The sequence below is a fragment of the Amblyomma maculatum genome, chromosome 9, assembly GCF_055883805.1.
Source record: "Amblyomma maculatum isolate TAMU_Amacu chromosome 9, ASM5588380v1, whole genome shotgun sequence".
Classification (NCBI taxonomy): Eukaryota; Metazoa; Arthropoda; class Arachnida; order Ixodida; family Ixodidae; genus Amblyomma; species Amblyomma maculatum.
The window spans coordinates 95,693,194-95,765,282 of NC_139352.1; the positions used below are offsets into that span (position 1 = coordinate 95,693,194).

The window sequence follows — 72,089 nt, forward strand, 5'->3', positions numbered from 1 at the left end:
GCAACATGCAGGCATCTCAAGTGAGGCATCGCTCACACTTGACGACCGGCTGTTTGTGGGGTTTGCGTCGAGTACCGCCGTTCGCTCAGCCTAGCTGCTGGTGGACGTCCGACAGCGTGTGTACTATGATGCACTGTGGTCGCAACTACCGTTACTATAATAGTACAGTACAGCCGCAATGTATACGTAAGTATCTCACTATCTCCTCAGCCTTGCCCTGCCGCGCGACGCGTGTATGCAGCGTAAACACTGTTCGCACCGACCCTTCAGCTTCTTGGCATCGCAGCGTTGGCATTTTTGTAATCGGCGCCAAGTAGCAGACGACGGCGTTATTTTTTGTAACTTTTTTTCTTGTTTTTTAAATTTCGTCATCAATTTCTGTTTATACGCGTTTTAGCGCCGCCCCAATATTTACGTCACGGGTACGTCACAACATGGCCGAAAAGGCGAATATCGAGGATCGGGCCCCAGCTTTTTCTCTAGAGTCTTCAACCATTGGTGGGAAGCCATTTTGAAGCTACGAAGCAGCGGCTGAAAAACTAATGGTAAATCCCATGTAAATCCGAAACCCAAATTAAAGCTAAGTACCCAAAACAATATTATAACTACGTTTTAGGTTTCATAAAAATTTGTTTACTTCATTTTAGAGAATTTTTTATGTCGCTTGTTAAAACGCGTGTGGTTAAAATTATCATCATCATCATCATCATCACACACTTGTTGCGGATCGTTGCGTGTCGCAGTCATCCGTAGTCAGTTTAGTTGTGTTTGGCTCGCGCTTTAGTTGGTGAATTCCTTCAGTGTCGTTTTTTCCTGCATTAAATGCATCTTTACTAATGTTTTCATTACCCTTCACACCAAGAGGGATCAAGAAGGACGTAATAAACTTATGTTTACGGCTACTTTCGGTGCGGAACTATCGCCACCATCAACGTCGGTTACCTTATCAGCTGACGACCTATGTGTGTGGCGTGCACTGCCACGGCTTCTCCATTTCTTATGCATTGAAGAGCGGCGAGTGGGCTGTTTTTTGCAGTAATGTGATTTAAATTAGCTTTCGTGTGCACAGTTTGTGGTAGTGACATGGCTGCAGAAACGGCAAAGCCGCCGAACTCTCTTGCCGTGAAGGCGAAAGCGCACTGCGCCATTCCGCTTTGCAGTGCTCGCAACGCCGTGCTTCATCCTATGCCCGCTGAGGGCCCCCAGCGCCAGGCGTGGGTGGATTTCGTGCGCCGCTGTCCAAATGCTGATATTCTGGCTTGGGCGCCGCCGAAGAACGAGCGGAGCTATGTGTGCTCACTGCACTTCTCGCCGAAGTGGTTCATGCGTTCCGTGCGGGTGCATGTCAACGGCGCGGACGTCATGTGCAGATTCCTGAGGTCAGGGGCCGTTCCCACTCTGTACCCCAATGCTACCGACGCTGCTGTCGAGCAGACCACAACGAACAGCGACCTAGGCGGTGTGGTAAGCACTTTGAAAGGGCCATTTGCCGAACTGATATGGGGCGCTAGAACACGCAAAACGACTTAATAATCGCACGTTAGTTCAGGGTGTTCAAAGGAAGGATGAGAGGAGCCGTAACATGGAGTGCCAGAACACGCAGAACTACTTGATGGCACGATAGTTCGGGGTGTTCAAAGGAAGGATGAAAGGAGCCGTTCCGTGTCCATTACGACTGCTGTACCTAGCGATAAGGTCCATCTAGGAGTCGCTGATTATCGTATCAGGGATAATGCTTGTAGATAATTGTATGCTGAACTGCCATTTTGCGCAGTTTCAGTTCGTCTTTTATTATATATTTATTCGAACTTGTTTAATTCATTATATAGTATAGAGGTTGGAGGAATGTAATAGGCAGGACAAGTGACGTATTTTATAAACACACGCACGAAGAAAAATTGTATTCTACAAAGGCACCAGCGAGCTGCTTTTGGTATGACAGTATAGAAAAATAAAATGGCATTAGTAGAAGTATACACAGGTTCAGGCTGGATGCATTCTGTGTCACAATGAAAAAACGGGGTGGCGTGAGGTGTGCAGTGGTAGACACCAAGATAGTCGACAATAGCAGTCCGTAAGTGATAACGCTCGTTCAAAGCCAACTCCACATAGGACTTCAAAACTGTTAAAGCACTCAAAAAGTCCATTGGCTTGGGGGGTGACAAACAAATGAAAAGCATTGGCTTATCCCTTGTTTTGAATTGAACTTTGTCGTCACCATTCGAGAGAAACAGTGGTGACCACACCACTGATTGAAATTGGGTAGTGTGAAAATATCGACCTCATCAATAGTACCAAACATGAGCGTATGTTAATCAAGCTTTACATATTTGCACTGTAAGTTGCTCCAAAGTGATTGCATATCTGTTTAACAGCTGCTCGATAATATTTATTTTCTGCCCAGCAGCTTCAGCATAATGCATATTTTTCTGTGGCAAAACCTACGTCCACTATCCCACTCCTACTACATTGACACAATGCCTGCTCATTATGGTCGTGGAGCTAGCTGGCTACTTGCCTCTTTAACAACAAAGCTAACCAGCCTTTTGTGTAGAAGTAGCACTTCTCTATTTGGCTAGAATTTATTACAGAATAGTCTGTGGTAGTGTTCACTGTGTGGAGAGCATCATGTTTTACGCTACAAAGTAATTGCAGCTTTGGCCTCTAATATCTCTACATACCTGATGTGTAAAGAAGCACCTACTCTTTGAGAGATGTGAGCATTTTAGAGAACTGAAATGTTTTCTTGCGTATATGTTCTGCTGGAACCTTAATTTCAAATGGATGCATTTGTGGCAGTTTGTTGGCAGCTAAAGCCTGCTTCAATGTTCCTTACTATGCGTTACCCCAAAACCACTATTTGAAGTTCAGTGTGTGGCAACAGCCAAGGAAGGTGTCTTTAACAGTACGTGTACTGGGCGAGTTAGTAGTTTATTTTGTAGAATAGCGCAAACGAGACAACGGACAGAAGAAATAGTAGACAACACGGACGCTTTCTAACAACTGAAGGTTTGTTTGAGAACTCATGAACTATACAGGAAGAAAATGCAGAAAACTAAAAAAAAACCAAAAACATCAAGGATTACTTTGAAAAGAAAGGCACTTATCAATGAAGGCTATCTCATTATTCTGTAGCGTAACAGACCAGTTCTTAGCTGTACAGTAAGCTTCAAGAATCTCCCTGCCTATCTGGTTGTTGCTGTAGTAATCGATTGTTGTATTATGCAAGTCAGGCAGGCAAGGTTTATCTTTAAGAATATTGCAACCACGGCAGTGCAGCACAAGGTTAGAAGAGGGGTTTTTTTTTCACAGCAAGGGAAGTTTTGTGCTCTTTCAGTCTGATATTGATGCACCTGCCAGTTTGACCATATATATCTTTCCGCATGCCAAAGGAACCATGTACACGACACCTTTTTTGCAGTCTGTGATCTTATCCCCGTATGACACAGGTCAAAGACGACTGTCCCTTCAGGGCGAGGCTGTCTCCAGTTTCTTATGCACTGCACGCACAATTTTTCCAACCTTACGGTCGGCGGAGAACACAATCTGCACATTGTGCCTCTTTAGACGATGTGAGACACCGTGCAGATACGGCATGCCTTTGCTGATCTTGTGTTCAACTAACTATTGTTTAGGGCAGACAGGTGGACTAGTTGGTTTCAGTTCATCTTGAGAAGCAGACCAGAAGAGGGGAAAAGAAAGACCGATTACCCCTATTGCTTGCCAGGTGTGCATATGACCGTCATTTTTTGATGTCTGCTCTGTAAACTTCTTGGTGATGACTTGTGTATGAATCTTGGATGTATTAAAAAAGTAGAGAGACCGACATTTTGGGTGGGTGTTTTTTTTTTTTTTGTATTATATACAAGACAGTAGTGTGCACGAAGCACAACATAGAATTTGCCTAAGCCAGATAAGAAATTTCTAATTGAATTCATTTTTTTTTATTTCGCAAGTTTGCCCTTTGGCATGAGGTTTAAATATATTGATACAGGCCTGTGGCAGCAATGAATGCTAACAGCTTTCGATGGTGTGGGCCATGTGTCCATACCCCTGTGTCGGGCGGTCTAGTAGGGTGGTAAGAGTGGCTTCTAAGTTGTGCCTTGCGGGCCACGCGAATACCAGGACAAGTTGTTAGGAAGTGGTCTAGTGTGGCCTCCTTAGCAGGGGCTGGGCAGAAAGGGCAGTTCATGGGAGCAGTCTGGCTGGTCCAGGAAGATCTTACAGCAGGCGTTAACGCAGCACCCACGCGGATTCTTCTCAGCGCCACCTCCTCACGGCGAGTTAAATCGCCGGGAAGGTTTGATCCACATGGTGGAATTAAAGCACGCGTGGAGCGGCGAAGAAATTCTTTTGCAGGCACTGCGGCATCTCCTGCGGACAACTTTGACATAGGCAGAGGATATGTCACTTTCTGGGAACAGGACACATCATCAGTTTCTGTGAGACTGAGCGTAGTGCGGGGAGCCCACACCACACGCACAGGGCAAGGATATGTTTGCACAATATTGCAGATATCATTGATGATGTCGAAGGTATTAGGTATACTCCGTAATGCTCGGACTGCTTCAAAATGGTGGGGTGTGCAGCATATAGGCTGTCTGCTAATATAGACAAACCGTTGCGAATGGTAACGAGCTCTGCTATAGAGAAGGAAGGTGCGTTGCTTCTGTTCTATATGAACATATGTGGCGTATTTCAGGAAGCAATGGACAAAAGAGTGTAGTATGTAAAATCTCGTAGTCAGTGCTTGCGTTTACATAAGCTTGAAGTGCCCCTGTAGTGTCTGTGTAATGATCTGGCTCCGCTTCTTGCACCGAATGTTGAACTCTGCGCTTTTCTCGCAGCGGACGGTTGTTTGTCATCTGTGGCCGATTTCATGGTAGTTCCGAAGGCGTTGCTTCAAGCAACGTACAAGACGAATCAAAATAATGCGCTAATGCAGACGCTGCAGGAATAGCTTCACATTTCAGGTAGCGCGTTGCACGACGCAGCTCGATGAGCTCATCAATGGTGTTCAGCTGGACTGTTAATTGAATTCATTTTTGTGCATTTTCTGTTTCGGTTTCAACTTCTGAAGGATGTTCGTGGGATCTGGTCACACAGATCTTGTAAAAAAACTGCCGTATAATCACTGATTATTCATTTTATGTGATTCCAGCTCTTTTGCTGGCTCGCATAAGGGTTGTTGGAGATCAAAAGGTGCAAAAGCAGCTACACTATCTTAGTTTTTGTACGCTTCACATGACCACAACATATCTGTGACTTCACAGTCACTGCCTGGTGGGGAACCAAAACGAAAATTGCACGAAGGAAAAAATTCATTTATAAGTTATTTACCACCTTTATTTTTGCTCAATTCTTATGGATATTTGTGTTTTATAATGTTATATGCATCATTCTAAAGGCAGAATACACAACCAAAATCTGGTGTGTTTATATTTTTTCAGTTGATAGAATGAGCTCCTATTTTTCAGTCTAAGAAATAAAATATAAGACTGTCTTCATAGCCTTTTTACTCAAAAAATGCACAAAAAGAAAGTCCAACAATGTAAGACATGATTGGAAGAACGCTGCTACTGCTCTGGCTGACCTGATGGTGGTAAGAGAGGGAAAGCTACATGCATACACACACTGGCTTAGACTAAAGTTGGCAGCCTCATTCTTCAAGGGTATTGCTCATGCACTTATGGGCATGCTTGTGCATACCTATCAGTAGGCCTTCACTTGTGTATTTTGTGGGCAATGTGTGTGTTCACTATGGGCAGTTCAGTGATGAAAATAGTTGCACTATTGTCACAGTAAGTACTACTGTTTGAACCCGTGCTGTGCACCGAATGAAACAAAGAAATGCTTTGACATAAGCGGGAAAGTTAGATTGCAGCAGTAAAAAATAGCTTGCTTTCAACATCCTGTTAACAGTATCCCTTTACGGGATTACTTTGTGCATTTTGTATGCATCGGACATTATGTGGTTTTCTGAAATACCTGCTTTTCGCATAAGCCAGTTAAAGTTTAAATGTCAAGTGGTTTATCTAAAAGCTCAGTCCTGTAGCATATATAATGTAAAAGAACCAGCAGTTGGTTGTAGTGGACCGCGCTGCGCGTCATTACATGTTGCCCTTCTGACCACTTGCAAGGTTAGCCTTTTACTCTTCCTTTATATACTATATAAAATGAACTGGATAGGCATTTCAATTTTGCAGCTTGCAATTTCACCTTGCAGTTAATTAGGTTCTTCTCAAGGTTACTATATTAAGTTCCTGCTTTTTTGTTCTGAAGGAATTTTGTGTAGTGTTTTCAACATGGGTGGAGCATCACTGCATATACTAAGTTGGATCCACAATAGTCGCCCAGCAGCCTTGGATTCTTGGCACGTCAGAATTTGGCTGAAGTATCCAATCTTGTGACACTGGTGAATGAAGCTTTACAGACAAGATAAGGGCTCTGGATAACTTACTGTGCATCCGCTGCAAAGGCTGTGCAAGAAAGCGCTCTTGCCCCTTGCAATGGGGAGTGGGTGGTCCGGTTTGAGGGGAGGAAGGGGTGAAGGGGGAAGTTGGAGAGGTGGTGCTAGGTCGCTGGTGCTTTGGTAGGCCACTTTTTATCGCATGGAGACAAACACCCATCTCCTTCCCTTTCCTACGGAGGGTTGGCTGCAGAGCTAGAGAGTTCTCTGGGAGTGGTGTATTTAAAGCTGTTGGTGGATACAGTGAAGCAGTTGAAAAAAGTTTCCTGATCTAATTTGGTGTTTCTCAACATAACCAGGATATGAACATTAAGAGGAGCAGCTTTTCACCTGAACCGCAATGCTAGTGGTGTGTGTGGCTACTTTTCAGCTTGCATTTTATCATTTTGCTAGCTGGTGTGGGCTTATGCTTACCCTTTCCCCACTGGGCCTTTTTCTCTGGCACAGGCGGAGAGGCTAGCCTTCAGCGGTAAGCCTCCTGTGCCTGGCAGGGATTTGGATGTCAGTGCCTCAGGACACAGTGATGAAGGTAAGTCCCGTTTGTAGCTGAGAGTGGTCATTTGTTTTACTCCTGCTTAGACACAAGCCAGTGGATTGCGTGAATTGTTTTAGGCGAAATTTACAAAAAGAGAAATGTGCTTATGTGACAGATGGGCTGCTCGAATCAGGGCTCATGGAACAGGGCAGCGGTGCCATGATGTGTCGTGCCAGTGCCTCTTTTATAACAATCAAGAACAGGGAAAGGATTGAGGGCCAGTTGATGGCTAAATAGATAGTGGGCTCTAACTGCATATATATGAAAACATGTCTCACTCAAACTCTTTGCCTTTGAAATACCTGTAGAGCTACACTCAAACTTTGCATTGCCGAGTATCAAGTATCATATTGGTTGGCCAATTTTTAGCACAAAAGCACTTACCCAGCCATCCCTCTCCTCAAGTTTGTGTGGTGCCTCCATGCTTGGTTGCCATAGCAACCGTGACGCCAGGTGTTGTTGAGCCACCGTAGTGGCAGGTGGCTCTTCTACTTCTTCTTGTGCGCCTTTTTTACCAAAACTGTGATGCAGTGATGCATGTGCAGCGTCGTCCACTCTTAGTAAGAACACGCAAGTAGGTGCTGACTTTCTTCAGAGTGCGATTGCATCACACTCTGAAGAGACATCGATGCAAAGTGGCGCAGGCACAGAGGGACGTGGAGGTTATGCTTCGCATGGCATGTCACTTCGCTTCAGAGTACGGCTAAATCGGACGCAGTGGCACTTTGAAAAGAGCGATCACTCATTTGCATTTTTGCACTAAGAGTGGACGACCTTGTACTAACATATGTATGCCTTGAAATAAAGATGCTTAACATTTGTATGCCTTGAAATAAAGATGCTTAACATTTAGGCAGACTGTTTATCAGACCCTCAGTGCTAAAGTGCCAAATGCAGTTTCATGCAAGTGTCAAGCAGCTTCATTTGGCACTTCTGAATTCTGAAATTGTGGCCAAGTGACACAAAAAACTGAAGAGGAAAAAAAAACTTGAGAGGAGAGCTTGCTGAAATGTGAGAATAACAGACTTTGAGGCTAGAGGCTAGCCATAATCAAAAGCGTTTTAGACGTGCTGTTCACCCGAAATATTGTACCACTTTTGCACGACCATTGGTTTAATCATATATAAACCTGCTTAAGTCTTTTTTTTTTCTTCATGCTAAACAAACAATGCTGCACCTGCTTTTTCAGTGCTCTGGAGCTAGACAGCTTGCTCGTCCTCATCTTTCAGCAGCCCATGCCAAAGGGTAACACTCAAAATTGTTCCTGACTTGGCAGCCAATAACATGGCACGACTGATTTGTTTTTATCAGACCGAGATCGCTTTGCTACTAAAGTGCCACATTCAGCGGCGACACTGGTGGAGCAACAATGGCTGCAGGCTGATAAAAGCATTTTAAACAGGAAGTGCAGTGCTTATTTTTGACACTGCACAAAAAGTAATCATGTAAATGTGCATATAAACAGTGCTTTGCTTAGGGAAATAAAAACTATTAAAAAAAAAGAATTGTACAACACCAGAGCTTTTAATAGAGTCGAACGATGAGCTAGTTGGTCACACATCTCTTGGAAGAAGGCAGCAGAGCAGGTAACAGCAACACGAAGCGCAAGAGGCACACACGCACACAAGGACAATGCACACAGCGTTGTCCTTGTGTGCGTGTGTGTGCCTCTTGCGCTTTGTGTTGTTGTTACCTGCTGCCTTCTTCCAAGAGACCAGAGCTTTTATTTTTGGCAAACACGGAATGTGACCTTGACATGGCAAATCAACGGCATCCTTTTGCTGCTTACACGACCTGCGTTACTTGCATAATGTACGCCAAGTGGGCTGAAAGCCTGGCACTGAGCGTCATGGCGCAGTGCAAAAGTGGGGATTTCCAGAAATATCTTTCTTGTACATAGCATGAACTCTTAATGGTCTGTATTCTACATAATGCATGCATTCGACAGCCACTTTCTGAACCCCTTCTCGGTTGCCATTTATTTAGTGTTTGTTTTGCGTACCCTCAGTCGCCGAGACATTAAAGAGGGGAATTGGTCTCAAACATTAAAATGCTGTGTAAATGTGGCGAAATCTTCAGTACAAAAAGTCAAATAAAAAGTAATTAGTATGACAGGTCAACGTGCTAGAAAAAAAAGTAACATCAGAATGAAGAGTGAAATCACGAAATGCAATAACGTCATGAAAGCAATGAAAAGCAAAAGAAAAAAAGAACATTAGAGATATGAGTTCTCAGCTGCATTTCCTTCATGTGCTTATGCCACTTTTGTTGCTGAATTCATCAGCACTTCTCCCGACACGTGTTGTTGGTTGAGGTAGGACCCTAAGTTTTTGAGGTAGCCCAAAGATTCTTGTGGTTGTCGGGTTGCTCTGTGACCAATCCTTCATTTCTGTGACCTCTGTGACATCATCACTGTCTTGACCTATCGTTTTGCGGTGGTGGGGTTCTGGTGGGAGGAGGACCCTAATGCTATCACGTTAAAGAAACCACCAGGTGGGCAGTATTAAGAAAGCTAATTTGGGCAGACAAGGAGGCGCTCCAAGACACTGTGATGGATCTTGGCGGTCCTCACTGCCCGCCTGTGCACGTGAATAGAGCAGAACATACTGTTGGGATAGTTTATGACACCCTTGGTTAAAACACAAAGGTCCACACAAACTGGGCAGTGTGAGAAACGACATAGGATGGACACTCATTGTTCTCAGTTTGAAGGGCACATTTATGTGTGTGTGCTGTTTCTAAAGCGATCAGCTTCTGATTGCTGTGGACTGCACTCTTGCCTGATGCGAGTGTGCACAATTGGAGATAGGTAATTATTTTTACGTTATGCTTGGGGACACATTTCAACTTACGAAAGAGTAGTTTGAAAGACAAGAACCAAGCAACACTGAGGCTTTCAGACTTCTTGAGTTTGTTAGTTTCCTTGAAACTACATTAATGGCTGCTGGAATTTGCTTACCTTTAACACCAACAAAAAGATATTTTGCTGGCTGTTCTTTCATTTATCTGCTGTGCAAGAGATTTAATTGGCATTCTTATCGAATTATAAATTCTCCCCAGTTCCACACTGACGTTGGCTTGTACAATGAACGATTGTGGAAAAAATGCAAAATAACTGCTTCTTTGTTTCATGTTAAAATTACCTTCAGTAGTTACCTTCCAAGTTTTCGGCTGACGTGAGGCAGCCGCCAGGACAAAATACTTAAGGCAGTTATGATATCTAGAAACAGGAGCTATTCTAATAATGGGTTCACCATGGAAGGAATCCTTCATAGAGCAGCTGTGTTGGCCATGGTTGCAGAAATTATCTAAACTATCTCCCTTTTTTTGAGAGTCATTGCATGGAAATGAACGATGAAGGAAAAAAAAAAAATGCAATGCCAGGAATTGCCATAAACAACAATCAAGTAGTAACCTCTCGTTTGTCGCCTGTTAACGTTGAAACTCCCGAAGGCATCCTGGAAGATATTAAAACAAGAACGAGAAAGAAGCTTTGTAAGCCATCCAAACAGATTTCATAAGCAGTATATTGCAGCAATGCGATTTCAGAAGAGCCCTACTCCCTGAGGGAGTTGGATGCATCATCTGTGGGGTTCAGAGCTGTGTCATATATGGCTCATGCTAACACATTTTCCCTGCCATCTTAATCATCATCAGCCAGGCTGTTCCCACTGCAGGGCGAAGGCCTCTCCCATATTACTCCAAATAACCCAGTCGTATGCTAACTGCATCTGCTTGAGCTCTGCGAGCTTTCTAACCTCATCCACCCACCAAACTTTCTGCCTTCCTCTGTTATGCTTTCCTTCCCTTGGAATCCAATTGGTTACTCTTAGAGACTGTCGATTATCCTCTCTTCGCGCTACATGTCCTGCCTATGCCCATTTCTTCTTGATTTCCACTAGAATGTTAGTAACTTGAGTTATTTCTCTGACTCACTCTGCACGCTTCCTATCTCTTAACGTTACCCCTACCATTTTTCGCTCCATAGCCCTCTGCGTTGTCCTCAACTTAAGTAGAACCTTTTTCGTTAGCCTCCATTTTTCAGCCCCTGTGTTTTCCCCATTCTAACCCCTTCCACTGAGCCCAGCGACTTGAAATTCACAGCATGGTCGGGGCTTGCAGGTCAAATGCAGTGCTCAGCTGAGCAGCAGCAGCAGCAGCAGCAGCAGAGAAACCAGCTGCAGAAACCTGTGGTGTGCATGAAGATGGCCGCAGTGCAGGACACAGCACAGCATGGACAGCAACCCAAGTCTCTCATGATGCCCCCACGTTGCGGCCTACCCACCTGTGGCAGGCCGCAGGGTCCTAACATTATGCTGTACCCCTTGCCCTCTTGGGGGCGCTTGCGTCAGGCTTGGATCAGCTTTGTGCGCAACAGCCCTGATGGCAACCTGGCACTCTGGACACCATCAGAGCACAGGCGGACTTTTGTGTGCTCGCTGCACTTTGGACAAGCCTCCTTCCAGTTCACAGAGAGAGAAATGCGCCCAGGTGTCCACATTGTCGAGAGGACCCTTAAACCCGGTGCTGTGCCCACAGTGTACCCAAGGGTCGGTGGAGGAGCCCCATTACGAGTACCCCCTTCCAGCGTGATTGTCAACCGAGTATGTGCATGAAGGAGTGTTTTCCTTCATTGTTCATTTGCCACTCTTTCTATTAAAGGGACAGAACACTGCACTCTAAGCGTCCAATTTTTTTGGCGCAGTGTAAATCTTCCTGTTTCAAGTGGTTGATTCCATAGCAGTCTTGCCAGAAAACCTGTAGTAAAATTTTAATTAGAATTTTTCACTCAGTGCATGCGCCCGTTTTATTGCAGTTCGATGCCGAAAACCATGAGTAGCAACAGTGATGACGATTGCGCGTCGGCAAAGGTCATGTACCGAAAACTAATATAATGTCACCTGCCAGACAGTAATTAGACATTTCTTAGTACACAGTAGCTTCAGGTTTAGTTCCTACACAAAGGGTGTTATGGCACAGGAACGTATGCATCATCGACAAATATTTTAGCGGTTCTTGGTCACTGCTTTGTCCAAAAAATTCAGAACTCTGTGGCGACATCTAGTGACAGATGCTAAAAGCACATCATAGGTGCCGCTGTGGAAGGAGGCTGGTTTTTGCTGATAGGCGCAGCAGAGAGTATGCAAAATATTAAAAAAAATGAAACCTGTGAGCACTCTTCAAAGAAAGAGAATACTGTGCACTTACAAAAACCAGTAGTATTTTTCCAAGATGTGTCACATGGGTTACTACAGTGATAATTACAGCGTTTCGGCACAAGGGGAGACACCATTCGTTTTTATACAAGTTTCAATGCCAAATTAAAATTATAAACACTCATTCCTTAGATATTCTAGCGCTCAATCTATACCATACAAGGCAAGATCTTTTGATTTCCACCATAATACTGTTACATATTTTGGTCAGTGTTTTGTCCCTTTAAGAGAATTTCTCATTGCCTCTTGAGCCATAAAATGCCCGCTTTAATTTTGTATTGTGCTTCTGACGAGTGAAGAAAATATGCACTCGAGGGACCATGTACTTACGTGCTTATTTTGTAGCAGTGGTTAATACAGAAAGCCAGAGTAAATTAATGTGGTAAAGCCAGTCTGTCCAGCTGCAGAACCTTGTGCTGCGAAGCTCAGTGTCAAAGAAATCTAATTTAGTGCACTCCCTTACTGACATCGAAAACACACTTTGCTATTGATAAAAATCCCATGGTCTGCGAAGAAGCTTGACGCTACCAGATTAGGATGCACTGCTTGCATTGTACAAATTTTATTGGATGACAACATACCTGCCAATCCTCCTCATTCACTCAGGAGCCTCCCAATTTTAGACCGAATTTTCTGATTGTACCTGATTGTATATTTCAATAAGTTACCTCTGTCTGTGCAAGGATGCTTTTTCTGAATTCGGCATCGTGGAATCCACAGCTGCATTGTAATGGCCAGCATCACCGTCAACAGCTGCACTAGCACCATCGGCATCACGGCCAAGTTGCCGATCAAAGCCAAATCAAGCCAAAGTAGCTGTGGTTGGTTGCACTTCATATTTGCTGTTGCAGCTACCTGTCGCGGTGTCTTGGTGGTTAAGACGCTCAGCTGCTGAACACCGCGGCAGGTAGCTGCAACAGCAAATACGAAGTGCAACCAGCCACAGCTACTTTGACTTGATTTGGCTTTGATCGGCAACTAAGCCATGATGCCGATAGAAGGCCGACAGTAGCCAGTTGTGTGCACGTCTGCTGCAGGGCATCTTCCATTGGCCCATGTCAGCTGTGGTCGTGCCATCCCCACATGCAGGTCGTCTTCCTGGCTTCCCTCCCAAGCCCTTTCCTCTCTCTTGTCTTGGCGAGGGTACCTTGCATTTACTTCCCGATCCACTCTGCTCTCTCCACGTCTTGGAAATATCACCCTTACTTCTGTGCGAGTGCAGTTGATAGTATGATCACGCTAATGTGGGCCTTGGTTCCTGTGCGGTGCTGGCTTGAAGCCAAATGGAAGCTCATTTCCTTCAGAAGTCCCATCTTCTTTCCAGGAACAGTCCCTCATCTTGAGCCGGATGGGGCACAGGGAGACGGGGGTGCAATGCATTCGCTCTGCGTGTGTAGCCAGCAAGTCGACATGGTACACCGTTGAGACCGTGTCCAAGTCAACGCAGGCCTGCAGCTTGCCAATGAAAGTGCACATGGGAACACAACTGGGACGCCCAGCTGATTACTACCGCTCTATGCCATGGGTACAGTCAAAGAAGAGGAAGAAGGGTGTGTACCTTTGTATACCACATGTGCTCACAGATTAGACACACCTCACAATTTGGCAGCAAAGAAATTTTCATTCTCAGTGGTAGAAAGCTTTGCCTGGTGATGAGTAGCTGCCAGATTGAAGACTGCAAACCGTTACCAGTTCATTTTTATTGCCACTTATGACATGTCAGTTTGAAAACCGCAAAGGTCATTGATCACTGGCCAGTAGTTAGGATGGTGTTTATGGGGATCAAGTTATGCATTCAGTGTCGCCAAAAAAGGCCCTGATGCCAGAAGTGGCTTGCTTCTGCTAATAAATCTGTCTGAAAATTCCCTTGGATTGCTTTATCAACTAGATTACCATCTACATGTATAATTGTTTTCTGTTTTCTCTGGCTCTGCATGATTTTCTAACGTTAGATACAGCTATTAGAATGAAGTCTAGTGCCTCTTGCAGGCTCCTTATAGTGTTAAAAGCAGTTTTGAGTGCAGAAGGAAGCCCATGGAAATTCTACATTGATCATGGTTGACCAGATTATTTGGTCTTATGCTTACACTTGTGGCTACAAAGACTGCCACTTTGGTCGAGCCTTATAACTTGTCAGTTTGAGGTAAAGCTGTGTCACCAGTAATTGTTTAGAGGAAGTGGAGGGGGATGTGCAGGGGTGCAACAGCTGCGCAAATTGCGCCATTTCGATACAGTTTCATATTTCTGCGCCATAAGCATGAAATTTGTTGAATTTGGCCACGCTGCTCCAAAAGGCCCCCACTAGCCGCAAAAGTTTGTCATACTCGGGGACAACATTCTGCGGCCGTGATGTGGCCAGTGATGACGTTTCAGACATTGCAGCATGCGTTACTGGCCTTTTTGTTTTATTTTGAGACGGCGTCACGCCGTTCTAACGCCTGTTCATATTTTTCTCTTTTGCATCCATGTGCTTCCGCTCTTCAAGTACGCTGAACCGTTACGGTTTGAGGATGCTTCACCGCACGGGTCACAGTCCGTGCCGTTAAGCATCCCGGTAATGCATAGTGGCCGTTTGTAACGAGGCACTACTGATACTGCTTCGCATTGCAGAAACGGCTGTGGTGGTACCTGTGATTTTGGAACAGTACTCCAAGACTGTTTCAGACACGGCATGCTTTTAATGGATGTACCTCTAGCTTTTGCACGGCTCTTGGAAGCTTTCGGTATTTTGTTAAAGTTGTTTTTATGCTTTTTCGTCGATAGACTCAGTTTCTCACCATTAGATAGTGTAGGAGGGGTATCAGTTATGGCTTCTCTGTTTGTGCTAATATGACTTGAGGTGGTACATGTGAAATATATTTCGTGTGTCAGCAGGTCGGGAAACACGCAGCAGCCATAGATTTTTAAGTCCATAGTGCCGCAGTGGAGCCCAAGACTGTCAAAATTAACATTTATGGATGCTGTAACACTGAAATACTTAATGTCTGCTCTGTGCAAGAAATATTTATCTAATATTCCGAGTCATCGCCAGCCCCCATAGAAAGTGAATGACGGGCTGAAGAAGCGCTCGCTCGTCAATTTTTGGCATTTGCCCTTTCGCCTTTTGGTCGCTGCTTTTTTTTTTTTTTGTATTTTTTCTGTTTTTGCTTTTGAATCAGCATTTTTGTTTTATTTCGCTTTATTACTGCGTTTGCTTTTGGCACAGGCTGATCACAGTCACGGCTTCAGATTGGGCTCTTCTGGAGCTGCCCACACACAACACAAGCTGTGGATTTCGCAGACAGTAAAACATTGTTTTATGACTCTTGCAAGCAGTTAAGATAAGATCCCGTGACTAAGACCGTCAAACCAAGCAGATGCAAAAAAATAAATTTGGGTCCCTGAAGTTTGAAAAATTAACCTTTTTGGTTTAATGGCTCTTCTTTTTTTTTTTAATTTTTTGAGTGTGATAGCATGCCTTGCAGTACAGAACGCTTATTTACAAAAAGATATGTACTCGCTGGGTTCCTACAGGAAATATGAGCGCTGGTGCTAGGTGGCCCTTCCTGGATTTGCTTTGATCACATTCATACAGTCTGACAATCACATCTCTTCATATTTTTTATTGTTTTTTTTTTGCACTGAAAGTTTCTTCCATGTTTAGCCGTTCCAAAATTTGAATTCATGCTGCAAAGTGCAGGTTTTTTCTTTTTTTCTTTCGTGTGAGCTGCTCCAAATATAGCTTTTACTGCTCCGAAACTAAGGTTTTGCTGCTCCCAAAATTGCTTCAAATCCTATTTCGGCTATTGCACCCCTGGATGTGTCTGTCAGCAAAACGTTTTATATATCTTCATGAATATATGTGAAACTTGAGCACGTTAAATAATTTTATGCATTATGAGGCCCCTGTAGCCCCTCTTAGCATTTTAACTTGCGCATGCTCTTTTTCATTTCTCTCGATGCATGCATAAGCAGCACAATCGTGTATGTGTGGCCTGTCAATTGCGGGGGCAGCATGTGATCAACGCGGCAGTTAGGGTAAATAAGGACGGCAGAAGTGAGGCACGAAGATTCCGGCAGGAGCCATGCTGGTGGCGGTTGAGCGGTTGGCAAGTGGCATGGGCCATCCTGATATATACATGGATGATGGAGTGGAGCCTTGCCCAGGACGAAGACTGAAGCGGTGCCTCCTCAGATGGGTTAGGCGCTTTTGAATGAGTTGCTGCCATGCGAGAAGCAATTTTTCTTCTATCGCTTGGAACGCTTTGACCATGTCGCAATGCCCTATTCGCTCCAGTGTGTTTTATCTTGCTGCATTGAAGCCCTGGCTGTTGTGTTTTAAGGCGAATGGAACGAAATTCCGTGTGCAAGAGATGTGTGTGCTGAAGTATCACTTTTCAGTCATCCTGATGACGTCATCAGAAAAATAAAAATTTTTTCTCCACCAGGAATCCAGACTCCATCCCTTGGATCCGCAGCAAAGCGCTTTAACCAAACATCTCCACGCCTGGGATCATGAAACGCACATCATAATTACCCTTGTCTACTGTGAGGATGATAGTTAGCAGTGGCAATGACGCTGCAATTAGTGATAATGACAGTGATGACAGTGGCAATGATAATGACGGTGATTTAATTCATTGAAATGATAATGAAACCAAACCTGATGCACTGTGTACACAAGCAACGCTCCAGCTTTCGAATTTCTGCAGTTTAGATTCCAAAGCGCTCCTGGAATTATTTTATCTTGGTCTTGCGTTGTCTTAAGTCTTGATCACGTGCTTTGCTGCGCAGCAGTGTCTGGTGTTCCGTCTTTGCAAGGTGCTTTTTGTTTATCCAGAATAAACCGGTGTTTTCAGACACACTGGATTTGTCACCATTCGGGCGAGACTATGGCTCGCGGACCTGTCCCTTGAAGGCCCGCCTTCAGCCTACTCTCACAAAATTTCGCTCTTGTATATTTCAATAATTGTTTTTAGTGTTTATTTTTCCCCAGAGCCTTGTGAAAAGCCTTGAGAGCTAACAGTGTGGTTTGTTTAGCTTTCCTTGCATTCTTATGGGCAGGCTGCAGGTCAATACTTGCTTGGAGCTTTTTTTTTTTTTTCTTTCTTTCTTTCTTTCTTTCTTTCTTTCTTTCTTTTTTTTTTTTTTTTTTTTTTTTTTTATCTGCAGAACACAAATCTCCAGTTTTTAATTTTGGTGATGCAATGTCGGTTGCCATATCTTGATTGAAAACTGAAAATGTGTCCACCTGCCAAGTGTTACCAGGAGTAAAAAGCATCTAGTCCGGTAAGCACCTAGTCTGAAAACTGTAACAAAGTAAAATGACAATTGTACAAGCTTTTCTCTGACATAGAGAACATCACGGTCATAAGAAAGGGGGTGTTTAGAATCGAGTAAATATGGTAATAGTGTTGAGCAGCACTCTTTGCTGCAGTTGGTTTATTGCTGCTGTGCACTAAGCTTTTTCTCCTTTTTCTTTGAACAGCATCTCTCAGTTCGAGTGACGGTTCCGAAAGCAATGGCAAAGAGAAGAGCACGGGCGCCAGCGGAGAGGAAATGTCATCTTCTGGAAATGGAAAGAACATGTTCGCCTGTGGTTTTTGCTCTCGCACTTTCCCAAGTCTGCATCGCTTGAATTCTCACGTCCTGACGTGCGTTTGGCCAGAGCCGTATCCGTGTTGCCTGTGTACACGTACATTTACTGACCAGGAGTCCATGCGAAGACACATAGCTTGCCACATGAGCGAGCAGCCGTCTCAGTGTCCAGTGTGCTCATCCACGTTCAGTGGGAAAAGTGCCATGCTTCACGTTCTGTCGCACCTGAGCGTGAAGCCGTTCAAGTGTACCATCTGTTCCTCGTCGTTTGTCATAAAGTCAGGACTGGACCGTCACATTCGTCAGCACACGGGCGAGAAGCCACACTTGTGTTCGCTGTGCCTGAGTTCATTTGCGTCGTTGAGCACCCTCACTAGTCATATGCGTCGACACACGGGCGAGAAACCTTACAAGTGCAGACTGTGTGCGGACAGCTTTGGTGACAAGGCGTCCCTCTCTCTGCATGTGCGCCGCCTTCACACGGGGGAGAAGCCCTACAAGTGCAACGTGTGTGCGCGTCTTTTTGTGAGCAAGCGATACCACACGCTTCACATGCGCGTACATACCGGCGATCGGTCGCGTAAAGGTGGTGCTTATTCTGCTGGCGCTGGCTCTAGTGGTAGCATAGATCTCTGTAATGCGCCAGAAAATAAATGAGTGTTTCATAAACACCTGGTGCATACAATCCGCCGGGAGCACTTGAAAAGAGCTCGAAGGAACTTTTTGTTCCTTTCGTGAACTTAGATGCTAGCACATTTTTGTACATGAAGGGGAGGCAGGGCACCGACCATACCACCCAGGCTCCCATACGGTGGCCTTGTTCACAGTGCGAAGCCAATGGGAAAAGGAGACTATTTAGACCTGAAAATATGCTCTAAGCAACTGGTGTACGCACTAGAAAAGGTCCGTTGGTGTGATTAAGCGTGTTATCGGTTATTTGAATGATTAGGGATTCCATATGTAAATTGCGGCAAAGATTATTTTCTGTTTTTAAAATCTGCACACTGTTCTAATCTCTGTTATGCTTAGTTACTTCAGCATGTTCTGCCAGTGCATTAGATGGCACTTTCTTATTTTTTACATCACTGCGGTTCAGTTTCATTCTCTGCACATAGTTTCCACTTTCACCCACATAAGCATGATCGCAGTATCTGTATACTACACTGCAGATTGTGCCTGGGAACTTTTCTTTTTGCGGGCTTTTTCAAGTTAACTAGGGCTTGCCACAACCTTTTCATGGCACGTGTTACACCTCGACATCATAGGACCGCAAAATGTGAGCCAAGGATTTGCTTGTTCTAGGCACACAGTGCACAGGTGCGCATTTTTTGACGATGGGACTACTGTTAGAGCATCGCAGGAGTGACAACTGATGCTTCACAGCATTGACAAAAGGCAGTGGGTAGCCACTTTCTGAGAGGTCCTTGCAAACTTTTTCAGCTGGCTTGCAAGTGTTCTGGCTCTGTGCAAATACTGTTTGCGTGATAAAAAAGCGAGGCAATCTCAGATCTCTTGTGAGAGGCTTGATGAAGGGAATTAAAATGAAGGTATGAAGGTAGCATCCAGCATGAGTGCTCTTCGTGCATACATACGATAAACGAGAGTTCGTTTCGCGTATATGCCCATAAAGGAAGCTGTCCATTTTGTTTTTCGACTTTGAATTGGATGGCTGCTTCGATGCAATTCAGATGCGGTGTAAAACCAGGTAATGCGTCCTTTTAATAATGGAAAAACAACATAACGCACAGAAATCTGTGGTTATCGGCTGAACGAAGCTAGTGTGCAGCTTTCCAGCTATTCCAATGTTAGGTTTGCAGCAGTTACTGAAATCAAAGCACCCACGCTAGTGCCGTGGATCTGTTTGTAAGACACCTCATCGATAGTAAAACAGGTGTTGCTTAGGCAGAAATGCAAGAATCGCTTGAGACCTGGCACATCGATTGGCAACTTGCCAGGCAGTTTGCATGGCTGCTCTGGAATTTGATGCCACAACTGTTAAATCAGGTGGAAAGGTTTTGAAGAGTAATTTGACAGGAGAAGAGACCATCATATGACAGTCGTCAAGGAACACATTTCAAACTTTACTTTCATGTTTCAATCTCTACTCATTACCAGCCAGATGTCTAGTTCATTAGTTGTAAACTCGGGTGTCCCATAAAGGTCAGTGTTGGATCCTCCTTTTTTCCGTATATTGACGATCTAACCGACCTTTCATACCTTGTCCTTGATTCGCTTGTTCTCTGACAACTGCGTCATTTATTGTACTCTCTCCAACAGTTCTGACCACTGTGCTCTGCAGGATAACATAAAAGAATGTGTAAGAGTGGCATGGTCAGTATTTAATAAACAAATGTAAGCTCATGTTATACACCCGAAGTTCACGTCTACAGTATGAAAAAAGCGTGCAGTCATTCAAATACTTGCGCATCAGGTTATCGAATGCTCTGACCTGGAATATGAGAATTGCAACATCATTTCACTGGCTAGCAAAAACCTGTGATTTCTCAGATGCCATATTCGCAATGAACACTTGAAGTTATTAACTTATAAATCACCCATCAGACCTAACCCGAACATGCCCCACCTGTCTGCTATCGACAATTCTGCCAACCATAGTAATATTTGTTGCTGGCAAAGAGAGCTGGAATGGGTCGTTAGCGCTTTGGTTGTAGCACTCGGTCTCCGACCCGAGGCTTTATCACTTTCTTTGTAGCCAAGCTCTCCTGCTCCCACATTGTTCCAGACTGTTCTAGTTTCGTTTGGCTGGTTTATCTGGATATTTCTTCGCCTACTTAATTGAGCGCTGCCGAATGCAGTGGGATACATAGTTTGACTACCGTCTAAGCTTTCTGCTATCACCGCCGCCATGTTGCTCAGTTAATTGTTTTGCGGGCACAAGTCAGTCCAATAGTTGTAGAGTCACCTAACTCGAGACCATCATTTAGCAGGCGAAATATGTGTTCCCATTGGCCTGCGAGCCATTCTTCGGCGCTATCGCGTTTTGGGACCTCTCCGAGGGGATGGGCATATATGACACGATGGAAGTGTGAACTCAGTCACATGTCAGAGGGTGTGCACGTGGGATAAACAGACTGCACAGGAAAAGTCTCCCGGTAAAGGGTAGGAATCCCACAAAGACATCATGTGGGAAATGGATCCCCTGGCTTGCGCAAGCGAAGCCAAAAGCGCGGAACTGCTTGTGTAGTGTCACCGAGTGACAGTCCCTTTTTGTCATTTGTTTTTGCCAACTTACGGTTGCATCGGTGCCTCCCCATAACTAGCAGGGAAGACATATGCCTTCGCCCGTTCTTGGCCAGAGCTTAATGGTCTCTAAACTCCTGGCGCTGCATAGTTAGCCACATGGACAATGGAGAACACAGAAAAAAGGACGTCCATGCCGAAAGACGCACTATCAACTGCACTGTTCATTTCTGGTGTGAACGAGAAAGTGTTGCATGACCACATTCTCGCTTTGCGCCGACCTTGTGCAAGTAATAGGGATGTGTATGACACTATACATCTTGGCCATTCACCCATGGTGGGTACGTGCCACTCTTCAAGAGGCTAGCAGCAACAAGTACAACAACTTGAGAAAAAAGACATGAAGGAACAGAAAATTTGAAGAGTACTAGAGGTCAGAGCGAAAAGAAGAACAAAACAAATAGCCGAGAAAAATGGAAACGGCAACAAAAACTATGGAAAACATTCATATATCTTCTGCTATTGTCATGAAGATCAGCCAGCAGTTCAGAGAATCGTGTCACGCCCGCATGCAAGTTTTACATAAAGGTACAAATAGCAGTTTCCAGGTTTCAGTTCATAAATAAATGTAATGGTGCAATTAAAAGCAGACAAAACAGATAGGAAGACGACTATTTGGAAGTTGGCGTTTCATCTTATCTCTCCCTATGTTCTGTTTTTGCTCTCGTTAATGCACTGCAGCTTAGGTCGGCCTGGAAAGCTGCAGAGGTTAGAGGATCATTCTGTTTTAGAGCGATATCTTTACTGATAGCATTCTTCAAGGTCACTTTATTGTGGAATTTGACCTTGAACAATAGATTGCACATCAACAGCGCAAGCCACGTGACATCGGTTGGACATGATGAGTGGAGAGGGTAGTCTGGGGCTTGCTTGCTCAAAACATTTGTTGAAACAGAGATCCGAGTTTGGGGCACTCAAGCTTGTGGGCCCCGCACGGCCCACTATAAACGTTCCTACCATTTATAATGTCGGCAGCCTGGTCCGTGGCGGCGCGGTCTGTACAGGGAGGCATGATTGGATCAACCCTTAGAGGGCCGGTCGTCGCAAGCACTGGGTGAGGTCCCTACTATGGAAGCCAAGTAGCAGTCTCTCAGGCCTCTGGGTGGTGAGGAGCTCCAGAGCATCCAAACACCATTGTCAGGGTGGTGCAGAGAAAAGGCATTGTATCTGTTGCACTTGCACACCTGAACCAAGCCAAAGGGAAGGAAGGAAAGAGGGAGTGAAAGAACGAGCTGCAATATAGTGGAGGGCTCCGGAATAATTTCAAATGCCAGGGGATCTTTTACCTGCACTATCACATCATAAGCACCTGCTATATATCTGCAGTGAGGGCTTCCCGGGCACTGCCATATTCTTTACTGGACTGTCGTACATGTTCATTTCGCACTAGCACGGTGCAAGCTGCAGCGGAAATGGTTTCTGAGTGTCCAGAAAGGAGGAATTTTGACAATTCCTTCGCCCAATGCAAAGTACTAGTGAACTAAATAGTAGCTGCGTTCGAACTAGGGAACCTCCATACAAATGTCGTTCTTAGGGTACTGTCAACCCAAATAGAAGCGGCGAGAGCGGGTGCGAGATTTGGCAGGCCAGCCATATTGTGCGGATAGCAGCCGCTAATTTAGCGGGCCGGCGCCATTTTCTAGAGCCCTTCACTACACGGCAGCTTAATCTTTTCTTTTGAATCCCTACTTCCCCTTTTATGGCATGGTTCAGATGTCTCTTTCCTTAAAGCATTTTAAATTTTACTGGTTTGGTCGGCTTGGTTTGTAAGGTTTATGTCTCAAAGCGACTCAGGCTATGAGACACGCCCTAGAGGAGGGCTCCGGAAATTTCGACCACATGTGGTTCTAAAACGTGCACTGAGATCACACAGCACAAGGGCGCCTTTCTTTTCGCCTCATCGAAAAGCAGCCAGGATGTGGTCCCGCATCCTTGGGCACAGCAGTTGAGCACCGTAATTCCACTGCACCGCCGCGGTGGGGCCAAGTTTACTAATAAAACATAAAAACCGCGGGAGTTTCACGCTCAAGGCTGTGTTTATAACAGATACGGCGCCTTTCCTCTAGACCAGTTCGCAATTTTGCTAAAAAATTGGCTGTGGTGTAGCTCTGGCTAAACCTGGAGGATTGCGAAAGCAACTGCATGGCTACGGCTAGGCCTAATTGTTTCGCTATGGTTGAAGCTTATTTGTTTCATTGGAAAGGCTAGACATGGTGATTATGTAGAACCGTTTTATTTACATTTCGTTTTGGCCCACAAGGAAACAAACCTCCATTCTTGGATCCTCAGTCCAGCACTTTACTAACTGCGTCATGCCCCGGATCATGAAACACTCTTCATAATTCCCCTTGTACAGCGATGATGATAGTGGTATTCTGCAAGTGATAGATATTGCGCCTTTTCTTTCCTGTAAACGAGTGGCAAGACGCCCGAACTGTGCCAGAGTACCCAGGTTCGATCCCGACCGCGGTGGCTGCGTTTCGATGGAGGCGAAACGAAGAGGCGTCGTGTGCTGTGCAATGTCAGCGCACGTTAAAGATCCCAAGGTGGTCGAAATTACTTCGTAGCCCTCCACTACGGCTCCTCTTTCTCTCTTTCCACTTTCACTCCCACCATCCTCCTTTCCTTACGGTGCGGTTCAGGTGCCCATAGAAACAAGTGTGACAGATTCTACGCTTTTACTGTGAACCAATTATTTATATATAGAATACCGGAAAACTTTGATGCCTTCAATGAAATGCTGTTTGGGGGAGGTGGTTGCACCTGGCCCTACGGGGCTGGGACTGGTAGGTCAGTGCCACTTGCGGCGGGGGCTAGCTTGCCATCATATTTTTATCTATTGCAAGCCGGCCGTCATTGCACCCGCTACCGTTTCGGTGGTGGACGACAGCTGTTGTGACGTGCGTCTTTCTCCCCCTCTTCTTTTTCTTCTATTTTCTCTTCTGTCTGCACGAGGCAGCGGAGGTGGCTCAGTCAGGAAACTCCTATAGATGGCGGCACAGCTTTCCGCTGGGTACACCTGTAACTTACAGAGAGCCGGCTCCGTAAACTGTGCATGCGCACTCAGGACTAAAGTGGAAAGGAGGATGCGTTGATTCTCTCGACGGATGTGACGTCAAATAACTTTCAGTATTTGCTTTTTTCCGGAAATAAGACTCAAACCCAGATGCCGACCGAGCGGCATGGGCAGCGCCCGAGCAAAAGCTGGCGCGCTTTTCAGACGAGTGCTCGCGCCTGGCGAGCCCTTCACGCATCTGCTTGTTGTAGTTAGCGGGCCATCATTCCGGTAGATGCAAACTCTGTGATATTCGGATTCGGTTCGTGGATTATTGGCCTAAATTTAAGGGCGCAGCCCTCAGTGCTGTCCTGCTTGCAGCCTTCTGACTGCGGTGAATCGTACGGTGTCAGCGGTGTTTTGTACATGCCCGCAAACTCTAGGTAAAATTGTTGGAAGCTAGGTGGCACTCATCTGTACAGACCATACGTGGTGGTGCTGCAATGCATAAGTAGTATCAGCGAACTGCTCAAAGAGGGGTGATGCTGGCCAGCTGAGGGATGGTTTAAACGTAAGTTGGCTGAGTGCGAAATGAGCCTCGAAGTGCTACAAGCCTACTGCACAGCATGAAATGGCTACAACAATATGGTCGTAGATGTAACCGAATTCATGTGCTTATTTGCTCAGACCTTCCACTGTCAAGTACTTACTTATTTCAGTGGATGCAGCTATGAGAGTGAATTCATTACTCCTCAGATAGCATAGGTTCATGCCTATGAGAATATGTCCTTTTACCGCTTAAATAACTGCATTAGTGGAACTCGCTGAGCTTGTTTATATAGATTTAGCACTTTGGATGCATATTGCGCTACTGTAGAGTTCCCTAATATATATATTTTGCCTGCCCCAACAGTGTCACTTGGAGAAATTGGGAAGATCGCAGAAACAATGCCTCCATAAATAGTTGGCAGTGCTTGGCTTCAAGCTGCTGCCAAGGCCATTGACAGCTTAAAATGAAAACTGCAGTAATTAATCTGAGCTGCAACGTTTTGTGGGAGAGTGAGGCACCATTGCATGTACCTCGTAATCCTGTCAAAGAGCTTGGCAGTTGCTGCTATAAGCACTCTCCATTGAAGTTCCATGCAAGCCGCAGCATATTCGGCACTTGCTGCACCAGTGATTTAACTTCGATTCTCTTTGGTGCTATTTCAATGTTTTGTAAGTGTGCTAAAGATTTGTATTTGTGCTAGCATTAACTGCCAGTCTCTTTACTGCCTTTTTCCTTCTGCAACAGGCACTCTCACTTGCTTTACTAGAACCGAAATCTACTGTGAGTTTGCTGAATTTATGCGAACTAAATGTAATTGCAATATTATTCTGACAGCATTCTTGTTTATTTACATTTGCAGAGGCAAGGAATTCTTGGGGCTGATAAATGAGTTCCCTCCACCAGTTAATTACGCTGCCACCTCGGTAGTGCAGTGAGCTGCAACTGGTGTAACCAGATGGATACTCTCACTGCTTCCACAGGTTTAGAGCGTGCTCCCAGTTAAGTTTAAAACACCTTGCTTGCAATGTATTTAATCTTGTTGTATACTGTCATCCTTGCATTTGCTGATACGCTATTATTTGAAAATCATTCTGGGTGGTTTTGGACGCATGATTTGTAGTGGGGGGAGGTGGGGAAGCACAAATGTGTGACTGCAATTTTTTGTCCGTCTAGCTTCTAGTCTTGCAAATTAAAGTAACAGATTAATACCTGAACATGCCTGACATTTATTGAACAGTTTGTCAGACAGAAGAAAACTTGGCCCCTTGCGGAAGTAACACAGCTGTGGTTCTCCGAGAAAAAGTTATCCGTGTGTGATGGTGTCCAAAACATGGCATTGTCTTAGGTAGCTTGGCATGGAATCGGCCACTTCTTGCACTCTCTTGACAGCGTCTATTGTAATATGTGCTAGATGACATGCCTTCGGATCTGTTGTATGTCTGCAGCAGTTGCCTAGGCATATCGATATGGTGATGATTGTCGTGAGTTCGAAATTTATATTCTCCTGACTATACAAATATGGTGAAGCCAAGTTTCTAGCAACCTACGTCGTTCATTGCGAAGGCGTGCCTTTTGTAGGCTGAAGTTGATTGGTGAACTGTAGTGCTGGATGCTGTGCGGGCAGGGCTTCTGAGGGTGGAAGTGAGGTGTGTGTGACGCTTATGGAGGGTGACGGGGTGGACAGGTGTGCAGAAAACCAGCACCCTATAGAGCGAGGTGAGATGTCACCCTATCTTTAATGGGAATTGGGGTGGCGTTTCCAGAAATGGGCGGTAACAAGAGGACAGCACTCTATCTAGACGGAGAGGGGGCATCAGGATCAGGGTGGTGCTTCGAGAATGTGACGGCAGGTGGTGTGGTACCGAGAAGGGGACATTACTCTATAGAAATGGGGAGGGGGGGGGGGTTGTTGGAGATACGCCATAGGATCTGATGGTATTCAATGAATTCACTAATAAGCTTACAGTAGGATACCAAATCTGCCGAAATATAAAATTCTCAGGGTATGGATAAACGAAAGACGGGCATACATAGAAAAACATGAAAAGACCACCAGGGTAAAAGGATGCCATGATAGTGAAGCACAAAGCATTATCGAGGTACAACAAATCTGAAGTACTAACAAGTATTTGGAAAGAAATAATGGTACCAGAGCTTACTTTCTGGAACGCATTTTGTCTGGTCGTTGTTATAAACTGGAGATCTGTGGGAAGATTAGCACTTGGCGCCCATGGCAAAACTATAACGAAGCAGAACAGGGAAACGTGGACTGGAAGTCTTTCGAAGCTGGAAGCAAAATATTGCACGAAGAATGCTTAAAAAAATGGGCAATAATCGGTGGGCAGCTAAAGTATTTAAACACTTATACCGAAAGTGCATTGACTAACAGTGGCAGAAAATGACCAGAAAACGGATGCATCAATTATAGAAAATGGCGGTAGAACAGCAGCTACTACTAGTCCAACACACAGCGAACTAAACGTACATAAAGAATATGTTTCAGAATACCCGGACCCGCTTGTGATGGAACTCTATGCAATCCGCGATGCTATGGAGGCCATAAATAAAATAGATTCCACAACAGAAGCCCACATCTATACAGACCCCTTAGCCGCCATAAAACAACTGAAGAAAGTGACGAAGACGCTATGTGTTAGCCAGGAAATCCACGCACTCAATAAAAAAACAAAAATACGCATCCCGATACATTGGACACAAGACGCTACTGAGAACGCTGAGCAGAGAAAAGTTGACCACCTCACACACGAAGTTCCAAACACTAGTGCGCCCCCCCACCAGGCTCCCTTTTGATGCCCGCTCTGCTGTTCCCATCTTAGCATCCTATTTAAGGAAGAGTACACGGGCCTTCATTCCCCCGTGTACATTCCCCCTCCCTCATAACTTAACAAGATTGGAGGAGGTTTCCCTTAGAAGGATAAGAGCTGGGGCGGCCCTTACCTCGTCGGTAACATGCCGATGGGAATCTCAAGCAGACATCGGACCAACCACATGCTCGAAGTGTTCCACACCAGCTGCAGAAGTGGATGTTCGCCACCTGCTATGGACTTGTACAGTGACAAGGGCACACAGATTCTGCTCGAAGTGGGACTAACCACAAGGGAAGAGAACTTTTCTAAATGGCTCACCGACAACGCTAAGAGCGGGAGCCTGCTCCGGTTCCTCATGGAAAACCATTTACACGAGTTTCTATAATATGCCTTATGGCAAGCTTGCATACAAAAAATAAAAGTATGTAGGAACTTGGGGCAGAGAAATAAAGAACATTAAATGACAGGTAAGGAATACAAAGGGTTAAAAACTACAATAATTTAATAGAAAATAAGCCAACCTACCCTAGATCTAAATGGAAAAAGCAGATTAAGAAGAAAATGTTCTATGACAACTCGAGGCAGCGGCCTTCTCTTGGAAGCTAGATCAGGATGTCTTAGGACATGAAGCTACAAAAGAAAGTTTAATCAAGAAGATGAAACTTGTGCTATGTGTGGTAGATGCACAGAAACAATTAAACATCTTATACTGGAGTGTGGCAGTATCCATCTATAGATGTCGATGCAGACACAGTCACTCTAGCCGAGGCCCTGGATGGAGATGGCAAAGTAAATGTGAAAGCATCCGTTGTAGAGTTCAGCAAGAGGTGCTTATAAGATTGGCGGCTAAATAGCAGGGTGGGGATGCAAGCATGTTAAATCAGAATTAAAAAAAACGGTATATACGAAATATACAGTGTCTAAAACTAAAGTCGTTGAAGTTGAAGGGTTGCCTTAATTAAGCATAAAAAGTAAGGTGGAGCATGGTGACGGCACAAGTGACATTCACCAAAAATGGCAAGGTTTCTAACCTCCACTGCCAGGGGTGTAATTCCCGGCAGAGTAAGCCTTCGCATGAGGGTCACCCCCATCGCTCAGCTCATCTTCCGACTACCTACGGTGCAGTTCTTACTCACCTGCCCACCCATGGATGAGTAGATGAAGGGCATTTAAAAGCATCTTTTTTGCTTTTAAATACCCTTCATCTACTCGTCCATGGGTGGGCAGGTGAGTAGGAACTGCGCCATAGGTAGTGGGAAGATGAGGGGTGGGAGTGACCCTCATGCGAAGGCTTACTTCGCCGGGAATTACACCCCAGGCAGTTGAGGCTAGAAACCCTGCCATTTTTGGTGAATGTCGCTCGTGCCCCTAAAGCTGTGAAACAAAGAAAACAAAAACTTCTAGAGGGCACTTTGGACCACAAAAGTGCGATGACGCAAATGCCATTATAGCGCAATGGATCGTAGCCCTCCACTACGGCACACCTATCTCCCATCTTTCACTCCAACCTTCCTTGATGCCACTGATGCCTGCTGTACTAACGCCTCCTAGACATCTGGGTCTGCTTCTGTTTGCTGTGTGGTGAGACGTTCGAGGAAGCAGCAAATGAAAGGCACCGCATGGATGCTTAAATTGGACGTCTGGCGGGGTCAGACTCAGCTTTGTCTATGCATGAATCACCTGGTGACGTCATGACCAGTCACGACGGCACATGGCGCGCCCCTTGTCAAACACAACCAGCATTCCATTGAACACATCAGAGTTCAAGCGCGTTCTATAATTCGTTTACAGGAAATTAAAGGCGCAGTATCTATTACTCGTGGAATCTCGTTATCCTCACAGTAGACAAGGGGAATTATGATGAACGTTTCATGATCTGGGTCGTGGCGCAGTTGGTAAAGCGCTCGGCTGGAGATCCAAGAGATGGAGGTTCGATTCCCAGGGGAAGGCGCTTCCACGTACACATAGACAGCGGATATTTTGACGAAAAAAACCCCGCATTGATCATGATTCAAAAGGGAACACAAGATCAGATTCACTCATTGCAGCTTTCAGGGCAGATGCTAGTTGCATTCTGGCTAGCTGGACATCGATGACTTCAGCAGGCACCCAAGATAATCCTCGGGTTGCTTCAACCATGCCACGTGTAAAATAGCATCACTGTGCTTCTGCACGGGTTTGGCATTCCTTACACATGCAGAGAGAAAGCTCTTGGAAGCAAACACATACCTGTTGGTCTTCAATTTTCGGAGCCAGTCAATGAGTGTGCAAATCCACAAAATGGCTCGGAAGACGTCACCACACGTCATCTCAGAAAGAGTTCCGGCCCCCCTCAGTGACAACATAGCAGCCCAGGGATGCAAGTGTCCCATACTTCAAAACAAAGAAAAGCAAAAGAGTTGCTCCGACACCTTAAGCTGCTTTCACAGTGGCCACCCTCCAGGTGCTTCTCATGGGAGCCCAATGCTATTGTCACAATGCTCAAGCCACTAAACCACCTCACTTCCACCCTCCCTCTTATAAGGGGAAGAGATCATTTCTCCTCTCTACCATTTGATAGACATGGTAGGTGGTGTGTACATCGACAATGCTGATGTGCATTCCCATATAGCATATCATGCCTTTGTAAGTACCCCACTAAACAAAGCCATTACTTCTTAGGCTGTGTTATCTGATATTGACTAACTGCTAGAAAAATCAAGCTCCACAGCATGACATTTCCATAAAAGAACAAGCACATGAAGCCCATAATATTATCCAAACTGCTTTGCATGACACTGATTATTTAAAGCCATGATCATTCAGAAGCATATGCATTGACTCAAGCAAATGTAATAGTTTGTCAAAATTGTGATTTACTAGACTCAAGGACATAAATTCACTACAAGGTTATATGCAACAATCCTTTAATACACAAAATATTCCCGAAGAACACCCATGATGGTAAACACACTTCCACCTGCAGGAAAAACTGACAACCCAATGGCACAGTAATCAAGCCGCCAACCAAGGTTAGCCATGACTAAAAACAGACAATATAGGCTTTCACTTGAGAATTGGACCATACTAATACTTTTACTCTAAATCAGCAAATATACTACCACTGAACATATAGTTCCAGCTAAAATGGCACGGAAAGTACTCTTCAAAAGACAGTCATGCAAAAATATGCCAGCCAGATTTCTTCCACGTTTACATCATATTAGTGTGATTTAGAGTTTTAAACAGCTCTCTTATACACAGGAATGAACATGATTGCAGCACAATACAAAGACAATAAGCACACTATTTTGTACTGCTTTGACAGTGTAAGTGGGAACAGTCTGCCTAAAAAAAACATTGCATTTGCATTGCCCAAAAATAAAGATATTGCATCATATCAGCAAGACAGGAGTAACCAACTATCATTTTAAGTGTAGCAAAACAAAGAGAAACAGAAACCTATAAATTCAAATCATCAAAAGGAAAAAAAAGAAGCCAAGGAAAAATAACCTACTGATGGCTATTGAGGAAAAAGCAAGCCCATTTTGCAAAACTAACTTTCAAACACTTGTAATATAAGTGACATCAAGCAAGCACTTATGTTTTCGGCTAAAATACTTCATTTTGCATTGTTGTTCATGAACTAAAAACTGATCCTGTTACAAAGCATGTAAAGGCATCTCTGATATTTCCTGCAAATGAGACACCAGCATAACATATTACAAGAACATGCTTCTTTTCAAAATAACTTTCACGATGTATTTAAACGAAAAATACTTGAAGATTTTGGGCATTAATAGATCTGCCTAAGCCCAATTCCTATGTTTCTGCATACTAATTTTTGTTTTGATGACACGTTTTCACATCATCAAAACATGAGATTCGATTCAACTAGGTTCTGTATATTGAGATTTTCACATCAATAGACAGTTTAAAAGCAGTTAGAATGATGAAGTTAAAATTTAACGTTATAAGACGCTAGTAGAGAACGAAAAATGAGCATAGGTTAAAAAGGGTTTCTATGGTAGATTAGGCACATGCAGGTACATCACATTGCTCCAAAACTGTCTCAATGCATGTACTAGCTCAATGCTGCCATAACAAGCGCCAACCTTATGGAACAATTGGTAACATCAGGTGAGCGTCCTGCTCATGGCGCTTCAAGCTTTCTTTGCGTGCAAATGCCGCAGAGCAAAAGCCACATTCAAACGGTTTCTTTTGTGTGTGGCTTAATATATGACGCCTCAAGTGCACATTCCTAAAAAAGGCCATTGGACAAAGCTGGCACTTGTAGGGCCTCTCGCCCGCAGTTGCGCGAAGATGCTGCACCAAATGTGTCTGCTGCGTGAAGGCAAGGTTGCAATGTATGCACTGGTATGGTTTCTCACCCGTATGTGTGCGAAGATGCTGCACCAAAGTTCCCTGCTTCGTGAAGGCAAGGTTGCAATGTGTGCACTGGTATGGTTTCTCACCCGTATGTGTGCGAAGATGCTGCACCAAAGTTGACTGCTGCGTGAAGGCAAGGTTGCAATGTGTGCACTGGTATGGTTTCTCACCCGTATGTGTGCGAAGATGCTGCACCAAAGTTCCCTGCTTCGTGAAGGCAAGGTTGCAATGTGTGCACTGGTATCGCTTCTCGCCTGTGTGGGTGCGAAGGTGATATTCCAGGTGGTGTTTCCTTTTAAAGCCTTGGCTGCACTGGCTGCAACGAAAAGGTCGGTTCTCAGAGTGTGTCCTTTGGTGGATTTTGAACTGGGTGAGGTTATCTGTGGCATATCCGCACTGAAGGCATAACCGCCCATTTCTTCCTGATGATTCCTTCTGAGGAAGTGAGCTGCTCCTGCTCTCATTTGTGGGTGAGCCTGCACGAGTTAACAAAAATGTGAGATGACTTACAGCTGGTACACTTCAGAACAAGGATTAACCAATGGTGTGGATACTCTCAAAGGTAGTTTCCCATGTTATTGACATATGTGGTACTAAATTTAGAAAATCAAAATTCAAGACCTGAATCTTGAAGTAACAGGTGATCCTATGCAAAGCAACAAGCATTGCCCAAAGCATGACAGTCACAAATAGCCAGTAATTGAAAAACAGAACATTTGACGGTGTGGCTCAGTAAAAGCCTAGATATTAAGAATCATTCCCATTAATTTTCAGTGCAGTCCAAAGAAAATTGCATGAACAGTAAATTATCAGTTTTCAGCGCCTTCATCTCATAAGACTAAAATTCATGAAGGTTCCATGGCAGTCTCAGAACCAGCTGTCATTCCTAAAAGGCACCTGGGTAACAGTTGCAGCACAGCAGGAAGGGATACGTAAGTGCAGTTCACTGAATTAACACCTCCTTCAAGTCTAATAAAACCACAGTAACATCATTCCCAACAAGAAGCCATTATTATATTCATTTTCGGTCTTGGTGCTGCAACCATGGTAAGCATGCCTCAAAAGCACAGCACACACCTAGAAGCAAGGAAGAAAGAAATACAATCCCTCTTCTCGGATGCCATTATGCATCTGAACCTTGCTCATAACTAATATCTGCAAGTAAGCAATTGTAAAGTCCAGTAAGCATGATCAGATGCACCACAAGCCGAGAACTGTTCAGGATAAGGAAATGCTGGCACAGCTTCTAAACAGGCCTGCAGAAACCTAGTCCTGTGGTGAGATTTCTGCTAGTAGCATGAAATTACAATAGCGATTGATATCATCATAAATTTACCACATTAGTTACAAGCTGTTTCACCTAATTAGTTGTACTATCAAGGTAGCACATTTCAAGACCGGTATACATTTTAAGCGGCCATTAACATCGCACCTTACAGCTGGTTGATATATCTTATAATGCACTACAGCTGCTATTAAGAAAACATATTTATAGAGGTAATAATGATAGCAACAAGAACTGTGACAAGCTAAACTAGTTGCAGGCACAACTGGGACAGATGTGTTACAGAAACTGCATAGACCAAGAGCCTAGAGTCTCGACGCCGTAAACCTGTTGCAGTATGTTTGGACATACGAAACATCCACTTGGCTTGTGCATGAAGCCCCTCACATTGCTGAGTTCGAGTGCCGAGTATATCAATGATGCTCCTCTCAACAACAGGCAAGACCTAATCATTGCCAAGAGCCTTTCCAACATCACAGGCGTTGTTGGAAATGCCCCCTTAAAAAATGAGATACAGAAAAAAAAGAGCCTTAATATATAAGATAAAATGGTCGGCTGAATGTTGTGCATTCCAAAATCTATACCACTCAAATACAACGTGGCTCCTGAATGAACAGGTTATTGCATAGCCTTTTTCCTTGTATCACATGGAACAATATTTGTGGCAATGTATTGAGCTCCTGGTCGCAAAAACTGAGATGCAATGTCCTGAAGTATGAAAGCAAGAAATGGCAACAGACTATTTACAAACAGAGGTGAAAAGACGCGCCTTAATAAGAGAGAAATGGGTCAAACCAGATTATCCATCATTAAAATTTGGCTGAATGTTGTGCATTCCAATACCTACATCACCCAAATACAACCTGTCACCTGAATAAACAGGTCATCACACAGCCTTTTTGCTTGTAGCACACGGAACCACATTCGCGGCAACAGATTTATAAACTTCTGAAGTATGAAAGCATGAAATGAAAAGACAACATGGAAATATGCAAGGTATACATATGTAGAAAAGTGTGTTAGCATATTCAAAGCAATGAAGGCACAACAATGTTCCAAGAGTGTGTGAATGTACAATGCACATAACAGCTGCACTGCAGCAATGCCTGTCCCATGAGTAATCCAAGGTGGTAAACAGTGGATCCGGAATTTCAGTTTTGAAAAAGAAAATGTGAGAAGGTAGTGCTGAACCTGCAAAATAAACAAAAGGAGAAAAATGATCATTAGCCAGAGTAGTGCTTTGATATAGCCGATGCAGCACGTTTCTGCTCCGAAATTTTTTCATACATATACTGTGAGCAGGGCAACCAAGCTTTTATGGCACAGCCAAAAATGGCGTCAGGGATCGAGCACACAAGAATGTAGATGATGATGATTCACAAATGAGGATGAAGTTCACATGAAACAAAGGGTGATGATGAGTAATCACAGATGTGAATGAAGTTCATGATAAGTGCTCATAATACAAATAAGATATGCGACAACAAATGGGGGCTTCTGGTTTGCTTTGGTTAGTGTTTACGTCCAAAAGCGACTTAAGCTATGAGGTACCGTAGTGGAGGGCTTCGGAAATTTCGACCACCTGAGTTCTTTAACGTGCACTGACATCGCACAGCACACGGGCGCCTGACTTTTCACCTCCATTGAAAAGTGGTTGCCGCGTCGGGCATCCTTGGCACAGTAGTCGAGTGCCTTAACCACTGCATCACCACGTCAGTGTCGAGGGCTTCTGGTTGCCACTGCAGAATGCAAAAGTAAAAATTAATAGGTTAATATTAATGCTGGTTCAAGAGCTTGCTATTGGGTATGAACCTGGAATAATAATAATAATAATAATAATAATAATAATAATAATAATAATAATAATAATAATAATAATAATAATAATAATTGGTTCACAGGAAGGGAAAGGCGCGGTATCTGTCACACTTGTGTCTGTGGACACCTGGACCGCACCATAAGGGAAGGGAGGAAGGTGGGAGTAAGTGGAAAGAGAAAGAGGAGCCGTAGTGGAGGGCTACGGAGTAATTTCGACCACCTGGGGATCTTTAACGTGCGCTGACATCGCACAGCACACGGACGCCTCTTCGTTTCGCCTCCATTGAAACGCAGCCGCCGAGGTCGGGTTCGAACCCGGGTATTCCGGACAGTAGTCGGGTGTCTTACCACAGTACCACCCCGGCGGGGCGGCATGAACCTGGACATACAGACATTCCGACCACTCCTATGATAGCAGAAGTATACAAAGCCATGAATATATGTAATTACTTGAAAGGGGTCTTGTTTGCACTAAAATGCTTTATCGTGTGACAACATGCAAAATCTGTACAACAGAGTGCAAGATTGATACCCGGTCCTCATATAAATTGGCATGTACAGCTAAAGAAAACATGGTCATCAAGGTTTTGCAACGATACCCAAATTCAAAATAAGAACTGCTGTGAAAGCACTACTTTAGAGTATCTTATGCTTCTCACAGAGAAGAGGTACTTTGGCCGCTGAGCACAGGAAGGAAAGCACGACACCAAGTGAAAACAATGGCATTGGACAGCAAAAACAAGAGGGTCATCACAATAACAGGGATGGAAGCGGGCTCGAGCATTTTGGAGCAGCTTTGCAGCGACGAAATGAGAGTTTTGCAGCACATTTCTAAGGTGAAACGCCTTTGATAATTGTCATTTTTTCTGAAATATAAAATTCAACCTAATTCCTTTTTAGGCAAGTCCAACGCCTTTCCGACTTCGCACTCATCTCTGACAAGACAAATGGTCAAAGTATGTAAAGATATACAGTATAGCACAGGCTGACCACAGCAACAACTTGGAACAGACTAGCAACAAACGGAATGCTTGCTGGTACACTTCATAACTGAACGCCTAGTCTGGCATAATGCGTTTACCTACTTTGATTTGATGAAATGTCGAGTCTACCACTTTGATGCTTAGCAGCGATACTAATTTGGAGTTCAGATTAATGGGCATGACATTTCCGCTCCCTATCTTGAGCATATTTATTTATTTATTTATTTTCAAAGTCCCCAGATATGTGTTATTACATGATCCTTTTTGATCCTATGTCTGGGCTTATCTGATAAATTCCTGAGCACTGGTTATTTTTTCTGCCAAAAAGGCGCCGTCAGACCACAATAACGCGCCCTGAAAAGCTTGGCACCAGTGCCACTCCCGTACCTTTTGCCTACCTTGGGATAGCAGACGACTGCAAAGCCACCTCGATCACCTTGTTTGCTTGTAATCATGGAAGAGGTCTACAGCACCAGGCGAAAATCGTAACTGGTCTAAATGGTTTAAGGAACAATTCCCAGTTGATACCAGTTAGACCCCAGTTGAATATGATCAAACTGGGATTCAACTCGGATCTAACTGGTATCAACTGGGAATTGTTCCCTAAACCATTTAGACCAGTTACGATTTTTGCCTGATTTTGGAGCAGCTTTGGGATACAAACAGATGGCATTGTAGGGTATACCATATCCTTCCGCTTTACTTCACTGCCGCCTGCTAATAGTTCATCATTCTTTGCTTGAGCAATGCTGGGGCTCATTTTTAATATCTTGGCAGTAGGCCATATGACTTTCCAACACTCGAGAAGCTTCCTAGTGATTGACAGCTTTGGCGTACCAACCCATAATGCTTCAAGTATGATTTTGTTTGACATAGGCCTGACGTGCTTCTCAGACACAAAGGGGCTCAATGTTTGAGTACTGGCTTGTTTTGATAGTAAAAGCATTAAAAATAACTTGTTCATTTTTTGCAGCCAGACAAGTTTCCTAAACTAAGGCTCGCAGTAGTTAACGTTATCTGCTTCATTTGCTTCTCTTGCTACTCTCTCCACTGGCGATTCAAAAGGCTGGAAAGAGGTGCTAAGTCATATGCATAGTGCATTTTTTTCGCAATTAACTATCTCCAATCACCTGCGGCTCATACTAAATTTACTAGCAAACATATTTATTATGCTCCATGCTTCCTTCCCTTGCAAAAATTTCATTTGTATTAAGCCCAGTGCAAGATGCGTTATATCTTTGCCCCTGACGCTGTGACATTGTTCCCGTGTTCTACTAAATTTGATGGCAGAACACCAAGGCAGCCAGTTTGGAGCAGTTTTGGAGCCGTGGTGCACTTTGGAGCAGGATGAAGCAGGGAAAGCAGTTTGGAGCAGAATGGAGCAATAGGAGCAGCGCTTCCACCCCTGCAATAACCTGGCATCAAAAACAGCTCTGCACCCCCCCCTTCCCCCTCACAAAACAGTAAGTGGCTCGCCAATGGTACACAGTTCATAATGCTGACATTTAACTGAGCTACAATTGTCAGTTTCGCAGTATCAGAAAGTGCTGTAGAAGGCAAGCTCCTAATGTTTCCAACTTTATTCACACACTAGATGTCCTCGTATTTATTTATTTCAAGTCCACAGATCAAACACGATGTCTGAAAAAGTATGTATATACCGAGCGCAGCTCAAAGGGTAATGTAGGAGTATTTTTGATTGCGAAAACCTGGTTTCAAAAGGACGAAGGGAGTCCAATTAAGGAGCAACTCTGGCTAAACGAGTTTCTGACCACAATAGGACAAGATGAAAGATTGATTTCCATTCAAACTAAAAGAAATCCTGCACACACTGCAAACCTAACGGAGCTGAAAGGCAATATTGAAAATCTTAGCATGCCATGCGCAAGCCCACACGCACACAGGATCGAATACCACCAGCAACAAATCAGGTATCCCTATTGTGAAAATAAAAACAATGCAAATGAAGGGATTGGTGAAAACCCGCCGGCAGCAGCATTTTGTTTTTTCTTCTACTGTTTAATCTGTTATCTCCAATATTACACTATGATTTCACATTCATCAAAAACAAAAGAGAGGCCTATGCCTTCCTTGGTGTGAGCAAGCAGATGTGGGCTGCCTTTGTACGTGTATCTTGATGAGCCTCTCATTCTGCCCACAACTGTTAGCTAATTAGCCGAACAAGGGCCTCAAATCTTGATGTCTTAGGCAGCTTAAGAGGATTATCACACAGCTTTCACCCTCCCTGTTAGATCACATTCTACGTGACAATCCCAGTAACACAGGACGTTCCAGCTCACCACAACAGATGAGGGTGGTGCTGATGAATGCTGTCAACAATAGATTACATACAACAAAAATACTTAAAGAAAGGATACTTAACATGTGTTGCCTTTTATGCCTCAGTCAGTGTAGCAATGGAGATAAAATTCAAATTTCATGGGTTTGGATCTCACTAGCTGCATGTTTTTCATCTACCTTATATAAATCAGCTATGTCCCCAATTGTTATTTCACATTCAACACCAAAAACAGGAACTTTATCCTTTCCATGCCATCAGTGGCTGTTAGCTCCTGTTGTACATATTTTATAACAAGCTCCCCATATTCCCTACATTTGTTAGCTAATATATCTGGGTGAAATTTAAGACTTCAAAATATCAGTCATGATAAAAAGAATCACACAATTCAAAGTTTACATCTATCTACCATCAGCATGATGATTGACAAGAACCTTGTATTATGAAAAAGAACAGTTGACAGTTAACATTGTAGCCCAGTAAAAGCTTAAGATATAATGATGCACTGTGTGGCTTCCAATCAGTTCAATTCACAAAAATAAAGTGCATTAAATCTCATAAAATTCTGAACGTAATCAGGATATCTGACAATACCACTTTACAGGTGAAAGCTCCAACTGTAGACCTACAGCCGTAGTCTCTTTTAGACAACTGTAATATTGATGGATATAACAGATATGTTGACACAGTTATGCCCAAAGAGCAGTAACTGCAACATTTTAAACAAGCCTATAAGCTTCACAGTATAAAATCTTTTCTTCCTCCAGGTTATGAAAGCAAGATATATGATACTTTGTGCAAAATGCAGTCTAGCAAATGTGACACACATGTAGCAATACGAGTCAGATGGTAAGGAGCTGCACTTGATGCAAGTGGGCTGTGAGGGCCACACAAAATGGGGCTTTTTTTCTCAAGCCGACCAACCATTACAAGACTGCCTGGGACAAAAAAGTACTAATACTGGTTTTGTATGCCACCAGTAATTTCAGTCGCCTTGAATGCGAAGTACACTTTAAAGCCCCTCTGAAGAACAGTGCACTATCCAAAATATTTAGAATAACTGCTGACATGAGTCCCATGCATCAACAACAGCAAAGATGCTTCTGAAAGCCTGCCCTGATGAGAACTAAACAGGGCCTTCATTAAAGGTATACAGAATAAAAAAATTGCCGCCAAAATTTCCAGCGCAGATGGTAGCTATCGCATTGGGAGTGACCAAAACAACCCACTTTATGAACAGAAATGAGTGGAAAGTAAGTATTTTAATTAATGTTTCTCAAATCGCTGCACCTAGCGGGCTCCTGTGAAAGCTCCGACAAAACCGGATATCGCGTCAAAACTGCCGCCATCGCGGCCAGTCGCGCCCGTTCATTTTTCCTTTCCCCCGTGGCACTCACAAAGCGCAGAGACAGACGTGTCTTTTTTTTTTTTTTTGCTGCTTGTGTTTCTGCGCACAATTAATCGTTCCCTCTCAGCGCGCAAACAACTGTCCGCAATATGCGCCCTCCATACGCGTCCCCCTCGACCTTCCTCGTATGCAGTATTCCATACTTCGCAGCATTGTGTACGGCACGACTCGAGGGAACCGATACTGCATGTTGCTGGTCAACCAACCTCAGGTGCGGGGGTGGTGGCGGCGGGATCACAGGGCCATGTCGTTGCTGAGGGTAGTTGTGATGTCACACCAACCGGCTCACAGTTGGGAGCGCGCTGCCTCACACGGCGGTCGCTCAGAAAACGACAAAAATACAGCCATCCGCTCAAAACTAACCCGAATTATGTGTCTGTACTAGTGTAATCGTGTCTTAAGAATACAATTGTGGTGCTTTCTCAATATTTTTGGATTTTCGTTCAGTATACCTTTAAATGGAACACAGAGTCAGCAGAGCATTCATGAATAAAATTTAATAAAATGCTGCATGTCTTATAATTTAGAGTTCGAAAAGAACCAGGTATTTCTATCGAGTGAGCACTCTCTTCCATTTTAGCATATGTGGCCACCTTTGTGGCAAAGCATGCAGCTGCATGCCACAGTGACCAGAAGGGGTCTCTAACACGGTAGAGAATAAAGATTGACGGCACTTACTCAGTGGAGGGCAACATAAGAATATACGGGATGAGGATCATAAAAAAAAGGTCAGTAACAGTTGGTAAAAGAACACCGTGCATAAAAAAAAGAAAGCTTGTTTATTAAATTCAGAGGACTGCTTTCCAATGCATGAACTGCTGGCTTACCCAAAGAAGAGTTAATTTATAGTGAGCATGCTTTTATTTAGCGTTTATATTGCTTGTTTTAGTCATCATCATCAGCAAGACTATACCCACTGCAAGGCAAAGGCCTCCCTATATTCCTCAAATTACCCCAGTCCCCTGCTAGTTGCATCCACTTGACCCCTGCAAACTTCTTAACCTCATCTGCCCATCTAACTGTCTGCTTCCCCCTGCTATGCTTTCCTTCCCTCGGAATCCAGTTTGCTACCCAAAGTGACCATCGGTTATCCTCTTCTTAAACATGTCCTGTCCATTTCTTCTTGGATTTCCACTAGAATGTCAATAAGTAAAGTTATTTCTCTTACCCACTCTGCACGCTTCCTATCTCTTAACATTATCCCTACCATTTTTCATTTCATAGCCTTCTGTGTTGTCCTCAACTTTAGTAGCACCTTTTTCATTAGTCTCCATGTTTCAGCCCCATAGGTGAGTACAGGTAACATGCAGCTGTTGTATACTTTCCTCTTGAGTGGTATCAGTAAACTGCTAGTCATAATCTGTGAGTACTTGCCAAATGTGCTCCATCCCAATCTTATTCTCCTTATTTTCTTTTCATCATGGTCCGGATCTACGGTTACTACCTGGCCTAAGTAGACATATTCGCTTACTACTTCCAGTGCTTCGCTACCAAACGTAAACTGTTGTTCCTTCCCGAGGCTGTTGAACATTACCTTAGTATTCTGCATATTGATTTTTAAGCCTACCGTTCTACTTTTCCTGTCTAGGTCATCGATCATTATTTGCAGTTCATCCCCCGATTTATTTAGCAAGGCAATGTCATCAGCAAATCGCTGATTACTGAGGTATTCTCCATCTACCCTTATCCCTAACTGCTCCCATTCCAAGTCTCTGAATACTTCCTCTAAGCAAGCTGTGAATAGTACTGGGGAGATTGTGTCTCCTTGCCTAACTCCTTTCTTTATGGGAATTTTGTTACTTTCTTTGTGCAGAACTATGGTTGCTGTGCAGCCACTATATATAACTTCCAGCACTTTCACGTACGGCTCGTCTACCCCCTGATTTCGCAATGCCTGCATCACCGATGAAGTTTCTACTCAGTCAAATATGCCCTATTTCTTATTTACCGCTTTATGGCTTCCCCCGTTCTTTACAGCATGCTCAATTTTCTCCAAGTTATACTTACGTATGTCGGCTACCTGGCGCTTATTGATTAGCTTTGATATCACGGCCAATTCTATCTGGTCTGTTGGATTGGAAGCTTTCATACTCTGGCGTTTCTTAATCAAATCTTTCGTCTCCTTAGACAGCTTACCGGTATCCTCGCTAACTATCCTACCGCCTAATTCTACAGCGCTCTCAGTAATGATATCTCTGAAATTATTGTTCATTGTTTCTAGAGTAATGTCGCCATCCTCGGAATATCTATTCTGTAGCGAGATCCTGAACTCTTCTGCCCTCCCCCTCACCGCTAATTCGTTTATGGGTTTCTTTCTTACTAATCTGTTGCGTTCCTTCTTCAGATTTAGGCTAATTCGGGACCTCACCATCATCTGGTCACTGCATCGCACTTTTTTCTACATCTTGCATAATGGTAGGGGTTGAACACAGTATGAAGCCAATCCCTTCCGCGCATACTGACACATCCGGTGGCATAGCAGTAGCTGACATGGTACAGACACGGATTTCCCGTTAAAAAAAAAAAAAAATAAAAAAAACGTTGCGAAATACTGATGCCTGTATTCGAGGAACGACTTGAAGTCAAACCATCAGACAGCCCAAAGAACGTGCCGAATTGGTACTACACATGCGAACGAAAACAGCCTGATTTTATCTAGCCAGAGCGCCTAGGCTACTGCAACTGTTCAAAATGGTTCGTTTACTTCTGCCTCAAAAATATTTAGAATTGAATTCTAGCAATATTGAGTATCGACTGCGATACAGCTAATCCGTTTTACCGCTTTCAGCCTCATTCTTGCCCTTGGCACTGATGCTTGGCTCGGCGAGTGAGGAACAAAGGAATGCCCCTTTTGGCGCTTCAAGATGACAGGAGCTCAGGTGTCCACGGCACAAGCACATCGCCACTGCTTTTCTCTCTCTGCACACAACACTTTGTCATAAACACGCAAGGCCAAAGACAAGCACTTCCCAGCGTTGTTGCTTCAACACAGACAGGTAACTTCTCTCAAATCATGTATGAAGCAAGCTGAACTTGCCCTAAGTATAGGCCACCGTGGTCTAGGCACATGTCAACATGTTTAAGCAGACGCCTGTTGCAGGGCGCGTCACTGGCATTTTATTTTTATTTTGAAACGGCGTCACGCCGTTTTAACACCTACTCATATTTTCCTTTCTAGCATTTACGTGTTTCCTCTACTCTGAGTACACTGAACCGTTGCGGTATAGTAAAGTCGTAAAGGTGTCCAATCCGAACGAGCCGCAAAGCGCGCTGGGTATTTCCGGCTTCCGGGTCGCTCGGCGAGACGCGCGTCTGCTGCGCTGCGCTTGAAACTCGGCATCGACAAGCTTAAATTCGACTCTGCACGTGTTTTATATGCGTGAATAAGTCTGCACACATGTTATCACCCCATTTAACGTTTCGTATTTGAAGATATTTGAAGTAAACTGGTGAAAAATCGCCAGCGCAACCCTTACAACGTGTGTCGTCTGTTAATAATTGGTTCATAGGAAGGGAAAGGCGCAGCATCTGTCACACTTGTTTCCGTGGACACCTAAACCGTGCCGTAGGGGAAGGGAGAAAGGTGAGAGTTAAAGTGGAAAGAGAAGGAGGAGCCGTAGTGGAGGGCTTCGGATTAATTTCGACCACGTACAGATCTTTATGCGCTGACATTGCACAGCACACGGACGCCTCTCCAATTCGCCTCTTCGAACCCGACCTCGGCGGCTGCGTTTCGATGGAGGCGAAACGAAGAGTGAGTGAGTGAAAAACTTTATTAAGCTCTAGATTGGCTTGTCATCTGCGGTTTTCAGATGCCTTCGTCCATCTTCTAAGACAAAGGTCGGTTGCCTTGGTTGTGCTCGCCGAATCAGACCTTCTTGGTCGACTCGGCGATCGCTGGAGAGCACTCCCTCCCATTGCTTCGCACTCGGGTTTTTATAACGGGTACTACGCTTATCCTCTGTTATGTGGTACAGCGTGAGTGGTTCTTGGCACCAAGGGCATTTGTCAGTGTATTGTGTGGGATACATTTTGTCGAGTACGTGTAGGTTCGGGTACGAGCCCGTTTGTAGCTGTCTCCACGCGACTGAGTCCTCTCTGCTAAGGGAGTTGTGTGATGGTGGGTACCGCTTTTTGCAGCCCTTGTAATAGTTTAGTATCGCCGAATAATCTTGAGGTACAGGTTCGTTCCCCTCGAGGTCGCCTACGTTGGATGCTCGGTAATAAGTGTATCCTCGAGCTATCCTGTCCGCCTCTTGGTTCCCTGTTACTCCCGCGTGTGCCGGCGTCCATTATCGCATGCTTAATTGGTTGTCGTTGTGTTATGTGGTCCCCAGAGCGGAGTATGCGGAGCGCTCTGTGCCCGATTCTGCCGCGAAGATATAGTTACGGCATGCTGTTTGTGAGTCTGCAAGGATTGTTAGAGACCGTTTAGATCGATAGCCCTCCGCTGCCGCTAGAGCGACGGCCGCTTCCTCAGCCTCGACTGTTCTACAGTCTTGTAGTGATGCGCTGGTGATCTCGCGTAGCGTCGAGTCAATCACCGTTGTTACCACATTGCTGTTTTGCTGCCCCGCTGTTCTGGTGTATGTGGCTGCGTTCACGTATACCGTCGTTACTCGGGGTGCTTATGTCTTTTGTAGGTATTCAGCCCTTGCCTCTCTGCGTGCTTTGCGTATGTTGGGATCCATGTTCCTGGTATAGGCGTTACTTTGTGTGGCGATATTCGTCCGGGATTGTTTGCGTCCTCTGTATCTCTTGAATTTGATCAGCGCGGCCCAGTTTCTTAAGCAGCTCCCTGCCAGGTGGGATCTGCTGTAGTCTGCGCACTTGGGAGACTAGTTGTGCCTCTCTCAATTCATCGAATGTGTTGTGTGGTCCTAGGGCTAGGAGCTTTTCGGTTGAAGTGCTGTGGTTTTGTAATCTTTGCGTAGAATCACGTCCGCCTGTTGTACCTCACTCTTGATGGGGTTGTAGTAGGGGAGGCTGTATATCACTCGGCTGCACTACCAGGCTTCTAACCAGCTTGAGTGTGTCCTCCTCTCGCATGCCATGCCGTCTGCGTGAGATGCGCGTGATCATGCGGGTCACTTGTAGAGTGGATGCCTTGAGTAGGGCGAGGGTGTGGGTACAGTGTTGGTTTGACTGTATCCACATCCCCAAAATTCTGATGAGTGTTTTTTCTGGTATCGACTTGCCGTTGTCAGATGGGGAGGGGGATTGACACCCGAGGGTGCCGTGCCCCAGAGTCACACATAACTCATCAGCCCATCATCATCCATTCAACACCTCCGGCAAGGTCCCCCCCAGGGCCAAGTGGGGTCTGGGAGAGTTTTTTTAGTTCGAGGTGAGGGTCCTACCCGGACAAGGGTGCCGCCGCGTGATGCCCTCGCAGGAGTGAGTGACATCTGACGCAAAGACTGCCTGCAGCGCCATCGTGGCATCGAGCCAACGAGGCGTACCTTCATGACAACGCAAGTGTCACTAAGGACAACCAATCCCTGTGATAAAATCTTAGTGACACAGAGAGTGTTCCACCTTTAACCGAGAAAATCACAGACGGCCCGCACCAAACCTTCGAGAACCTCTGCTCGCCAAGAATGCGACGTTCCCGCTGCAGGCAGAACCGGACCTCTTTCCGTACTTTTGCAATTACCTCATGGAGGCCTGGAACTCTGCTGTTGTATGCGGCCGCGCAGCGTGCCAACCATACTTGATACGCGCACTCCACGAGCAGGAGGACGAACTGGTTAACGGCCACGCCTGGCAACGGATTCAGGTATTGCACGGTCTGGTACGGTATACCCGGAAGCTGGAAGAGGTTAGCTACACTCCCCTCGATCGAGGTAGACGTTTAGCTTTAAGTCGTCGCTAGTGGGGACTTTGCGGTAGTGTCTTAATTCCTCTCCAAACTCTTAAGAGCTCGGATTTCTCGGTGGAGCATGCTAGCCCTCTTGCTCTGACGTAGTTCTCTACGCAGGTGGCTGCCTTTTGTTAATTTCTCTTCTTTCTCTCCGAGCGAGCCTGTGTTGACCCAGATGGTGATGTCGTCGGCATACATGGTATGGTGTATGCCGTCGATTTCTTTCAACTGTTTTGCCAAGCCAATCATGGCTATGTTGAAGAGCGTAGGAGAGATGACCGATCCTTGAGGTGTTCCTTTGTTTGGCGTAAGGAATTTGTCTGATCTGAGGTCCCCCAGGCCAATTGCCGTTCTGTTTGACAGGAAGGCTTTGACGTAGCCGTAGACACTCCTTCCGCAGTTCAGGTCGTTCATGCCCGTAAGGATAGCCTCGTGACTGACATTGTCAAAAGCCCCCTTGATGTCCAATGCCATTATTATGGTCTCTCCGCTCTTGGGGACGTTCCCGAGTACTTCTTCTTTGATTTGAAGTAGTACATCCTGTGTCGACAGTTTTGATCTGAAACCGAACATGCTGTGGGGATACAGTTCGTTGTCCTCCATGTACTGTTGTAGTCTCAGCGTCACTACTCGTTCGTACAGTTTCCCAAGGTACGATGCGAGTGAGATCGGTCTGAGGTTCTCAATTTGTAGTTTCTTGCACGGTTTAGGAATCATGACTACTTCCGCATGCTTCCACTCCTCGGGGGCGGTCTCCGCTTCCCAGTGTTTGTTGAGAAAGTCGGTTAATTCAGCGACTAGGTCATCACTATTCTAGTTCACTATAGTCATCACTGAGGTTACGGATGAGTGCGTTATTGATCTTGTCCTCACCGTGCGGCCGTGTTTCTGGTTGTGTTTCGAATCGGTGCGTAGACCTCTTCTCGCGTGATGGGCCTGTCCAGGGTATCGCTTTCTCTTCCCTGGTAGTGCTCTGCGTAAGCTGTAGGGTTTGTGTCCCCGAAGCACTTAACGCGTACTTTCTCCAGGAGTTCTGAGTCTAGTCCCTCGAACTGGTGAATTAACCGGTAGATGGCCTTGTTTTTTTTCTGCCTTGGTCTCGGTTGGATCTATGAGACTTGAGAATGTGCCACGTCCTTGCTGTGCTCAAAGTTCCGTAGAGGGAGTCGCTGAATTGTTGCCAATTTTACCTTGCCAATTGCGCCGCGTACTCCTCTGCCTTCGCTGTGACTTCTGCGATCTTAAGTTTTAGTTTTCTGTAGTACTTTTGTTTCTTCCATCTCTTAGTGAGCCCGCGTCTAGCTTCCCACAGCTTGAGCAGCCTGGCGTCTACCTCGGGTGTCTTCATCGTTCGCGTGATTTCTTTGGTGTACTTGCACTGTTTTTCCTTGAGCATGTTTCCCCACTCTTCTATCGATTGGATCCCGTTCTCGGCGAGATTCCCGTCGCATGCCTTTCGAAAAGCGCTCCAATCCGTGATTTTTGCCGATCCCAGCTGGCGCTTTAGTCTGTCTGAGGTTACTTGCATTTTGAGTATGTAGTGGTCACTGCCCAGGCGTCCGTGTGCTGTGCGATGTCAGCGTTGTTGTTGTTGTGGCTGTAGGAAGAAAGAAAAGAAAATGCACGGGCCTGCTACTGGCTCTGTAGCTGAGCCACCTCCGCTGCCTCGTGCGGACAGAAGAGAAAAAAGACAAGAAAGAAAAGAAGAGGGAGAGAAAGACGCGCGCCGCAACAACAGCCGTCGTCCACCACCACCGAAGCGGTGGCGGGTGCAATGACGGCCCACAACAGACAAAAATCGGTGGCTGGCCAGCCTCCGCCGCAAGCGGCGCCGACCTACCGTCCCAGCCCTGTAGGGTCAGGAACTGCCACCCTTCGATGTCAGCGCACGTTAAAGATCCCCAGGTGGTCGAAATTACTCCGTAGCCCTCCACTACGGCTCCTCTTTCTCTCTTTCCACTTTCACTCCCTTCCTCCCTTCCCTTACGGCGTGGTTGCGGTGTCCACAGAAAACAAGTGAGACAGTTACCGCGCCTTTCCCTTCCTATAAATCAATCCTCCATCGAAACGCAACCGCCGAGGTCGGATTCGAACCCGAGTACGCTGGCCTCTACCCTTTCTGTGGAGAGGTGGCTGACACCTTTCACATGGTCTGGGCATGCCAGCTAAATCCTTCTCTTTTACCCATAACCCCTTCCCCTACCCGAGAGGACTGGGAGGCGGCCCTGCTCGGCTGCGTGGATCTAGCGGCACAACAAGCGCTGGTTCAGCGAGCTCGTGTGGCGGCCCAGACCAATGGAGTCCCGGAATAAGGGACTCCACCTAGTATATTGTAAGGGGAGTGGCCCACTAGGGGTGGCTCTCCAAGCTACCTCTCCTTTTGCATTAAATGCTTACCACCACCACCACCACCACGGGCACAGTAGTCGGGCGTCAATTATCACTGCATCACCCCGGCGGGGCTGTCGTCTGTTCGCGCTGAAGTTTAGCATGCATCATTCATTCGGCTAAAGTTCGTTTTTTGTTGGTGTTATCATGCAGTCGCTACATCGCGCAAGTTGTACGACGGCTAAGAGCTGAAATCATGCAAATACCAGGCGGACATTGTGCACTTTTTTTTGCAGCCTTTACAAAGCTTTATCGGTTTATGCTGCTCTGCCTGAGCGAGTCAGAACAGTGAGGGTTTCTTGTCTTGCGGTGTACTGCAGCTGCCTGCAAGCACGGCCGGTGCACCGTGTTTTAGTTGCTCAGCTAAAATTGTGACATGCGATTATAACAGTGTGTTGTGCTATTGCTCCAGTAGATCTAGATTTACTTACCAGTGCTTCGAAACCTTAAAAGCGTGCACAATGCTTTTTTAAGATGCATGCCTTTACAGCTCAACTTATTTTGTTTACATATGTGCTATTTTTTTTCCCTGAAAACTGCAGGAGAGAATGCCAAAGAACTGTACCATGGTTAACATCATACTGTAAATCAATGAAAACGTTAGGAGGATCACGAAATAAGTAAAAATCTCTCAAACATTTGATTTTTACTTATTACGAAGATGCAACTGCATGATGCATGAGTTTCATTTTTAGCACAGCTATATTCATTCTGCATGCATATCATACCCCCACATGTGTGTAGCAAAACTATATGGTCATAAACCTCTGCTAATGCTTGTTGAGGGCCTGGATCGGCTTGTAATGTAGCTATTCTGGCAGAGAGACATACCCACTTGCTGAGGCTGCAGTGCATACGAGAAAAACCATAAACAAAATTAACCAAGCATAGTGTGTGGGACATTTTACACCATTCACATACAACTGTGGAAGCTCTCCATGTTTGAAATTCCCATGCTTGATTGCCCAATACTGATGGCTGCATTATGTTGGTCAAAAAAGGAAGTACTAAAACAAATGCTTTGTTTTAATGGCATCTCTTGAAACCTCCAGAAACTTCAGAATGCGAAACCATCATTTCTTCCAACCAAAGCTTGGAAGAACCTGTAATTATTTTGCTGTTCTGTACTTTGTGCTTGGGGTCTGGTTCGACAGAGAAACTAGACTGTGTACATTCAGATGTAAGCTGTTAATGCATACATATACTGAACTGTGGGAATGTATAACTTCTGCACTCTATGCAACGTGTTCAAGGCAAGTGAGTCAGGTACGAAAAGCCAGGCAAAAGTCAACTTGTCTTGTGTTTCTTCATAATGAAAACGTCAATTGAAAGCAATATAACTCTTAGCAGAGCTTTGCTACGGGCACCAGAGAAACAGTCAGGCACAAGAAAATAGCCAAAGATAGAAGGGACTATAGTCTTTATTATACAACCATGAAAGAGCAAATATTCTTGGAAATATGAAACCGTTCTCGTACTGTAATTACACCTCATATTGCTTTCACCAGCAGAAATTTTGCAGCACATTTTTTACAGCATGTGTGTTATATTCAGTTTCGTTTTCGGTTTGAATTCTTTATTTCCCAAGGGGCGTTTCTATTTTCGTTATATTTACGTGTGAATAAACGGGTTGTGTCTTAACGAACACAACCCGTTTATTCACACACACGGCTGCCAACCTTAGGGATATTTTCCTAGATCTAGGGAAATTAAACAGTTAAAACAAAAAAGGGATTTTTGATATTATCTAGGGAAATTTCATTTTCTCGATGGGTCATTTTTATTTCTCGTTGTGAAGCAGGGCTCGTTGCTCTCCGGTTCTTCACCACGCTTGGTGCGATGTATTGGCGTCACCAGAGGTGGGCATTTGACCTCAAAAAGTGCAACCTCACCTCAACCTCAATAAAAATTTCCTGACCTCACTCAACCTCAACCTCACGCTTTGAGGTTGAGGTTTGACCAGGTGACCTCACCTCAATTTTTCTGATGCCACTACCGACCTTACTCAACCTCACCTCAAACTCAAACTGTGAGTTTGAGGTCGGTCGCTCGACCTCAAAAAAAAAAAAAAAAAAATAAATAAATAAAAGGTTTTTCACTTGAGAAGACTAACTATAAAACGTCATGGCACAAGTTCTGTGCGGTGACACGCCAGAATGACAACATAAATTTTAAACAACATTGAATATGATGAGGGTTACTTGTAAAGTAAAAAATTTAAATGAACATTTGCCAGCGGGGATACTGATTCATAGCAGGCTGACCTATTAACGGCAGTATAATTGGTCAGTTTCAACTCTTCAAATTTTATTTTTATTTGTTTTGATATGGTGACTTTTGACCTAATTCCCGCTGTAATGCTTATGTGTCCATGGTGCTGCTGGATGCGAACTCCCGAAGGTCTGCAGTGAAACGTCGCACATATCTGTGACCGTCAAATAGTGTTTCCTCATGACAAGCAAGTCATAATTTCTTGGTGAAGACATTTTCCTGCGGTTTGAAATCGAATCGGATGACAAAATCACAAACAATCTAATGTTTCTTCAGCGTAACGCCTCTGTTAAAAAAAAAAAAAAGTAGATCGACCACTTGCGTATATATGGAAGTTGCAGTACCATAACATTCTTTTATCAAACTGGCTTCTGACGTGGGACTTATCACAAGAGGCGGACAGAACAAAATGTTGCCATATGCAGAGACGCTTAGTTACGAAAAGGTAAAGCGTGCTTGACTTTTGACATTGCGTTACTTTCGATAATCCTGACGAGTGGGTTGTGCTGTATAGAACAAACGCCGTGACAAATTATTGGAAAGATTACCCTCCCTTCTACTTATAATAACTAACGGTGAATTTGCAGCCCCAAAACATTCCTTTTTATCATTGATGTAAGTTAAAGAAATAATACGTTGGATTAGGGATAATTCGCACATTACCTTGAGATGCCGAGAGAAGCTCAAAAGCTGGTTTCCTTGTCCACACAGTTTCTTGTCGCAGTGAATGCATTCCAAGTTTACAGTGCTTTTCGTTTCTTTTGCGTGGCTATTGTAACGGAAATGGCCTTCGATGTCTTCGTCAATTCGACAACTTCGCGCGCACACATCATCGTCGGTATATTTAGATTTTTTCGCTATATCTGCCATAACCACACCTGCCGTAACCGCAACCATGTCATGCACCCTCGACGCCGAACGCAACAATGCGATAGACCTCGAAGAAGAAGGGCAGACCTCGGCTGGAAAGGGCGGAAACTTTCGTCATAAATTACAGCAAGTCGCCGACCACGGCATGGCTGCGTGTCTTCGCTTGAAAAAGACGGCCACGGTAAATGGCGAAGAACACAGCATGTTGTTTAGATGCTGCTTTTTTTTTTTTTGCCGATTTCGGGCGGCTCACCGACGCCGTTCAAGGGCGACCTCCAAGCAGACGTTCCAGGAACGATTGGTGTCGATGAGAACGTGCGGCTGAGACACCAGCTTCTAGTCGCGACGAGAGAACCACGCCCACTGGGAGAACCACGCCCACTGTTTCATTTTTCTTCGACTGCACAATATTCGTCAAGAGAGGAAGACAGCGGGTGATGAGCAGGGTGGCAACGCGTCTACAGGGAGGAAGAGCAGAGTTTGAACACTGACTAGCGTTTCCCTCCTGCGAAACGATGAGATGCCTGCATGGTCCACAAGCGACAGAAGTCCGCGCAGCCGCCGCGGCGTTCCGAGAAGCGAGAAGGGCCTGTCTTTATATTTCTTTAGACCAACAGGAATACGCCAGTCGGAGGTATAGCGCACAACCAAAAGCTGAAGAAGTAAAAAAAAAAAAAGAGAAAAGAATGTTGCGAGATGAAGAATCTGAGAATTGTCTTTTCAGATTTTTTGTTGTTTTTTCTTAGGAGAAGGAGGGGGGGGGGTGACGACTAGCCGTACCGCAGAAAAGCGGCTGGTTGTGAGTAAACGCGGGTGCACAAACGCGAGAGGGGGCACTGGTAAGTGACCACACGAAACAAAAACAAGAAGTGAGGAAAAATAGGGATGGTGCAAGTGTACTGAAAAACTAACGAGAAGAGGAGACGCAGATCTTTACTAGCGCATTCACACGCTCAAGCACCGCGCACACAACTCGCTCTCTCGCCCACACTGCCACTGTCCTTGTAACTCTCGGCCCAGTTGACAGAAACGCACTTAAAAATACCTAAAACTCACAAACTCCCAGAGGCGCGCATATGTGCAGTGGCTTACTTTTCAAGAAATGCCGAGGGGTTCCCGGGTCCGCGCTTTGTCTGCTAGTTGAGATCGGACACCGGCTGCGGAGCCGAAAGAGCAGAAGCCAGCTTACGAACAAAAGGCGCGCCCGCCACTTTGGCTGCAAGCTGTAAAGCGGAGGGGAGGCCCTCGATAAACAAACATGTAAATGAAAAAGGCGCAAGCTCACGTAGGGTATGAGAAAGGAATGAGTGCAAGCAGTCGTCAGTCACCTGTCTGTTCTTCAATGATTCTTCGTGAAGGGCACATTAAATTTATATTTTTATGTAAGGGTTAATTTAATGTCTAGTGAATAATAATAATAATAATAATAATAATAATAATAATAATAATAATAATAATAATAATAATAATAATAATAATAATAATAATAATAATAATAATAATAATAGTAATAGAAGAGTGGATTGCACTGATACAACTACGATCTACCGTCCTATTGCTTTCTTTCGTTTTAACTCGTACCGTATACAATAGCAAAAGCCGATTTTATTTACTAAAATACAGTCTTCGTGGGGTGACTTTTCGTCAAGCCATTTATCTCTCGTCTCTTCTGCATCCTTGTTCTTTCCATATGCCTCTCTGAAACCTCCTCTCTCGTGCCATCCTCCCCAAGCAATTCCTTGGTTGCTGGATCTTGCGCTTCCCTCTTTTCTACTATTCTAGCTGTTTTTTTTTCCGAGAAGTCGACATACCCAGGTCTGGAAACCCTTCGAGTTTGCGCAGACTTTCTTCACTTCCCAAACTCGCTCGGAATGGTGGCAGGATCTTGTTTCACCTTCTTTCGAGTCTGCAGCCGTCGGGTCGTCCAACCCCACTCGTTTGCCGTGCTGCGTTTTACGCCCCCCCCCCCCCCCTCCCTTCTTTTTTTTCGTGTGAACGCAAACGCACAGACGCAAACTGTTCGTTACGTGCGCGTTGGTAGCCAAAAGAGTGTACACGACAGGCTTTATGAAAGGTGCTTTTCCGGCTATTTTATCGCTGTGGGAAACAATAATTTCGACCTCACAAGCCGACCTCACTAAGTTACGACCTCACTCAACCTCAAACTCACGCATGAGGTTGAGGTCTCATTTGCTGACCTCACTCAAAAATATTTCAGGTGTTGCCGACCTCACCTCAACCTCACCTCACTCCGTGAGGTTGAGGTCATTTTGAGGTTGAGGTTGACCTCATGAGGTTGCCCACCTCTGGGCGTCACTACGGCAAGTACGCGAGCCGCGTCAGGCTGGTCGGGCGCTCTTTCCCGCTAACAAAAAACCGTCTCTACAAAAAAAAAAAAAGAAGAAAAAAAAAGCCTTTGGGCTTACTAGAACTAAGTCGGTTTCACAGCTCCCCATACCCCCAGCGGAGGAGTGTCCCAAGTGGCGGTTGCGAGAACTAGCGGCGCTGCAGTCAATTCTTGCTCCTTGCCGAGCGCGTCGTCTGCTACACGCGGCGCGAAAGCTTGGAGCGGCCAGCACACACGTAGCTTTTGCGTGCGGCCATGCACTGTACATGGCTGCAGTATAATTATAACTACATTACGACAGCGTTGGCTTCGAAGCAACTCATTACCTTGGAGAATGCGTTTGTGTTATGCGAAATTCATTTGTTAATGCTACGAAACAAGTGTGAGCGCCGTCGGCTTGCTCACGAGCACCGTTTCTTGCGCTACTCCCTGGCCTGTGTTTTGTAGTATGTTATTTCATGGCATAGATCCTGTCATGCAAAGAAATTAGCCAACTTTTTAGTGCATAGGAGCACTCTAACCTTAGAAGGTAACACAGTGGGTGTCACGTTTACTACTGCACTGCGCAGATTGCCTCAATTATTATTATTATTATATAAAACTTTATTGCCGCCGATACAGGAGGTTCCCTTACTCCCCCAAGCAGGTACGCAGACCCGAATAGGGGGCTGGGACTCCGCGACTAGAAGCGCGCAAGGATACATTGATTCTTCGCGGCCTCAGCCGCCAGGCGGACGACTTCTTTTTGGGTTTCAAGGGTTTCGCTTTGGAGAAGGGATTCCCAAGCTTCCGTGTCATGAATGTTAGCCACTGCCCCAGGCTCGCCCGACATATCTACCACCGGACGAACGCCGAGCAGGTCGACAACCCAGAAGCCAGAACCCGAGGAGAGGTTAAACACCTACCACGAGATCTGTGAATACTACAAACTAAACAGAAAAAACATCACTCCACATAAAGAGCTAAACAACAAAGAGGCCAAAAGTCCTCGCAGACTACAGGCCGGAAATTACCCCAACCCGGTATGGCTGCACCATTTAAAATTAGATGACAGACAACACGAAAACTGTAAACACTGCGGGCAGAGAGGTACACTAGATTGCCTCAATTACACGCAGAAATCTGATAGCCTGGTCAGCATGTTTATGCAGTACATGAAGTCTGGCTACTCGCGTCAAAAGATATAGTGAACACAGATTACGCATAAACGGCCTCCGTCGTCGCCTAATCGGAAGCGCTTTTCGAACTAGGGGTGCCGGAGGCATTTCACCCAGCTGTCTGCTCAGCGCTCATGCGCTCTTCCTGCGCATAGCGCCCTCATCTCCTGTCATCGATGCGGCTGGGCCTGGGCAGTTGGGCTTGGGCCCTTGGAAAGTAGCTGTAAGAATCCCTGGAAGCTGCTGTGGCGCAAATGAATTATGAACGAAATTTCAACGCGTTAAAAAGTGAAAATAATTTAACGAGCTCAAAGAGTCAAAGTTTGTGATGTATAAATAATTTTTTTTTATTCGACGCAAACACGATTTTGTCGCTGGCGCCAACTAGCGGACTAGCGACAGGAAAAACTTGCGCGGAAACGGCGCGGGCGTGACTTACAACGAGTCGTCTGCTAGTGCGCTCGCACAGCGTCGTCTGTTTCACTTGCGCGCGCCTTCAGTGTAGGACAATGTACGAATTCTTGACAAGCAGCAGCTTTCAAGTAAAATTTTGTTTAACATTGTGCTTGTGACATCCCTTCTGGGGCTTCCTTGCCATGATCCGCCATGATGATGTTGTTGGCAGCAGGCAGAGCAGCCAGGCTGAATTAAGCAAAGTGCCTTGTCGTTTTCGACGGTCCACCGAACAAACACGCCTGTTTTCGTGCGATGCCTTTATGTGCATGTAATTGTCGACAGCTTCCTGAGGAACGTATGCGTCTACGCTGTGCCCGAAAAATCGGGAGCGCTATGGAGAAATGCAAAGCAGTGCGACGCGAACCTGTTCAAGCCACGTCTCTTTAAGCGCGAACGATTGACTGCACTATGCGTCTGGACCTGGCCGCCCGTCGACACCGCCGACATTCATGATTTCAGTTCTGGCGAGTAGTTTGATACAATGCCCGCATTGGCGTCGATCTCACGTACGTGTGTTGGCCCGTGCGAACCATTCGCGTCGGCGTCGCTAGAGCAATCATTTGCTTTCTCGCCCTCGTGCAGACGTATTTTAGGAATCGTGAAGAACCCGCAGTCGGCCTGTTCGATCGCGCCAGCGTCGTCTGCGCGCACTACGCCAAAGTTGTATGACAGTGCCGTGCTGCGTTGTCTGCTGTCAACGACATCATGGCGGGTTACCCAGTATCAACGTTACAAGAACAAACTCAGTTGTCGTTGTTGTTGTTGTGGCTGTAGGAAGAAGGATAATAATATGCACGGGCCTGCTACTGGCTGTGTAGCTGAGCCACCTGATTAATTTATAGGAAGGGAAAGGCGCGGTAGCTGTCTCAATTGTTTTCTGTGAACTGATTTTATTTATAGGAAGGGAAAGGCGCGGTAACTGTCTCACTTCTTTTTCTGTGGACACCGCAACCGCGCCGTAAGGGAAGGGAGGAAGATGGGAGTGAAAGTGGAAAGAGAGTAAGAGGAGCCGTAGTGGAGGGCTACGGAGTAATTTCGACCACCTGGGGATCTTTAACGTGCTCTGACATCGCACAGCACACGGACGCCACTTCGTTTCGCCTCCATCGAAACGCAGCCGCCGAGGCCGGGTTCGAACCCGGGTACTCCGGCACAGTAGTCGGGCGTCTTACCACTGCACCACCCCGGCGGGGCTGTTTTCTGTGAACACCGCAACCGCGCCGTAAGGGAAGGGAGGAAGGTGGGAGTGAAAGGGGAAAGAGAGAAAGAGGAGCCGTAGTGGAGGGCTACGGAGTAATTTCGACCGCCTGGGGATCTTTAACGTGCGCTGACATCGCACAGTACACTGACGCCTCTTCGTTTCGCCTTCATCGAAACGCAGCCGCTGAGGTCGGGTAGCTGAGCCACCTCCGCTGCCTCGTGAGAGAGACTCCCCTGATGGGGCTGGGGCAGGCAGGTCACCGCCGCTTGCGGCAGGGGCTAGCCTGCCACCGAATTTTTATCTGTTGTAGGCCGTCATTGCACCCGCCACCGCTTCGGTGGTGGACGATGGCTGTTGTTGCGGCGCGCGTCTTTCTTTCCCCTCTTCCTTTTCTTTCTTCTCTATTTTTTCTTCTGTCTGCACGAGGCAGCGGAGGTCGCCCCGCCGGGGTGGTGCAGTGGTAAGACGCCCGACTACTGTGCTGGAGTACCCGGGTTCGAACCCGACCTCGGCGGCTGCGTTTCGATGGAGGCGAAACGAAGAGCGTCCGTGTGCTGTGCGATGTCAGAGCACGTTAAAGATCCCCAGGTGGTCGAAATTACTCCGTAGCCCTCCACTACGGCTCCTCTTTCTCTCTTTCCACTTTCACTCCCATCTTCCCCCCTTCCTTTACGGCGCGGTTGCGGTGTACACAGAAAACAAGTGAGAAAGTTAACGCTCCTTTCCTTTCCTATAAATAAATCAGGCAGCGGAGGTGGCTCAGCTGCAGAGCCAGTAGCAGGCCCGTGCATTTTCTTTTCCTTCTTCCTACAGCCACAACAACAACAACAGGAGAAAGTAGAGAAGAAAGAAAAAGAAAGAAGAGAGAGAAAGAAAGACTCACGCCGCAACAGCCGTCGTCCACCACCTAGGTGGCGGGTGCAATGACGGCCTACAACAGATAAAAATTCGGTGGCTGGGCAGCCCCCGCCGCAAGCGGCGTTGACCTACCGTCCCAGCCCCATACGGGCCAGGAACAGCCACAGTTTCAGATCTCTCCATACCGCCCAGCGGAGGAGTGTGTCCCAAGTGGCGGTCGCGAGAACTAGCGGCGCTGCAGTCAACTCTCGCTTAAAACCCCTTGATACTTTGAAAGTTACGCCAACGATTGAGCTCCGCCGGGGTGGTGCAGTGGTAAGACGCCCGACTACTGTGCCGGAGTACCCGGGTTCGAACCCGACCTCGGCGGCTGCGTTTCGATGGAGGCGAAACGGAGAGGCGTCGTGTGCTGTGCGATGTCAGCGCACGTTAAAGATCCCCAGGTGGTCGAAATTACTCCGTAGCCCTCCACTACGGCTCCTCTTTCTCTCTTTCTACTTTCACTCCCATCTTCCTCCCTTCCCTTACGGTGCGGTTGCGGTGTCCACAGAAATCAAGTGAGACAGTTACCGCGCCTTTCCCTTCCTATAAATAAATCAGTTTTTTTTTACGCCAACGATTGAACTTTGTCGCCGCCGCGCTACCTCCTCTCCTCCTCCTCGCCCCTTGCGCGCCCCTTCGCTGAAGGCCGGCTCTCCGCCCGATTTCCTGAGCGACGATTGGTCTCCCTGCCGTTGCCCTTGGAAACCGACGCGCGTCAGGCGTTTTCCTTGTGTTTTCTTTTGCCTTCGCGCCATTTTTCTCCTAGTCTCGGCGAGCGAATATTGCGCGCTGTGCTTTTATTGCAGCGTGCAAGATCTATGCCGTGTTGTTGCGCGTACAACTGCAGCAAGCGGCCTGAAGATGGTTATGCGGTATTCATGATATCTCAAGGCAAGCGTGACGGCTTGCGCACGAGCCAATGGATTCACAAGATTAGTCGAAAGACGTTTATTCCTAGAAAGAACAGATTTGTTTGCGACGTAAGGTGCCTTTCTCACTGCCCGTAATAACGCGTCACCTGACGCTGCGTTTTTTATTCCTGCTTGCTCCTCGATATTTTTGCGGCGGCAACATGTTCATTGTATAAAAATAAGGTTGTCCTCTGCAGCATGCTGAATATTCTGCGAGGCTCCAAGGCTCCATCATTTAACACGCTTCGACTTCTGTACAGTCAGAAATAGGGCGCTATAATCTGCTTTTTGCTGTCAGAGATAACTGGAAAATTACACTCTCTCGATTGCATTTGTCGTGATTATGCTAGGATCCCTGGCCTCCTTCACTAAAAATCAAAATTCGGGCTTGTAGAGGTGCTAGCCTTTCCAGCTTGTACTTGTAGTGTGCGTCGGTTACTCGGGGCAATGAATGCTGGCCCTGAAAAACTCTTTGGCAAGTAAACCCGAGGTATTGTGGGTAATCTGCACTAGTTAGGTCGTACGGCATTTTTTTTTCAATTCTTGAATGTGTCTTGCCATGCTTCGACGCACGCGTGGGTTAAAAAGTATGCGTTTCCTTTGTATCAGGGATACGGCCAATGTGCAGGTGTTCACATGATCACACAAGCCTCAATTTGACCACGACTACTAGGCGTTGGCAGGTTACCTTCGCTTTGAAAGCTGGAGCTCTAAAACCGCGATTCCGCGTATTCATTTATTGCGAGAAAAGTTATCCCATCGATGTCAAATCAGCCGGAATCATTGCATCAATTTTCTGTACTTACAAAACTTAAACAATCAATAATGATTATAGTTATGATGTAAAAATAGGGGAACATTTTGCGAGCAACAACACTGTAACATATTACTCATTTCAATTGTATGCAAGATTTTTTTTTCTCCTAGCCTGAGTGATTAGCTCATCGCTCTATGTTCTAGCTACATTTCACCCTTTGAGCCGCCTATATTACACGAACTCGAAAAAAAAAAACAGGCCAAACTCAGTTCCATCAATTTTCTCTCACCGACCTGTCCTGAAGTAAAGGAAGCCTCCTCGACAGAGACATGAACCTCGCGCTGATAGTAGTCAGTTATTTCTGTGGCTTGCTCTTTTCCCACCTCCATTTATGAGAAAACAAGAAAGTATAAGAATTAAAAGTCAATGTATCGTTGTCTCGTCCGATATTGTGAGATAATAGAGATGACTGACACGTAAGTCAATGAAAATTGAAGTATATCAATAGGTCATGGGACGGCACCAGATTAAATAGTGATGGTTATGAATAGTGATAGGTAATGATGGTGACTGTTACGGATAATAATAGTAAATTATAGTAATAGGCCCGGATAGTGAGGTGAGTGTTCGTTGCGGATAGTGACAGTGGCATTAGTGATAGGATAGTGGCATTAGTAGATATAGTGATAGATAGGATAGCGATAGTTAATAAATTGGCAGTTATATGCTTTCTCATTTCCGCACGTTGAAGACCTATGTGCACCCTGTAATTTTTTTATTTGATTGTTGCGTTCAATGAAATCAAGCTCTTTTACATAGCGCATGAGGCCACAGCATGCTTGCCCCAGAACTTCAGTGTGTCGGCAATAGGGCCCACCACTTCTCCCAGTGTACCCTGCTGTCTTTTAACCACACGCGAAGTCAGTGAGTGGCCGCGTACTCATAAAATTATTTAATTCCTCCATCAGCATCATATCAAGACTGCCGTGGCTAACCTGTTCCTTGCCTCGAAGCAGCAAGGAACAGCTCAAAATTTGGTTTTATACGAAATTAACTAATTAACGCAGATTATCGCGGATTGCTAACTAGCACAGTGCCATTACACTTGGCCTAAGCTTTCCAATGGTATACGGTTCGATGTTGCAGCTAAAATTTAGATTTTAATTGCAATTTACTAAATATCAATTAATTTGGCCCAGTAATTGATCAAAATACATGTACAATTAACCAATAATCCACTCTCATGGTTGATCACGTGACATATACTATGCTTAGAGAGATAGCTTGACAGTAGCGAAATAGACTAAGTCCTGCTTTGACCTTCTCTGATCTTGAAGTTCATAGCACCGGCCTGGATCGTTTTGCGAAGTTTTACCGTGGTGACAGATTTCACGCTCTAAAAAAAACACAAAGTCAGAGGCAGTACTAGATTAGGTGCACAAAGTAAAACCTTGTCATGTGACTTAAAAAGTGTCTGTAGCACAGTACTCGCCTGAAAGCTTTGTTTATCAGTATTCCCCATTCAAACAGTTCTAAGAAGAAACCAATCAATTCATGAACTTTACTTTCGGCATTCTCAAAGCTTTTCTCGCAATTTTTCAAAAATTTTGTGCACTCCTAGAGCGCAGACCTGGCCCAAAAGCTCGCGCTTCACTCACTGCTGCGGCCGGCCGGCGGGCGTCAAGGAGAAAAAGCGCGTCGTGCGCAACGCTCGCCGCCGCCGCGTGAGGAGAATCGAGGAGGAAAGCGTGGCGCGGAGGAGAGTGTCGCTACTTTCAAATTATCAAGGGATTTTACTCTCGCTATCACTATTCATAACCATCACTATTTATTCTGATGCCGCCCCATGACCCATTGATATACTTCAATTTTCATTGACTTACGTTGTCAGTCATATCTCTTTACCTCATAATATCTGACGAGACAACTATACATTGACTTTTAATTCTTATACTTTCTTGTTTTCTCATAAATGGAGGTGGGAAAAGAGCAAGCCACAGAAATAACTGGCTACTATCAGAGTGAGGTTCATGTCTCTGTCGAGGAGGCTTCCTTTACTTCAGGACAGGTCGGCGAGAGAAAATTGACGGAACTGCGTTTGGCCTGGTGTTTTTTCGAGTTCGTGTAATATTGGCGGCTAAAACTGGTCTTCAGTGAAATGTAGCTAGAACATAGAGCGATGAGTTAATCACTCAGGCTAGGTGAAAAAAAAATCTTCTTGCATACAATTGAAATGAGTAATATGTTACAGTGTTAAGAATTGTTGCTCGCAAAATGTTCCCCTATTTTTACATCATAACTATAATCATTATTGATTGTTTAAGTTTCGTAAATACAGAAAATTGATGCAATGATTCCGGCTGATTTGACATCGATGGGATAACTTTTCTCGCAATAAATGAATACGCGGAATCGCGGTTTTAGAGCTCCAGCTTTCAAAGCTAAGGTAACCTGCCAACGCCTAGTAGTCATGGTCAAAGGGAAGCGTGTGTGATCATGTGAACACCCCCTGCACATTGGCCGTATCCCTGATAAAACGAACGCATATTTTTTAACCCACGCGTGCGTCGAAGCATGGCAACACATTCAAGAATTGAAAAAAAAATGCCGTACGACCTAACTAGTGCAGATTACCCGCAATACCTCGGGTTTACTTGCCAAAGAGTTTTTCAGGGCCAGCATTAATTGCTCCCGAGTAACCGACGCACACTACAAGTACAAGCTGGAAAGGCTAGCTCCTCTACAAGCCCGAATTTTGATTTTTAGTGAAGGGGCCAGGGATCCTAGCATAATCGCGACAAATGCAATCGAGAGACTGTAATTTTCCAGTTATCTCTGACAGCAAAAAGCAGATTATAGCGCCTTGTTTCTGACTGTACAGAAGTCGAAGCGTGTTAAATGATGGAGCCTTGGAGCCTCGCAGAATATTCAGCATGCTGCAGAGGACAACCTTATTTTTATACAATGAACATGCTGCCGACGCAAAAATATTGAGGAGCAAGCAGGAATAAAAAACGTAGCGTCAGGTGACGCGTTATTACGGGGAGTGAGAAAGGCACCCGACGTCGCAAACAACTCTGTTCTTTCTAGGAATAAACGTCTTTCGACAAATGTTGTGAATCCATTGACTCGTGCGCAAGCCGTCACGCTTGCCTTGAGATATCATGAATACCGCATAACCATCTTCAGGCCACTTGCTGCAGTTGTACACGCAACAGCACGGCATAGAGCTTGCACGCTGCAATAAAAGCACAGCGCGCAATATTCGCTCGCCGAGACTAGGAGAAAAATGGCGCGAAGGAAAAAGAAAACACAAGGAAAACGCCGGACGCGCGTCGGTTTCCAAGGGCAACGGCAGGGAGACCAATCGTCGCTCAGGAAATCGGGTGGAGAGCCGGCCGTCAGCGAAGGGGTGCACAAGGGGCGAGGGGGAGGCGAGGAGGTAGCGCGGCGGCGGCAAAGTTCAATCGTTGGCGTAACTTTCAAAGTACTCTACTACTCTCGGCTACTCTCGCTCCTTGTCGGGCGCGTCGTCTGCTACACGCGGCGCGAAAGCATCGGCCAGTACCACGGCCGCTCGATGGAAGCGCGCTAGATCGCTGGATGGAAGCGCACTAGGTGCGGCCTGCTACGTCGCCCGAAACCGGAGGGAGCACGGCCGGTCTCGAGGGAGAGGGCGCGCGAGAAACGCGCTCTCCTTCGAGACCGGCCGTGGCGGGAGCACGGCCGGTCTCGAGGGAGAGCGCGTTTCTCTCTTCTCTTACGGCCTCTCCAATGGGGTCTGTTTCCACCGCCCGCCGCGCCTCGGTGGGGTCGCCACCGCCCCACTGCTGCTCCTCCGCTACAGCCGTTCACGCGCAAGGGAAACGCGCGCTCGCTCTTCGCTCCGCACGCATCGGTTGCAACCGGCAGGTCCTGATATTTCACCCCATATGGCTTATAGGAAGAAGCCGTAATCAGCGTCTGATTTATCGTGTATGAGCAATAAAATAGTCAATAATGCGCGTGCGCGCGAGAGCGCGCGCGCCTTCGTCAGTGCTGTCGCGCACGGTCGAATGAAGTTTCGGGTGCACTTACATCAACACTTTTTGCCCCTAAATTTTTCACAAAACTATATGTACCATTTTATGCACTGTGCCTTTGAAAGCTGTAAGCATGTATAGCGCGACCTGACGCTAGTGCATGGCAAACTTCGGTGGATATTCTGTCAACCGCTGCCGTTTTCGTTTAGAGCAAAAGAGGCCCTGACGAAAATTCATAGCACGTCTCAGATTCAGAGTAAGGAACAAAAATTTACGCATACAGTTAAAATTTCAGTTGTCTAGTGAAGTGGGCTGTTCTAGCTTCGTTTAAAAAAAAAAAAATCAGTAGGTTGAAAGACAGCAGGTGTATACGTAGTCTCGCGACTGACGCACACGTAGACAGTCGTAGTCAGTTTAATACAGGGATAAAAAAACATTTAATCAAGGAAATGGGCACAAACAGATATGCATAAGTGAAAAGAGCGGCAAGCAATAAAAAAAAAAATGTCCTTCAAAGTTAACACATTGCACTCATTCATCAAAACAGTACATGCAGCTAGAAAATTAAAGTCTCAAAATCTTTCTGGACGGTTTGTGCACATAAGGAGCTGGCCTTTCGTTCCTGTCTGTCACTTTCTTAGCATAATTGACAAGAAGGATTCTGAGAAATTTCTCACATATTAAAGAAGCGGACCTTATAGCATGGCTATTGTCAATGCCTTCCGGGCAACTCAGCAAAGGTGAGTTCTCAAGTTCTGGCTGGATTAAGATTTGAAGGACTTCAAGGACATTTGTGTGTGGTAGGTGCACGACAGCTTTTTCAAAAAAAGACACAACCTTGTCCAAGAGGGCTACAAACTCTGCTTTTGGATAATGTAATCCGCTAGAATCTTGTCCTCGCAGAATAGTGTACATGGGGCTGCTTCTTTCGCTGGTTTCAAGAAGGATAGCACAAGCGTCACACCCGAAGTCACTGATTAACTTCACAATGTATCCAGCGACGTAAGCTAAACCAGAATACGTGACAGTGGGTAATGGGATGACAGGAGATACCATCACTTCTTTCAATTCCTCATTTACTGATTGCGGCAGAGCTGAAATGATTTCGTCGGTGTCGACACTAGGTGCCTTGATTTGGCTCCCAGATGAAACTTCCATCTTGACAATGTGGTCAAGTGCCGCTGTTACGGCTCTCGCATCTAGCATGTCGTTCCCTCCGCACATTTGCCTTAGTTTTCCGAAGAGAGCCTCAATGGGGTCGCTATTGAGTTTCTTGGTGAGGACGGAGCCGACACCTTTTCGCAGGAGGTATTCTACCACTTGTACAGTAGACTTCGTGGTGAACAGTAGTGCTTGATATGTTTCTTCGGTGAAAGTGTCCTGCTTTAACGCCCTTGAAGTTTCTTGGATGTTTTTGATATAGCAGGTGAACTCAATTGTAAGCCACTGCAATCGAGTATCACTTGCGTCATTTATTGGTCTCTTTTTACCGCTTCCAGCATAAGTGGTGTCATGAATATCAAACCATTGTTTGATTGTTTTCATGAAATGGATTGTGGAGCTAGCCTGTCTGAATACGTAGAGGGCAGGGTCTCCTTTTGTGTTTTCTTGCAGATGTTCTATTGCTGCGATTACCTGGGGCGAGAATATTTGCACAGCCCGCAGCACATTCATCTTTTCAAAATTTGACGGGTAAACATGCTTCCTGATTAGGTTCCGTGCTGGCTTGACCGTCATTCCTTTCTGGAGCTCGTAAAGTTTTTGGACAAATGCCCCGCTGATGATACCCGAACCATCTGTCAGCTCGCGCTCAAGAAACTGGCTCCGAATGTTTTTTAGCACGTGGCAAGGATCGAAGCTGAGGAAAATCACTCGATCAGGATCGTGTGGGTGATTCACCACTGTAGACAGGCAGCCATTGCCCATAAGCTTAAACATAGTGGTGTTCGCAGAATAATTGTCCGTCACGATGCGTACCACCAAAAAGCCGCATGATTCAACGGCAACTATTACTTCCTTTGTCCAAGCAAATAGGTCTCTCCCGCTCAGCTGCTTCGTAAAATAGTACGCGCAGGGAATTTTATAGGAACTGCAGATGCCATTAAGCACAAAGCGAAGGACTCTGTTCGCAAGGATTTCCTTTGAATTGCCGGCAGTGTCACTATTAGGTTTGTCTCGGAAGCCGAACACTGCATCAGATTTTCTGTCATAAATGCATTTGGCTTTGATGCTGTTTGGCTTTGTTCTCCTCCATTTCAGCCCAGCTATCGCTCAAAATATTACAGTAGTGTTCAATTTCAGTTTTGGTCAAATGTTATTTCGGTGTTCCTAACGTTCTTTTTTTTTAACGCCTAATAGAGCTATAAATAAACGTTAGCATAACCTTTCTATAAATATTTTAACAACATATATCTAATATATGTGCAGCATTATACTAGCGTTCTTGAAAATGATAAAACAACCCTGCACGAGCATGTAGCCTACGTACCATTGGTGACGGTACACAGCTACGCAATACAGCGCGACATACAACTCCTATAGTCACCTCTGAATAAATAGCACAGTCAAAAGTTTTTATATCCATTATTGAGGAGTGCCCCTTGAGTAGCAGTGCCGAATGTGTAATAAGCAAAGCATTATACCAAAATAATGGGGCAGCGATTGCTCTCTAAGGCAGGCATTACTGCACAGATAGTTACAAGGAATTATTAGTTCAAAAACATACTAGAAAAAGAAAGAAAATATTGCTAGGAATTAGTGCTTGAAATAGATTCCCTGTTCTTTTTTTTTTCATGAAATAGTTATGATATCATGCAAACATTTCATTAAACCAACGTTTATTTGCAAAATTAAAATAATGTTTATAATACAACATAAAACATTTGCTGGTCTATAAATTATAGCAAAATTGATAACAAAACTTAAAAGCGTTTTTATGTCATGTAAGCATTGTGCAACTTACATTACATTTTTATAAAATTATTTTCATCTTCGGTGCTACATCAATGGTTTCTCATCTAGCGCTGAAAGACGGTTTTGCTATTGTCGCTGTTATGTTTGCCTTGAAGAAGCTTCGATGTGATCACTGCTCATTAATTTTTTTATTCATCTTCTTGTACAGGAAAAAATTCAGAATTGGGAAAAAATTCAGATTAAAATGAACAAAAGTAGATACCATGCCGCAATACATGTCATATGCTTGTCGAACGTTTGCTGAGCGACAGTGTTTTTTTAATTTAAAGACTCCATTCACGTGTGTAGCACGTTGACAGGATGCCGCTGCAGCATCTACCTTCTGTAATCTTTCATTTAGGGGCTGCACTCACCACGAAACCCGCGGGCGACAGCGCGAAATCAGGCAAAAGCTACCCGCCGCCACTGAAGCAGATGCGGAGCGAACGGTGAGCAGGTCGCGCCCCTTGCGGCGGCGGAGAGCGTGACTCAAGGAGAAAAATTCCCATTGTTCACGCGGCGATTGAGAAGGCCGTAAGAAAGAGCGCGCGCCCTCTCCCTCGAGACCGGCCATGGGCGGGAGGCGCCTACTTCCCGTCGCCACCGCCGCGGCGCCACCGTTCGGGGACAGCCGCGCGCGGAGATCTGCGCCTGGCTGCGCTTTGAGGGAGGCGTCGGCGTGGTAGAAGCCTTTTATTTTAAGGATATAAGAGCTCCGCTTCACACAATTTGGCAAGACGAATTAGTATATACTGTCATGTCTAGTGGGACCATGTGAGCACTTAGCGCTTGCTCGGCAAGGATGTATACTGGAGTGAACCCCGAAAAACCTAATGTGACGGTGGTTCAAAGCCACTCGATTGGAGAGCTCGCATTACCGTGATGTTGCATTTGGATCAAGTTGTTTGTCACACGAAAATGTCACCCGGATATGAACAATTCGAAGCTGTTCAGCTGCCATGGTAGCCTAATGCATAACCACTTAATTAACTTTGTCGCTAATTCCGTGTGTCATTTCATACCATTTACTCATTCCTGCATACAGCTTTTATGCACAAATTGATGTCAACCTGTTCTAAGCTGCCTGTGCTATACAATAAAAAAATGTCCTACTATGAGCAACCTCTGTGAAAATGCGACATGTTACCAACCTTTCTATCTCATTCTGAGAAATGTTTAAGGTGGAAATATGAAGATGTTTATTAGGTTAAATCTAGATAACCTGGGATCTTCGCTCAGTTGGAGACCTTAAACTTTGTACACCGGAACGCTATCCGTCATGGCTTCCCGCATTTTGCATGACCGGACAAACTAAACGCGCTTCATAAAGCCGGTCTGCCTCAAGGTGCTACGTATATGCGCCGAAAGTTTTTATTACTATTTTTATTGACTGCTCGCAAACCCATACAATATTGCTGGTTTGAAATTTTCAATGGAAGAACGCGCATCGAGTGTTCCTGTTATGAAACTCTTAGCTGCGATCACAAGAATGTTCACGCTTCAGAGCGCAACTGCAGCCGAGATTCAGCGAGCAGCCGAGAGCGCTAATTAAATGGCCACACAAAAAAAGGAAAAAAATTGCCAATTGCAGACGGAAAACCTTTCTTGAGAGAGGTTTATGCCATAGCCATAAACGTCGCTCCACTGTTGAGTTGACATTTCCAGCCCAGCTCACTATCAGTGGGTGCAGCAACTTAATGATATCTTGCATAGCGCCTCAGCATGGGCACGGTCATTGTTTTCATAGATTAGCAGCCGGTACTGTGTACAGTGAGAAAACAATGATGAAATCAAAAGGTTACACAGCTTGTTACTTCGCCGGACCTCTTCAGACTTCATTATCCTGTTAATAAGGGGCTCGTAAGCTAGCAAAGCCTGATTACTTCCTTTGCGGGGTAAATCAAGCCTCCATTGTCCTTGATTTTCATTAACCTGTAACTGGTCCAGTTTGCTCATATTTCCTGCAACAGGCTCTTGCACGACTGACATGTCGCCTCAAAACCATTACCAAATATCGAATAAATTAAGCAACAACCTGGTAGTGATGAACAAAACTTGGGGTTCTTAAGTCTCCTTGCAAAGCCTCGCTAGAGTACCCGCACTTTGCTGCCTGCTTATTCACCGTATCCCGCAATTGCTGCCTCTGTCACATATCATTAGAATCCAGCCTTAAGCCACCGCATTATATGAAATAGCACCCTACACTTAGCTATATAAAGCCCCTCTTTACCGAAGCCGTGCGAACGTGCCCTATAGGAGTATAGTGTGCCTGACTTGGGGGTCCCGCTTTCAATAATTCCCATTTCACCCCTACATCTTGTTGACTCTCTGGTTTGGCAGCTCCTGCCACATTGAACATGTCATGTGTTCTCATTGCGCCAAAGGTGTCTGGCCATATCACCAAGTGCCTCTTACCAGAAAGGTATTATTCCGACTTTCCGCCGACAGAGCGGGCGCCGGATTTTCTGTGGAAAGGGGCTTTTCAGTTTATCGCATCTGCTCAAACAGTCTCAAGAGTATAAACAAATGTTGTATGCACAGGCTCCTTTTCTTGCAAGGCCGCTCAGACTAGCGCGGCAAAATTTAGAACAATTTGTATGCTTATATATAAAAAAAGAAAACCTTCGTACCTTTTTCTGATATGTCCTCGCAACATAACCTGCGAGAAAAGCTTCTGGTGCTACCTCATCGCGTTCATCTGCTTCACAACACATCTTTAAAAATCCTAGTTCACTGGCCAGCTCCTTGGTAACTAAATAGGTTAAACAACGTGGCGGAATCACATGAAAAGATGACGACACAACTAGCGCGGTTGTGCCTTCTTCTCCTGTGTTCCCGTCACGTTGTTCGCACTGTTAACCTATAACTAATCACCAACAAATCCAATCTGCTGTCCCTTGTAGCAAATTCAATGGCAGCTGACAGGGCATTATGCTTCAGCATCTGGACTTTTTAACCTCAGCGCTGCTTTCATTTCAGAGGAAGCGAGTGCATTTCCTCTTCTCGCTGCTTCCTTTGCCTGAAGCGTGCTCAACAGATAAAATTAGAAGGTCTCTTATTAGATGTCTCTTAAGCGGAGGACGGCGAAAGCCTACCCTTCTCTTATCATTTGCCTCTCATTGTTTGCCACAGTTCGTCATTTCAAGTCGTCGTTTGATATATTGGTCGTTTCCCATTCATGATGAGTCTGCCTGCGTAGTCATTGTAACCTTTACAAGTCATAACTAAGCAGGTTACTCATTTAGAATCAGCAGTGGTCATTATATGTCGTCGTTTCACACATTGGTCATTTCGTAGTCATTAGCAGTAATGATGAGTCATGCCTAGCTATTATAGTCTTTACCACACATCGCTAAGCACTTTTACTCATTTCTAATCAATTGCGGTCATTACATGTCATAGTTTGATATGCTGGTAATTACAAATCATTTTAGTCATTATTGACCATTATTAGTCATTATCATTAGTCATTACCTCTATCAATGTCTAATTATAACTTTTAATGATCACCTATCATCAATCATTTTCATTCTTAATCTCCCTCCTTGCACGTCCGCTTTTGCGACTGACACACCAGTGCACAGATGCGACGCACAGATTACAGGCACAGCTTCTGTGCACAAATTTTCGCTCCATGAGCCTAGAACGGCTTTCGCCTTAAAAAACAAACGCATCCCGTCTCATCGTTACCGCGCTTGCACACGCGCACACAAAAAAGTTTGCGTTTACCACGCAGGCGCGAGGCGAACGCGTTCAGAAAGGAAGCAAACCGCGCACTCAGAGCCGGCGACCCTGGCGGCGACGTGTCCCCGAACAGTGGCGCCATCAGCAGAAATAGCGGGCGCAACTGTAAACTCCCCAAGGACGTGCTTGCCCATTGACGGCGGCGCGACGCAGCAGGCCGCACCCAGTGCACTTCCATCGAGCGGCCGTGCCAGTACACACGTAGCGTTTGCGTGGTGCCGTTGCACTGTACATGGCTCCAGTATAATTATAACTACATTACGACAGCTTTGGTTTCGAAGCAACTCATTACCTTGGAGAACGCGTTTGTGGTATGCGAAATTCATTTGTTAATGCTACGAAACAAGTCTGAGCGCCATCGGCTTGGCGCTCACACTTGTTTCATAGCATTAAAAAATGAATTTCGCATAACACAAACGCGTTCTCCAAGGTAATGAGTTGCTTCGAAGCCAAAGCTGTCTTAATGAAACAAGTGTGAGCGCCATCGGCTTGCTCACGAGCACTGTTTCTTGCGTTACTCCCTAGCCTGTGTTTTGTAGTATGTTATTTCATGGCATAGATCCTGTCATGCAAAGAAATTAGCCCACTTTTTAGTGCATAGGAGCACTCAAACCTTAGAAGGAAACGCAGTGGGTGTCACGTTTACTACTGCACTGCGCAGATTGCCTCAATAATAATAATAATAATAATAATAATAATAATAATAATAATAATAATAATAATAATAATAATAATAATAATAATAATAATAATAATAATAATAATAATAATAATAATAATAATAATAATAATAATAATAATAATAGTAATAGTAATAATAATAATAATAATAATAATAATAATAATAATAATAATAATAATAATAATAATAATAATAATTATTATTATTATTATTATTATATAAAACTTTATTGCCGCCGATACAGGAGGTTCCCTTACTCCCCCAACCAGGTATACGCAGACCCGAATATGGGGCTGGGACTCCGCTACTAGAAGCGCGCGAGGATACGTTGATTCTTCGCGGCCTCAGCCGCCAGGCGGACGACTTCTTTTTGGGTCTCAAGGGTTTCGCTTTGGAGAAGGGATTCCCAAGCTTCCGTGTCATGAATGTTGGCCACTGCCCCAGGCTCGCCCGACATATCTACCACCGGACGAACGCCGAGCAGGTCGACAACCCAGAACTCGAGGAGAGGTTAAACACTTACCACGAGATCTGTGAATACTACAAACTAAACAGAAAAACATTGTAATAGAAGAGACATCTGGGCGAGTTGGTATGGTGACATGATGGAATAACAGCGCTACAGACGTGGACGGAGGTGAAGAACAAACAGGACGGATCAGCGCCCGTCCTGTTTGTTCTTCACCTCCGTCCACGTCTGTAGCGCTGTTATTCCATCGAGAAAAACATTCTCCACTCCACATAAAGTGCTAAACAACGAAGAGGCCAAAAGTTTTCGCAGACTGCAGGCCGGAAATTACCCCAACCCGGTATGGCTGCACCATTTAAAATTAGATGACAGACAACACGAAAACTGTAAACACTGCGGGCAGAGAGGTACACTAGATGATAGCCTGGTCAGCATGTTCATGCAGTCCATGAAGTCTGGCTACTCGCGTCAAAAGATATAGTGAACACAGATTACGCATAAATGGTCTCCGTCGCCGCCTAATCAGAAGCGCTTTTCTTAATGTCTCACTTTCGAGGTATGGCGTGGAACATAGCTCCGGATAGGCACTCTCGCACTCCCATATATAGCACTATGTAAACAAATAAAAATATTGCTTTGTCTTAAAGAACGTCAGGTGTGAATAGTTATTTAATGAGTTCACTAAAAGAGAAATCAGTGAGAATGGGCGTGTGCACTGCGAAAGGAAAGAGTGAACAAGCGCATGAGTCTATTCAATAACTTATATTGCGAGCAGACATGGCAGTTATTGAATTACTGTAGTGAAATTACTGTAATTTAATTACTTTTTCGGTAATTTGTAATGTAATGAATTACTTTTGTAGTAATTTTGAAGCAAAAGTAATTATTTCCTTTCGAAATTACGTTTACTAACGTGCGCTACTACTTCAATAGACAACAAAATAGACTGCTGCGAATGCAGGAACGACGTGCGGCAAGCCGAAGCCAGCGCAACAGAGCGGCAAAAGGAGACAGAATTGAGCAGAACAATGCGTGTGTGTGCAGCAGGGTCACTTAGTGCGGCTATCCGGTGACAACCATTCTCCAAGCAGCAGGATATAAGGCGTCAAAGGAAAGCCGAAAGGGAGAGATGGTGCAAGAAGGCTGGAGTTGAAAAATAGTTGGGAGTGCAGCGCAGTGGCACTCCCTGTTGCGTCGGATAGGGCACACGGGTGCCTGGTTACACTCGTTTCCAAGGGGCGAGGAAGATTGGGATGGATTCGGATAGGCGGAAGGGTCCATGGCGTGAACCATCGGGGCTTGAGCATTACTGAGCAGCGAGCACAAGGTGCCAACGTCGATTCTTGGGACTGCGGTAGCAATAAATAACGTAGCTTCTTCGGCCCCTTCAAATGGCAGATACAGCTCCGGGCCAGCAAGACGCTGTGTTCGCCGGTCATTTCACGACCGTTCGACCATGCTTTATTCTTTTTCTTTTTTTTGCTGTTGTCTTGTTTTTGTAATGGCA

General features: G+C 45.2%; 1 protein-coding gene across 1 annotated transcript; it reads left to right on the forward strand.

The window, feature by feature from the left end:
* Positions 1-730: 730 nt before the first annotated feature.
* On the forward strand, positions 731-20,590 carry LOC146179787 (uncharacterized). The gene is made up of 5 exons (XM_084579346.1): positions 731-1,464; positions 6,917-6,998; positions 11,127-11,608; positions 13,545-13,770; positions 17,688-20,590. Exons 1-5 carry the CDS (start codon positions 1,084-1,086, stop codon positions 18,452-18,454), a joined length of 1,938 nt encoding a protein of 645 aa, XP_084435472.1. The 5' UTR covers positions 731-1,083; the 3' UTR covers positions 18,455-20,590.
* The last annotated feature ends 51,499 nt before the right edge of the window (positions 20,591-72,089 follow it).

Bases quoted from the DNA above. Each gene is read 5' to 3' on its own strand.
- LOC146179787 (XM_084579346.1), top strand. From the start codon at position 1,084: ATGGCTGCAGAAACGGCAAAGCCGCCGAACTCTCTTGCCGTGAAGGCG. The intron at 6,999-11,126 runs GTAAGTCCCGTT...CGGGGCTTGCAG, and splicing joins CTCAGGACACAGTGATGAAG to GTCAAATGCAGTGCTCAGCT. The intron at 11,609-13,544 runs GTATGTGCATGA...TCTTCTTTCCAG, and splicing joins CCAGCGTGATTGTCAACCGA to GAACAGTCCCTCATCTTGAG.